We start from the raw sequence: 72,089 nt of genomic DNA on the forward strand, positions 1-72,089 counted from the left end.
TCCTTCCTCCAGGCCGTCATGTCTGCAGAATGATCTGCTCTGTGTGTGTGCTTTCCACTTATTCTCAGCATCACAGATGTCCCATAGTGTCTCTAGTCACTGTCTGAGCTCCATGACCCAGTGTCCATCTAGGACACAAGCAGGGGCTATGACTTCAAAATTAACAGAACACGTTTTCCATCTGACAAACATGTCCTAAAATGCATTTTGTCTCGAGTTACTTAATTAGCTACTTAGAATGAAGTTAACATCCAGGAAATAACAATATGCTTAAATCCCTTATTCAACTGTGGCTTACTGAGGGTAATTTATTATATTGGCTCACAATTTTATTTCTCCCTCTTATTTCTGTGTTCAACCCTTATTTCAGAGGTTGAAAAAAAATTGCCAACTTATAGCAATTAACTGACAGTCGCTAATAACAGAGAATGTATCAGCCAATGAACTTACAGCCTTTTCTTTGATGGCTCTTGCACTTGTTTCAAACTCAGTGCAGGCAGGTCCCAGCAGCAGAAAGTTATCTCTGAAACTCCCAGGTCCTCCAGCTCCCACTCCACTCTGCTCCCTCACAGCGTCACCATCTCTGTGACTCCCAGGTATGTATAATCCTCCACCTCAGACTCCACTCTGTTCCCTCACAGGGTCACCATCTCTGTGACTCCCAGGTATGTGTAATGCTCCAGCTCCCACTCCATTCTGCTCCTTCACAGGGTCACTGTCTCTGTGATTTCCAGGTTTGACTAGGCCTCGATCCTCAGTGCTGATTTATATCCTCTCACTTTGGTGCTTCTAAACTCCCAGGCGTGAGTGAAGCTCATGTTCCTGCTTCAAGTTATTCCCTCACATGGACATTCCCTCTGTGATTGGTGCTGATTTTGCGCCTCCTGCTCTGCTGTTTATACAACTCCAAGTCCCAGTCGGCCTCAATCCTCGCTGCTGATTAATATTCTCCAGCTCTTGGTGCTCTCTCTCTCAGGTTGTCTCCCTTTGTGACTTCCAGGTAATGGTAGGCCTCGAGCCTCAGCTGAGATGTATAACATCCCATTGCACACTGGTCCCTCACAGGATCGCGCTGTGCCTGGAAGACAGTGGAAAAGAGAAGGATTAGACAGAACAGACGGTGTTACAGTGATTGAGGGAGCTGTTGGGGATGGAACACTCATGGTGTTCACTCATGTGAAGCACTCATGGTGTTCAAGGACACTCAGAACATAAGGAGGTACAGGGATGGGAGCATTCTAAATAGTGGGACTGTAGGGGCTGGAAGAGCTAAGATGGATGAGGAAGATGAAAAGTCCCAATTTAGCACAACCAGCCTCTGTAATTTACAGAGATTTAAGGAAGGGAACCTGTGCTGTCATTGAATACAGTTATATGGCGAGTTACAGGTACTGAGGAGTTACAAATTTAGAAAGGAAAAGATTATAGGTGATCAGAAGTTTAAACAAGAATAAGGAAATTTGAGAGATCACTAGCACAGATGGCAATGGAGGTGGTGAGACATTCTGATGAACAATAAGAGTTGTCGGCAGAGGAGGATGTCACATATACAGGAAGAGCTGCATTGTCTGTATGCAGTTACAGATGTGAGGAGTATTGCAGCGCCTGCTGGAGGGTACACAGATAACAACAGTTCCAACGACTGGTGCAGTGGTTCAGGAAGGCAACTCACCACCACCTTCTCAGGGACAACTCCAAATCAACAATACATCCAGCAATGTTCATAACCACGAGTGAATAAATAAATAAATAAATAATGTATCTACAAGCAGCACTGAGGTCACTCAGGAAGGCCCTTTCAGCAGCACTTCACAAACCTGGAACCACAATTGCCTGGAAGGACAGGAGCTCCAGGTGCATGGTAACTTCAGCATTTCCAAGGTGCTCTCCGAGCCACGCTCCATCCTGCCAGCACTGTGTCTGTCCCTACACCTAAAGGATTGCACTGGATGAGGAAGGTAGCTCCCCACCACCTTCTCCAAGGAATTACAAATGGAAAGGTAATGATGGCCAAGCAAGTGATTGCCACATCACATCAATGAATTTGTACAAATGAAACTCATGGACTGTCCATGTCCCCTTTGTTGCATCCACACAACCCACATTCCCATCTCGTTCTGTGTCAGCAACAAACATGGAAGCAGTAGATTTTGTCCATCAAATGTATCAAATCCCTTTGTGAATAGTTAGGGGTCAAGCACTAATCCATTTATTCCCACTTAGTTTTCTGTTAAAGAATTCCCAATCCATGCCAGTACATTCCCTCCAATCTCACATTTGCCAATTTTGCGTATCCACATCTTCAGTGGGACCTTGTTGAAAGGTTTCTGAAAATCCCGACAAACCATTCCTCCCTTTTATCTACTCTGCTTATTCACAGCCAGACAGGAAAACAAATCCAGCAGGGTTTGTGAAATAAAATTTCAGTTTCAGAACAACATGCTTGGCATGGGTAGAGGATTGGCTGATTAGCAGAAGACAGAGAAGGTATAAAGGGGTCGTTTTCACGATGGGAACTGGTGACGAGGGGAACTCCGCAGAGGTCAGTGTTGGGACCACGCTGTACATGTTAAACATTAACAGTCTGGTCAAAGGATGTGAGTGAATACAAGAACTAGTTTTACAAGAAAGAGCCCAGGCTGAAATGTTTGTCATATGAGAAGCTGGTGAAGTCTCTGAGTCTGTACTTGATGCATTTTCAGAAGCAGCGGTGGCAGGATCTCATTCAAACTTACAGAATACTGAGGGGCCTAGATGGAGTGGACGGGGGTGGGGAGATGTTTTCACTGCTGGAGAGACCAGGGATCAAGAGCACGGCTTCAGAGTGAAGGAACAACCCTTTAGAATGGAGATCTGGAGGAATTTATTCAGCCAGAGGGTGATGAATCTGTGGAACGGTTCCTACCGTAGGGAGGGTTATAGATGAGGGTGGCATTTACTATATAGGGTACAAGAGCTGGAGAAGGTTATGGAGATGATTAGATGGATGGAGATACTAGAGGAGCTTACATTGACAAGGTGGGTGATAGTGACGGTGGAATGTTACACAGATAGTGAGTCTTGCAGGAACTGGATTGGGAGAGTCACAGGCATTGGATTGGGTTCTACAGATCGGGAGTAATGCCGGAACCTGTTGGATTACACAGATAGGGAGGATTGTGGGGTCTCCACATGTTGAGAGGTTTTCAGGAAGAGGTTACACCAATAAGGATGGATGTTGGAGCTGTCGTAGTTTTCAGAGTTTGGGATGCTTGGAGCTGTTTAATTGTTAGAGGGATATTTTTAGGGTCATTAAGATAGAACGCAGATGGAGAGTTTAGATTTTATTAGATTCCCTACAATATGGAAATGGCACTTCGGCCCAACTCTCCAAAGAGTAATCCAGCCAGACCCATTTCCCACTGAATGATGCACCTAAAGCTCGGTCAGTTTAGAATGGTCAATTTATCTGACCTGCACATCTTTGGACTGTGGGAGGAAACCCATGAAGACATGGAGACAATGTGCCGATCCATACAGACAGTCACCGAGGCTGGAATTGAACCTGCGTCTCTGGCACTGTGAAGCAGCAGTCGCTCACTAGTGAACCACCCCAAACTGCAGAGCCACACAAAGAGAGAGCATTTGAGGGGTAGGGAGGAGCACAGAGAGATGGGAAGTGTTGTTGCAGCTGAAAAAGGGTCTGGAGGTTTTTTGACAGATAAGGAGTCCGGTCGGGATGGGAGATGGTTACAGAGGTCATGTGGTGCTATAGGCCAGGAGGCAGGAATGTGATCTGGCCTGCAGAAAGTTACAGTGATATCATGTTCTCTTGGGGCTTGGGGTAAGTACACAGGTGAGTATTTTTGTCCAGGCTGGAGGATTTCACAGAAACAGGGTGGACTGTAGTTATTGTGGAAAACTACAGAAATAGAGATTATAGTACTGAGTGCAGGATGAGGTTACTGATATTGGGCATGTTACCGAGTTTGGAGCAAATTACACATAGGGAGCGTCGTCAGCATTGGAGTAGGTTTCAAATAAACAGCAGGATTATGGAAGGGGTGGAGGTTACAGAAATTGGAACTTTTCTGTGAATTACAAGCATTCAAGACACTGCCACAGATGCATTGGACCAAAAGGATTGTCTCCTTGCTGTGTGACTCTATCACACGACAAGAGACAGTGTGAGTGGGGGAATATAGAACAGAAAGACCCCAGGTTTTAATACCACTTTCTTGAGAGGCCTGCTTTCCCCTCTGTTGTCCTGATCCTCACTAAGACAGCACAGGCCTGGATTGATAACTGTCAACTTCCTATATTGACATAGGAAGGCTCAGTACAGCAGTGATGAAAATAAACAAGAGAGTGTGGATTGAGTCTGGGCCCATCATGCTCTGTGTTTACCCATCAACACGATATCTGTGTCATGTCTTCCGGACTAAACTTCGTTCCCTTAAATTCACTCTGCTCTGTTCACTGTGAGTGATCTTACCTGGCTGCAGGATTTCTTGAAGAAACCAGATCTCCCTGCCCTCTGGCAGACCAATTGTGTTCAATGAGATGATGAATGACACACCCAGCAATTGGGAGGTTTATTGAGTCAGGAACATCCTGAGTACCTGCAGGAGACAGAGAAATAGACAGAATGGGAAATTAGACTGATGTAGTGAGGGTTGCACAGGGAGAATGGCGCTGAGTACCACAGAGATCTGGAATATCCCAGTCTCTATCCCTGGCCTATGCTGCTGCGTCTCTCTGGAGTGGAGAGTTCTGTTGGCTCAGGATCTGGAGTAACTACAAAAGCTGCAGTCACCGGCAGCAATTAGACTCTCACAGTGACAGATACCACATGGAGTGAGACTGAATGATAGCATCAAATTGCAGGAAGGTGTCAGGATCAAACCATGGTCAAGAAGAAGGGTTTTGATTCATGGTGCACTGGGATCAGTACTCAGGGATGAGGGAGCTATCAGTGGGACAGGCGATGGCCTAGGGTTACTCTCACTAGACTGTTCGTCCAGAATTTAATGACAGTGGCAGGGATACCCATCTGAATGCTCGATATCCTTTCAGGAACGAAATCTGCGATAGGCAGCTGGTCTGACCTACACATGACTCCAGACCCAGAGCAATGGGGTTGACTCTAAACTGCCTTCTCTAATAGTCTCACAAGGCACTCGGCTCAATGGCAGCTCGAGGTGGGCATGAAATGCTGGCTAGCCAGATACAGCAACATCCCATGGAGTGAATTAAAAACAACACTGTTGGGACCAGTGTCCTGGCAAATTATGTCAGTGGGTTTATGGACAGGGCTTTAATTGACAGAGAAGATGCAGGGACAGGGTTCAGGTGAAAGGAGCTTTCCAAATCCAAAGAGAAAAGAGGACACATTGGAACAGCATGGGAATGTGGCTGAAGACAAGCAAAAAGGAACAGGAAGGGACAGAGTTTAACTAAAACTGTACATCAGTGAATTAGTGTGACAGGACATTCTGGGAAAGAGTCAATTACAATGTTCTTTTTTTGGAATGGACAAAGTATCTGCAATAAGGTAATAGACTTGTGACACAGAGATAAATAAGATTTAGTCACCAGGAAGATGTGGTGAGAGGAGAAGCAAAAGGTGGAACATAAATATTCAATTGTGCCCATCCTTGAGCGGTCTCAGGAAGTGCAGGATGGGTAACCCAGACAGTAATGGGTAACAAAGACATTACAGAGAAAGCATTTGGCATCTGATTATGCAGCTGAATCAACCTGAATGCAGATTATGAGTAACACATGTCAAAAACAGTTTTTAGGCTGCCTAACAGCATTTCATTGCTCAACACTGTTACACTTTCCAATGAATTCCTGTCTAATGTAAAGGCAATGTGATCATTTTGGGAGACTTCAATCTTTGTCAAAAATGACATTCTCCGAACTCCTCTTCAAGTGTTTGTGTCAGTGTTTCTTTGAATAACACGTTGTGGAAATGGCCAGGGACGTGACTATCTCAGATTGACCGTTGGGTGCAGAAGATGAGTGAACGAGTAATGTCACACTGAGATATCCTCTGGGAAATTGTAGTGTAGTGGAATTCTGTGAGATGATAGATTTTTAAAGTGACCAAAAAGCATACCCTACTATCACAACCAAAGCCATTTACATGTGTTTGAGAGGAGAATTGACCAAGGTAAACAGGGGAATCAGTGAAGCGTGTGGCTGGAAACGGACAAAACATTTAGTCATAGAGAAGTACAGCACAGAAATAGACTCTTCAGTCCATCTCATTCACGCTGCCCACATACACTAACATATTTTTGTCTCATTTGCCAGCACTTGGCCCAAATCCTCCTCAACCCTTCCTGTTCGTATACACATCCAGATGCCTTTTAGATGCAGTAATTGTACCAGTCTCCACCACTTCATCTAGCAGTTCATTCCATTCAGGCATCACCCTCTGCCTGAAAAGGTTGTCCCTTCGGTTCCTTTTATATATTTCCCTTCTCACCCCGAACCTAGGCCGTCTGGTTCTGGACTCCACTACCTCAGGGAAAAGACCTTGTCTGTTAAACCTATCCATGCCTCTCATGATTGTCTAAATCTCTATATGGTCACCCCTCAGCCTCAAGTAGCCCCAACCCATTCAACCTCTCCCTTTAGCTCAAATCTTCCAATCCTGGCAACATCCTTGTAAATCTTTACTGAAACCTTGCAATTTATACAACATCCTTCTGATAGGGAGACGACAAGAACTGCATGCAATATTACAAAAGTGGCTTATCCAATGCCCTGTACAGCCACAACATGACCTCCCAACTCCTCTACTCAGTGCTCTGATCAGTAAACGCAAGCAGAATAAACACCTTCTTCACTATCCTATTTACCTGGGATTATACTTTCAAGGAACTATGAACCTGGACTCCAAGGTCTCTTTGTTCAGTAACACTCCCTAGGACCTTACCACTCAGTGCACCAACATCCTTCTGTATATCAATGTCCCTCAGTATCCTAACTTTCTTCTTGAATTTCACATGACCTCACACTTGTACAGATTAAACTTAATTTGCCATTTCTTTGCACATCTTTCCAACTGATCAGTAACCTCCTGCAACCTTGGATCTCCTTGCCCATTCACCCCAACTCCACCAATTTTCATATCACCTGCAATAATTACCTTTGTCACTTCCTTTCGTTTCAATTGTGTGAGAATATGTAACCAGACAGCAGAAAATCACAGCAAGGGCTCACCCAATTAAGATGGAGATGAGGAGGAATGTCTTCACTCAGAGGGTAGGGAATCTGTGGGTTTTCCTGACTGCAGGGGGCTGTTGAGGCTGGGTCATTAAGGATATTGACAGCAGAGATTGTCAGATGTTAATGGAACAGGGAAACAAGGGTTTTGTGGAAAATGCAGGAATGTAGAGTTGGAGAGTATCAGATCAGCCATGATCTGATTGATGGGCAGAGCATCCTCAATGGGCCAAATGGCCTCATTCTGCTCCGGCATCTTATGGTCTTAACTCAAACTCAATATCTGCATTATAACACTATTGATCTTTCCTCACAAAACTCCTCTAAAATGGGACTATTGGATGTTTATTATTACACAGCATTTGAACTCCAATGGACAAATTTGTTGCTGGCTCCTTGATATGATGTTATAGAAAACCATCTCGTATCCAATCCAGGATTCCATCCATTACAGCCTGATACTCATTAGTTATCCAGTTGGGATAGAGACCACTATCACACACAGTTACTGTACTGCCCTTGCGACAAGTACATTCAGTGTTCTGACTGTAACCATATTGACATTCCCATCACTGGTTGGTTCCTTTAAAAGAATTCCAGCCAATGATTGCTGCTGCTGCTTGTTCATTCCCAGCTCCATCCAAATAGACTCCAACTTTTGAACTTCAGTTCCACATGGCTCTCTCATTAATGCATTAACCTCATCCTTTCTTCACAACTTGGTTGCCTTTTTGCCTGTCCTGCCTAGATCCCAACAACCCTTCAATATTCCCTTCCCAGCAATGGTCATTCTGCACCTACATCTCCGGAATGACAGTTCCACTATATCTGTTCACTGTCATTCCATCTGCCTTATGGCGAATGCAGGGTGTCACTCCTCAGTAGTGGGAGGATGAACGGATGGATAGAGGTTGCAGAGATAGGGAGGCTTACTCGAGGATTTTCGAGTTAAATCTGGGTAATAATTTTCATGGGACAAAGGGGTTTGCGGATTGGAGGAATTTAAAGAGGTAGAGGGAGCTGGATTAGATTCTGGAGATAGGGATAGGGATGGATATAAAGAGAGGCAGGCAGACTGAGGCGCACAGACAGGGAGTGTTTCAGTAGGAGATTATTGTGTATATTGACAGAGATATGGAAGGTTGTAGTGACTGCAGATGTTTACAGATATAAGAAGACTTCTAGGTTCTGGAGGCTGCATAGGTAGGAAGGCAGTGGAGAATGCCAGGTTACTGGGTTGGAGACAGTTACACAAATGGGGAGCGTTGAACAAAATGAATAAGGTTCCTGTGGTCGGGAGGGTTGGTGGGGAGAGGGTGAAGTTTAAATAGATTAAGATCGAAGATTAGTAGAACAATAAGGAGGTTATGATTTTTTTCACAGGTAAGGAAGGGCTGTAAGAGCTGGAGAAGTTTGCCCAGATAGGGATGGATGGAGAGGTTAGAGACAAAACACATTTACATGGAGGGTGGCATTGGTAGGAGGAGCTTACAGGGATAGACAGGGCTCGGCAATTACAGGGATGAAGGAATTTAGTATCTACTGGAGAGGTTTAGGGATTAGGGTGTCAGGGATTGGAGAACCTGACAGAGACAGACAGCATTGTGTGTACTAGAGGGGATTCCAAATAGAGGAAGGATTATCGAGACTGTAGTATATTACTGAGATCAATAATAGAGTATGTGCCAAGACTGATGCCTGGGACCTCCTGTGCAGTCTCAGGGAGTTCCAGTACAGCAGAGGTGACAGCAGGACCCTCACAAGATGGTGGGAATGAAGCCTAGAATGTTGCTGTTCCTTGCCCAGCATTGTAACTATGTCCTATGTTTCAGGTCTGAATAAAGATGGCCACTAACTCCACCCTGTACTGTTTACTATGATTGATCTTACCGGCTGCAGGATTTACTGAAGGCTCCAGATCTCCCTCTCCATCTCTCTCTGGCTGACCAAGCGTCTTCAATGAGGTGATGGATGAGACAGGAGTTAGAAACGTCCTGATTACCTGCATGAGACATAAATAGACAGAATGGGAAATTAGACTGATGCAGTGAGGATAACTCATGTAGAGTAGCACTGAGTCCAGCAGAGATCACAAAAATCCCAGTCTCCATCCCTGGTCTGTACTGTTGCGGATCGGAGGATTCTTTTGGCTCCGGATCCGGAGTAGCTGTAAGAGTGAGAGACGCTGACAGAAGCAGCAATTAGACCCACACAGTGAGGGATACCAAATGGAGAGAGACTGAGTGATATTACCAGAGTGCTGGAAGATTTCAGGATCAAACCATGGTGTCAGAAGAAGTGGGTCTGATGCAGTGGGCACTGCTACCAGTACTCAGGGAGGAGTCAGCTATTTTATTGAGATGGTTCAGTGCTGAAACCAGTGTGTGTCCTGGTCAATCATATGACCAGGACAATGCAGAGTGATTTAAACTGACACAGACAAGGAGGGACAGGGCTCAGCTGAAAGGAAATGCCCAATTCCATACAGAAATGTTCAAATATTGAAACATTGTGGCGGAGGAAATACAGGAAGAAACAGGAAGAGACTAAGTTTATCTAAAACTATACATCAGCAGATAGGTTTGTGACAGGAATTTGTGATTTCAAAAGTAAATTACTGTTTCATAATTTGAATGCACGAAGCATTTGTAATAAGGGATATGCTCGTGTGACTGTGATTTCTATCTAATCACCATCAGGGAGACGTGGTCACAGGGTGAACAAAAGGTGGGGCTTTAATATTCACGGCTACACAACATTGTGGAAAGTCAGGCAGAGTGGGAAGGAGAATGGGAAACTCTCATCGTTAGGGATAACCATGGGATTAAATGTGGCCTCTGATTATCAATCATTAGGAAACCAAATTCTGGGTAATAAGAGTCAGAACACAGAAGGTGAAGGGCAGTGTTAAGGCCCCACTACAGCATTACATTGTGAGGCATGGCATTGGACAGGGAATTATTGGAATTTGTAACAAAGACAGTAGGACAACTGAAAGGGGATTCAACTTCCCTATCTCACCATCTCATTAGCGGTGGGTCACAAACTAGGCTGACTCTCTCCCACTCTCAGGGGAGTCTGTGGGTGGCTGTACAGACCGATGTGGCCTTGCACACTTGGGGCAGAAGGTGGCCGTGTGATGGAGATGGTTGGGATGTTGGTGTGGCAGCGTGCTCCTTGTGCTGTTTTCTCCTGGATTCCCCTTTTTCCCCACGTCAAGTGTCCAACTCCACGACGCCATCCCAATGCTCCTCCCCCACTTTGGACGGTCTTGGCTCAGTAATTTCCAGGATTTAACAGACTTCATTAAGCGATGCGCAGAAGACAAAAAAACTTAACAATTCTGAAGAAGCCAATGCTTTAGAAATATGGAAGTATTTGTTAAAGGGATTGCTATGGGTCTACTAGCAGGAGGAGTGCAGTAGGAAGGGGAAACATTGTCAGGGTTTAATCAGATGATAGGAACAGGGAGAGGTGAAGGTGCTGGAGGTGGTGAGAGTGTTGCAGAGAGGGGCAAGGGCCTGAACGGTGTTACAAAGCCAGTACAGATTGCTGCGCTGGAGGGGATTGCAGTGGTAGGGAGGGACACGTATCTTTTATGTACTCATTCATTCGATAAGGATGTCACTGAATGAGTCAGCATTCTTTGCCCCACAGCTAATTTCCCAGAGGGCAGCTCAGAGTCAGCCATATTGCTACGGGTCTGGAGTCACATGTGAGCCATGGTGTCAGATGTCAGGTAACAATGTCAGATGCCCTTCCCTAAAGGACCGACGTGAACCAGTTAAGTTTTTCCAGGTAACCAATACTATTTTTATGGTGGCCTCACTAATGTCCTGTACAGATATAACATGACATGACGTCCCAACTTCTAATCTCAATGCACTGACCAATGAAGTTAAGTATCCCAAACATCTGCTTCACCAACCTGTCTACCTGTGACACCACTTTCAAAGAACCTTTTACCTGCATCTCTGGGTCTCTGACAGCACAAATCCATTTCTGGTCAGCTTTACCAGAGTGCAACATTGTGTATTTCTCCACTTGCTATTCCTAAATTCACTGGCCCACTCTCAGATAATCCTCTTCACTGTCCACTTTACCACCACTTCCAGTCTCACTTACAAACTTGCTAACCATGACTCCTGTATTATCATCCAAACCGTTTATATAAATGATGCACAACAGTTACCCAGCACCAAACCCCATGGCACACTGTTGGTCACAGGCCTTCAGTTTGAGCAGCAAATCTCTATGAGCATGCTCCGTCTCTTCCCGTCAATCCAATTTTGTTTCCAGTTGGTGAGTGATCCTGGTTATGAGTGATCTAAATTTATTAACCAGACTGCCATGCAAACCTTGTCAAAGATCTTGCTAATGTTAATGTGGACATCATCCACTGCTCTGCCTTGATCTATCACTTTTCTACCTCCACAAACACTCAATCAGTTTGTGAGACATGATTTCCTGTGCATAAAGCCATGCTGACTATCGCTGATCCATCCTTGCCTTTCCAAATGCATGATGATCTTTTCTCTCAGAATCTCCTCCAACAACTTACCCACCTCTTCCATCAGTCTAACTGGTCTGTAGTGGCTGTTGATGATGCAAATATTTCTGTGAGGTGCCCTGTAAATTCCTCCCTAGCTTCTCACAGAGCGCTGGGATACACCTGATCATGTCCCAAGGTTTTATCAACCTTTTTTCATTTTAAACCATCCTGTTATCCAATGTGAACTCTGTTCAATACATCACATCATTGACCTTTCAAGGTCCCTATTCTCTCCCGAGCTAATATTTAGCCCCTGTTGAAACTTATCAAAACGCTTCCTAAATTTCAAATATACTTCGACTGCTACTAGCCTCCCCCACCCTTATATATTCTGCCTATTATGGTCACACCAAAATATAGAATCCAACAGATTTTTTTTGAATTCCCCATTAATAAAACCATGCATCGCCCATTGCACAGACTGGGAGTGTTGTACGCAGTGGAGGAGATCACACTGATAGGGATGGTTTTAAAGACGAAGCAATGTTGAGTAATAATGGGGGTTGCAATGGTGATAGCAGGTTTCAGCAAGTTGGAGGATATAGACCTGAAGGAGGTTACACAGATAGCATGGCTTTAGGGTCTGATAGGGGCTACACAGTAAAGAGTCTGTAGTAACTGGAGGCAGTTACACAGATAGGGACAGTAATAGTGATAGGCAGAATTCACAAAAACGGGGAGGATTGTAGGGTCTGCAGGGCACTACAGACATGAGACAAGTTGTATCAACTTGATGATGAACACACGCAGGGAAGGTTGAGAGGTTTGGAGCAGTTCACCATGATCGGCAGGAGCACGGAGACTGGAGATGTTATTGAATTGCAGAAGTTTCAAATCACTGTAGGCAGTCAGAGATCATAAGGGAGTGACAATGTCTGCTGGAGTTTCCTCAGATCTGGAGGATTGCAAGAACTTGATGATGTTGTATATGGAAGTAGGGTTGTCGGGACTGAAGCTGGAAACAGAGATAGAGGGATCAGCAGGGGATTAGAAATATGGTGGGTAGTGGTCTCTGGTGGAAGTTCCACATAGAGGGATGTTTTGTAGAACTGCAGGATCCTGCAGAGATGTGGAGAGCTGGAGGGGTTTCACTGAGCAAAGAAGATTGGGAGGGGTGGAGCACTTTACAGGGATAAGGATGTTGTTAGGTTGGGGAGGTTTACACAGACAGGGATGGTTTAGGGACCGGAGCAGATGACAGAGGTAAAGACGGTTGTACAGATGGGAAGAACATACAGACTTATGGAGGGTAGTCGTGACAGTAGATGTTTATAGATACAGGAAGGTTTAGGTTGTGCAGGTTATTTAGACATGGAGGATGTGGAATCGGACAGATTTTCCAGGAGATAACAAGGGCAATTTTGGTTGGAGACAGTTTCACAGATAAGGGACCATTAGTAATCTCTTACAGTTGGTCAAAGTGGGAAGTGTTGTAAGGGACGGTGATGTTTACACAGATAGGGGTGTAAGAGCTGGAGAAGGTTATAGAGATGGGCGGATAGATAGAGAGACTGGAGAAACTTGCATTGACAGGGTGTGTGCTGGCCACGGTTGGATGTCACACAGATAGGGAATCTTATAGGAGCTGGACTGGGAGAGTCACAGGCATTGGAGCAGGTTCTACAGATTGGAATGCTGCAGGGACCTGCGATGAATGGAGGGTCTTCACAGATTGATTGTGTCAATCAGTCTGGTGAGCTAGGTGAGGTAGATATGGAAAGCTTAAATCCAATGTATACCATCTTCATTTTCCAGACCGGAACTTCAATATCCCCCATAAGCCACGAATCCCTCAACCTGCCAGCTTTTCCCTTCACTCTAACAGGGGCAAATTTGCCATGGATTCTTAATATCACACTTTTAAAAGGCTTCCATTTGCCAGTCATTCCTTTTCCTTCAAACAGACTCACCCAGTTGACGGTACCATGATGTGGAGGAGCCGGTGGTGACTGGGATGGGCAAAGTTTAAAATCGCACAACACCAGCTTCCAGTCCAGCGGTTTATTTGGAGGCACTAGGTTTCAGAGAACTGCTTCATCAGGTGGTTGTGCAGCACAATCATAAGGCACAGAATTTATAGCAACGGGATAGCAGTGTCATGGAATGTAATACCAAACAAATTTAGTTTAAGTTTTCATCTTTTAGGATGATCAAGTGCGCTTTGAAAGCTGGTGCTTTGAGATAAACCTGTTGCAGCATAACCTGGTATTGTGTTATTTTTAATTCACCTGATCGACCTCTGCTAGATCCTGCCTCATGGCCCCAAACCTGGCCCTGCTCCAGTTTCGCACCTTAATCAGTGGATCTGTCTGATCTTTTTCTGTAACTATGTTAAAACTAAGACAGTTGTGGTCATTGGACCCAAAGTGCTCTCCGACTGACACGTCAGTCACTTGCCCAACCACATTTTCTGAGGGGAGGTCCAGTGTTGCACCCGCCTGAGTAGAGTTGGACCTTGTTAGAGTTGAAACTTGATTTAGCAAACATTCTTGGACACATTTGACAAATTGCACTCAGTACAGGCCTTTTACCCTGTGGGTGACCCAGTCAATGCTGGGAAAATTAAAATCTCCAACCAATACTACTCTATTATTCCGACAGGTATTTCCAATCTCTCTACACATCAGCTCCTATAGTACCTGCCGGCTATTAGGGGGTCTATAATACAGTCCCAACAGAGTGACCACCCCTGGTTTGTTTGTATGTTCTAAACATGTGGCCTCATTTGATGACTCTTTAAGCGTATCCTGTCTAAGCACTGGTGTTATGTCCTCCCTTATCAAAAAGACAACTCCCCTCCTCACTGACTTGTCCTTCTGTCCCGCCTGTAGCTTCTGTATCCTGGAACACAAAGCTGCCAGTCCGGCCCTTCTCTCAGCCATGTTTCAGTTATAGCAATAATATCCCAGTCCCCAGAGCTAATCCATGCTCTCAGCTCATCTGCCTTACCAGTCAGGCCTCATGCATTGAAATAAATGAACTTTAAACCAGAAGTCTTTTCCCTCCCTCGTCTGTGCCCCTGGATATCCTGAATAGGAAACTTGCTCTCGATGGCTAATGTATTTTCTCCTCAGTTTTCGATGGTCCCACTCTTAATCAGAATCCCAATTTCCTGCCAAACTAGTTTAAACCTCCCAGGGTAACACGAACAAATCTCCCCACAGTGATACTGGTGCCCCTCTGGTTCAAGTCTAACCCATTCCACCTCCCCCCCCCCCCACCTTATACAGGTCACCTCTATCCCAGAAGAGATCCCAATGATCCAAGAACTGAAAACCCTGCCCCCTCCAACAGCTCCTCAGGCATACATCCACCCCCCGGCCTATCTTTCTATGTCTACCCTCACTGAGGCAGGTGGCACCAGGAGTAATCTAGAGATCACTGCCCTTGGGGTCCTGCTTTATAACTTCTTACCTAACGCCTGATACTCATTTCACATTGTGTTTATGAAGAGGGAGTAGTAAAGGCAGCAAGACCAGCAAATACAAATCAGGCGATAGCGTGAGTTTGATGAAGAAAACACAGTGCAATAAAACCAGATGAAGCCATTCACAATGATAGGGAGTGCAACGGGGTCCTTAGAAATGGCTGTGAAATATTCTTGTCAGATACTATGAAGGAATAGCCACAAGGTACTTTGTCAGTATAGTTAGAATAAAAGGGTAACTGAGGAAAAGGTGAGGCCTATTAGAAACCAAAGAAACAATCTGTACATGGAGCCAGAGGAAATAGGTGAGGTCTTCAATGAATACTTCCCATCTATAATCATGCAGGAGAAAGGCATTGTAGCCGGGGATATCAGACAGGATGGTGAGGTTCTAGGAGGAGGTACTAAATATTTTCACAGGCATAAAAAGGGGCAGAAATCCACAGTGCCCAATGAAATGTATCCCAGGCTGCTATGGGAGGTAAGGGAAGAGGTTGCTGGGGCCCTGGTGGATATATTTACTACTTTGCTGGCCACAGGTGAAGTGCCGAATGACTGGAGGATCGCTAATGTGGTTCCTTTGTTCAGGAAGGGCAGCAGGGATAGGCCAGGTAATTACAGAGCAGATAGTCTAACAGCAGGGGGAGGGAAATCATTGGATACCACCCTGAGGATGAATCAAAACTTGCAAATGCAAGGATCAACTCGGATAAGTCATCACGGATTTGGTGGAGGAAGATACTGTAGGAGGAATTCAGTTTAGCTCTTTGAAATGGTGTCTAAAAATACTGACGAAGGCAGTGCAGATAATGTGGGTTACATGGAGTTCATTAAGGCCTTTGACAAGTTGCCACATGGAAGGCAGATCCAAAAGGAAAGAGCCCATGGGATCCAAGGCAAGTTGGCAAATTGGTAACAAAATTGGTGGATAATCTTTTTTATGTTTGAAATTGTTTCACCAGTGAGATTACCACAGGGATCTGTGCAGGAACGATCGCTGGTTATTCTGGGGAATAATAACTTTGATGTGAAAGCAGAAGATATCATTAGTCGGTTTGCAGATGACATGAAAGGTGAGGATGTTGTTCAGAGTGAGGGGGATGGTCTCAGGCTACAGTCTGATGACGATCTGATGATAATCTGAGCAGAGTTTAGTTCTGATCAATATGAGGTCATACCCTGTGGGAGGTACGATAAGCGAAGGACAGACAAAATGAATGCATGGACCTTGCGGACTGCTGCGGAACACAGGGACCTCAGTGGACAACCCAAAGATGCCAGAAGGTGTCAGCGCAGGTGGACTGTGTGGGGAAGGCACCTGAACTGGGAGCAGGACGGGGACCCATATCCTGATGGGGCGAATTGCTAGAGCTGCTTGAGAGGATATAATCTAATCTGGCAGGGTGTTGTATCTTAAACAGTCGAAGGGTCAGAAAGAAGATTGAGGCTGGTACACAAGTTAAACAGAGCCATTTCAAGAGATAAGGCAGGCAAGAACATAGCATGGAATGGGGGAAAACTGATGATTAAACTGTATTTATTTCAATGCAAGGGGCCTGACAGCTAAGGAAGATGAACTCGGGACATGGATTGGAACATAGGACTGGGAGATTATAGTTATTACAGCAACACAGCTGAGGGAGGGGCAGGACTGGCAGCTCATTGTTTCAAGGTAGAGGGACTGCAGGAAGCATCGAAGGGGAGGCAAGAGAGGATGTGTGGTGATGTGTTTTGATTGCATGACTCATCCTAGCAGTACTTAGAGAGGATATTCCTGTGAGATCACCCAGCGAAGCTATGTTAGTGGAACTGAGAAATAAGAATGGGTCATCACTTCGATTTGGTTGTCCTACTAATCCCTAATAACAAGTGGCAAACTGAGGAACAAATATGTCGGGAGATCTCAAATGTCAATCATCATAATAGGGCTGTTATGGTAGATGTTTTTTTAACTTTCTATCTTAGACCAGGACTGTCTGTGTTCAGCGTTTGCAAGGGAGGAATTTGGTAATTGATTTCCAGTAAACTTGCAATCAATATATAAATGTCCTGAAAACAGAATTGGGCAAAATCTGACCTCCCTTTGGGAAACATGGTAGGGAAAGGGACTGAGGTGTTAGTGGGAAAGCATTTTGCCAAAGTGACCACAGTTCTATTAGTTTGGAAACAGCTATGGAAAAGGACAGGCCTGGTCCACAAGTTCAAGTTATAAAATGGGGCCAGTCTAATCTTGATCGTATTAGCCAGGACCTTTCAAAAGGTGATTGCAGAGTCTATTTCCAGGGAAAGCGAAGTCTGGCAAGTGAGAATATTTTAAAAGTGAGTTAAATTGAGCGATCAGTGCCAGCATGTTCCTGTTTGTGTGCAGGTTAATGCTGACAGCATTTGGAAGCACTGGCTGTACATTGAGGATCTGGTCAAGGAAAAGGGGGCACTTGTCACGTATAGCCAGCTGGATCAAGGGAATCCCTGAGGATCACAGAGACTGTAGGATGGACATCAGGAATGCAAAAAGGGGACGTGAAATTGCGTCGGCAAAGAAGGATGAGTACAATCCAAAACTGATTTTAGACAATATAGATACAATAAGAGTAAACGACTAACTCGGGACAAAGTAGGGGCCCTTAAAGATCAATGAAGCCATCGATGTGCATGACTTCTGGATATGGCGAAGATCCTAAACAAATTGTTCATTCCAGGACTTACTGTGCATCAAGACTGGGGTACTCAGATTACTACGGAACAACACAATTGGAGTACTCTATGCAATTCTAGTCTCCCTGCTGTCAGAAGGATTTTGTGAAACTCGAAAGGGTTTAGAAAAGATTCATAAGATGTTTCCAGGGTTGTTGCTGAATAGGCTGGGGTTATTTTCCCTGGAGCATCGGAGACTGAGGGGTGAACCTACAGTTTATAAACCTAAACATGTTTATATACATTTACCCCTTCACCTAACACTCTTGGCAATTTAGCATAGCCAATTCACCTAAACGGCACATGTTGGACTGTGGGAGGAAACCCACACAGACAGTTGGCTGAGGAAGGAATTGAAGCCGGGTCTCTGGTGCTCTGAGGCAGCAGTGCTAACCACTGGGCCATCGTGCCACCCCTAGCAGGGGAGTGGAGACGATCCTGGTAGTTATAGACCTGTGAGCCTTACTTTGATTCTGGGTAAAGTGTTGGAAAGGCTTGTAAGGGATAGGATTTATAATCATCTAGAGATGAGTTAGTTGATTAGGGATAGTCGAAACGGTTTTGTGAAGGGTAGGTCGTGCTCTCACAAACCTTGTCGAGCCCTTTAAGAAGGTGAACAAAAAGTTGGATGAGGGTAAAGCAGTTGATGTGGTGTATATGTATTTCAGTAAGGCGTTTGTTAAGGTTCCCCACGGTAGGCTTTTGCCGATAATACGCAGGCATGGGATTGTGAGTGATTTAGCAGTTTGGATCAGAAATTGGCTCACGGAAAGAAGGCAGAGGGTAGTAGTTGATGGGAAATATCGATCCTGGAGTTCAGTTACTGGTGGGTACTGCCAGGATGTGTTTTGGGTCCACTGTTGTTGTCAATTATATAAATGACCTGAATGAGGGCATTGAAGGATGGGTTAGTAAATTTGCAGAAGACACTAAGGTCAGTAGAGTTGTGGATATTGACGAAGGATGTTGTAGGTTACAGAAAGGTTTCGATAAGCTGCACAGCTGGACTGAAAGTTCGCAAATGGAGTTTAATGTGGAAAGGTGTGAGGCGATTCACTCTGGAGGGAGTAACGGGAACACAGGATACTGGGATAATGGTAAGATTGTTGGTAGTGTAGATGAACAGAGAGATCTCTATGTCCATGTACAGAGATCCTTGAAAGTTTCCACTCAGGTTTATGGGTGTTTTAAGAAGCCATTCAGTGTGAGAGCTTGTCTTGGTAGAGGGATTGAGTTCCAGAAACATTAGATCATGCTGCAGCTGTACAAAAGTCTGGGTGTGGCCACATTTTTTCAGGTCACTGCATTACAGGATGGATGTGCAAACTTTAGAAATGATTCAGAGCAGATTTACTAGGAAGTTACCCAGTATGAAGGGAAGGTCTTATGAAAGGAAAGGCTGAGGGACTTCAAGCTGTTTTTGTTCAAAAGAATGTGTTTGAGGTCAATTAATTGAGACATATAAGATAGTCAGCATGTGAGATGGGTTGGACAGTGAGAGCATTTTCTCTTGGGTGGTGATGCCCACCACGAGGGGAGATAGCTTTACATTGAGGTAGATATAAATATTAATAAATAGATATGGGACAGATGCCAGAGGTAGGTTTTTTATTCGGAATAGTCGGGGCATGGAATGCATTATCTGCAACAATGGTAGACTCGCCAACTTTAAGGGCATTTAAACAGTCATTGAATGGGCATCTGGACAAGAATTGGAATAGTGTTGGCTACTTGGGCTTCACACGTTGGTGCAAAATCGAAGGCCGAAGGGCCTGTATTGCACTGTCATGTTCTGTGTTCTAGTGGGCATAAATATGGGATGGGAGAGGAAACACTTAAAAGCGATTTTAGGAGAAAAGTTTCTACAGAGAGGATGGTGCAGTTATGGAATGAGCTTCCAGGGGAAGTGGTAGAGAAATGTTCAATTTGGGCAGGTACGTGCCTCATCTCTCTGGAGTGGAGAATTCTGTTGCCTCAGATTCTGGTGTAGCTTCAATAGAGAGAGAGAGAGAGAGAAAGCGTGAGATACTAAGTGATATTATCAGAGTGCTGGAAGATATCAGGATCACACACAACTGTGTTGGAAGAACAGGTTTTGCTTCATCATGCACTGGTATAACCGGTCAGGAATGAGCAACCTGTGAGCAGGTGAAGTGATGGCCGAGTAGTATTAATGCTAGAGCAGGTACCCAAAACCTCAGCTAATGTTCAGGGGAGACAGGTTTGAATCCCACCATCAGAAATGGTGGACTTTGAAATCAATAATTTTAAAAATAGTAATTAACAATCCACAAGTAAGTATGGGACCATTGCTGATGTACAAAAAACCCAAACACTTGTCCTTTCGGGAAAGACATCTGCCTATCCTGATATGGTCTGCACGACATCCCCACAGCAAAGTGTTTGCCTCTCAAAGACCCTCTGAAATGGCCGAGCAAGTTACTCAGCTCAAGGTCAGCGAGGGCTGGGCAAGAAAGGCTGGTCAGCCAGAGACACCCACATCCCATACCTGATTCAATAAATAATCCATTAGGATGGTCACACTGGAACCATGCTGGGAGCAGTGGCCTGGCCAATCATGAAGGTAGGTTTATGGACAGGGCTTTCAAATGACAGAGAGGATGCAGGGACAGGCTTCAGGTGAATGGAGCTTTCCAAATCCAGAGAGAAAACATGGAGCATCGGAACAGTATGCGAGTGCAGCTGAAGACAAGCAGAACGGAGCAGGAAGGGACAGAGTTGAACTAAAATTGTACATCAGCGAATAGATTTGTGACAGAAAATTGTGGGAAAGAGTAAGTTTTTTTTTAATGGACAACGTCGCTGTAACAAGGTAGATGGATTTGAGACACAGAGATAAAAGTGATTTAGACAGCTGGGAGACATGAATACAGGGTGAACAAAAATATTCAGTGGTTCACAATCTTGTGCAAACTCAGGCAAAATGGACAACACAAACAATAATGGCTAACAAAGGCATTACAGAGAAAGCATTTGGTTTCAGATCATGAAGTAGAGTCAATCTGAATGCAAATACTGGCTCCTACTTGCCAAGGACACAAGCAGCCGAACAGTTTTAGCCACCAAACAGCATTTCATTGCTCATCACTGCATTCAACAGGAACTCATTGGAATTTTCTAAAAAGGGCATTGTGGTAATTTTGGAAAACTTCAATAATTGTATAATCTGGGACAATCACACGGACAACATTGATATTGGAAAAGGAGCTCGGAGATTTTGTTTTCAGTGTTTCTTTGAAAAACACATTGTGCAACTGGCTAGAGACATAACTATCGCAGAGTGACCGTGTAATGAAACTTAGTGAATGAGTAATGTCACCTGCAGAGATCCTTCGGGAAATTGTGATTAAGTGCAGTTTAAATAAATATAAAGTTTTAAAGTGAATCACAGAAAGGACAAGCTACAACTAGAAACAAAAATAGCCAATTACATGCGTGTGAGAGGAGAATTGACCAAGATAAACAGTCTAAACAGACTGAAATATGTGGCTGGAAATGAACAGTGGAGATCATTTGAAGGAACAGTGTAAAACACAACAGAAGGTCATTCGATTGAAACAGTAAAACCCTCAGCAAGAAATTCCCACTGATCCCTCACTCAGGACAAAAGGTATCATACTAGATTATGAGGCTGAGAAGATCACCAAAAAGTACTTAAAATCCTGAAGTGAGAGAGTAGGAGTAAATCCTAATGGATTGCAATGGGTCTGCTCTCAGGAGGAGGGCAGAGGGAAGGGGAATCATGGTCAGGGTTCATTGACACGATAGGATCAGGGAGAGGTGAAGGTGCTGGAAGTGGTGAGAGTGTTACAGAGAGTGGTCAGGGTGTTACAAAGCCAGTACGGATTGCTGCAGCTGGAGAGTTTTGCAGAGGTACGGAGGGACATAGGTATTTTTATATATTCATTCATGGGATGTGGGTGTCACTGCCTGGAACAACGGTCTTTGACCCCTCTGCTAATTACTGAGAGGGTAGCTCAGAGTCAGCCATATTGCTGTGGGTCTGGAGTCACATGTCGGCCAGACCAGGTTCGAATATTTGATGTCCTTCCCCAAAGGAGGTTAGTGAACTAGATGAGTTCTTCCTACTGATCAACAATGTTTTAATGGTGGCCCCACCAATGTCTTTTACAACCACAACATGACATCCCAACTCTTACTCTTAATGCTCTCCCAAACACCTGCTTCACCAGCCTGTCTACCTGTGACACCACATTCAAAGAACTGTGTAGCTGGTTCACTGACTGACAACACTACCCAGAGCCCGAACATTAACTGTACAAGTCCCACCCTGGTTTGTTTCACCAAAATGGAACACTTCACATTTATCTAATTAAACTCCATCTGCTATTCTTCAGCCCACTATCCCAGCAGTACTGTCCATCCTGTTGTATCATAGATAACCTTCTTCACAGTCCACTTTCCCACCAATTTCAGTGTCACCCAAAAACCTTACTTACCAGGAAACCTATATTCCTATCTAAACCATTTATCCAAATGACAAACAACAGGGGAATCACTCCACCGCTGGTAACATGCCTCCTGTCAGAAAACATGTCTCCCATCACCTTTTGTCTCCTACCATCAAGCCAATTTTGTTTCCTGTTCTCGAGCTCCTCCGGAATGCCATATCCTCTTACACTGATCTGAGCTTATTACCCAGTTTACCAGACAGAACACAGAACGCAGAACAGTTCAGCCCAAGGCCCTTTGGCCATGATTTCATGCCAACCTTTTATCCAACTGTAAGATCAAACTAACCTACATACCCTTCATTTTACTGTTATCCATGTGTCTATCCAAGAGTCTATTAAATGTTCCAAAAGTATCTAATTTTACTCCCCCCATTGGCAGTGCATTCCAACCACCTACCATTCTCTATCCTCTTATCCATCCTTCAATCACCTTAAAATTATGCCGCTTTGTAATAGCCATTTATTGCATAGGAGGAAAAGTCTCTGACAATTCACTCTCTCTGTGCCTCTCATCATCTTGTTCACCTCTACCAGGTCACCTCGCCCCTTTCTTCACTCCCATGAAAAAAACCTTAGCTCCCTCAAACGTTCTCCATAAGGAATGCCCTCCATTCCAGGCAGCATCCTGGTATATCTCCTGTGTACACTCTCTAAAACTTGCACATCCTTCCTGTAAACAGGGGACCAGAATTGAACACAATATTCTAAGTGTGGTCTCACCAGGACGCCATACAGATGCAGGAAAACCTCACGGCTCTTGAAGTCAATCCCCCTTCTAAGGAAGGCCAACACAACACATGCCTTTTTAACAACCCTACCAACGTGCGTGGCGATTTTGAGGGATTTATGGACACAGACCCCATGATCTCTCTGCTTCTCCACACTGCCAAGTATTCTGCCTTTCACCCTGTATTCTGTATTCAAATTCGACCTTCCAGAATGAATCACTTCACACTTTTCCAGATTGGACTCCGGCTGCCACTTCCATCCCAGCTCTGCGTCCTGTCAATGTCCCATTGCAACCTACAACAGCCCTCCACATTCCCCACGACTCCACCAACCTTCAGGTGATTGGCAAACTTACTAACCCACTCTCCAACATACATTTCCAAGCCATTTATAAATATCACAGAGAGCAGAGTCCCGGAGCTGATTGATACAGAACACCACTGGTCACTGAGCTCCAGGCTCAATCCTATCCTTCTGCTGCCACCCTCTGACTTCTCTGGGCCATCCAATCCTGTATCCAGACAGATAGATTTTCCTGTCTTCCAATCATCCTTCTTTTCTGATTGAGCCATCAACGTATTCTGTCATATCCTCAAACAATTCAATAAGGTTTGTGAGACATGACCTGACCCCTCACAAACCCATGCTGACTGTCACTAATTTAACTATGGTTTTCCAAGTAGTCAGAAATCCCGTCTTTAGAGTCCTCGCCAATAATCTGCACACCACAGATATTCGACCAAATCTGTAATTCCCAGAATTCTACCTCCGTAACATGGCCCGGACTTTACAAATCTTCCCTCCTCTGCCTTGTTCCCCAGAAGGGCACTGGAGGGTTGTGGGGGTTACAGAGATAGAGAGGAATATCAGGACAGGAGGACTGCAATGGCAATAGAAGGCTTCAGTAATTGTGAGGTTTCATGGTGATGAAGGCATTTGAGGGGGGAGAGAGGGAGGATTGTAGGGAATTAAGAGGTTTCACAGTTTAGTTGCTTTGTTAGGACTGTAAGAGGTTACTGAGTTGGGGAGGGTGTAAGCACTGGTCGATATTACATAAACATGTGGTTTTGGTTGCAATGGCATGAAGAGGATTCAGTAAACTGGAGAGTATGGGGTCTGAACGAGGTTACACAAAGGGGAAGAGTTGTCAGAGGTGGAGGTGTTTACAGAGACAGCAATGGTCTGATCTGGAGCAGAGGACCCAGATTGGGAGGGTTGTGGGGACTGGAGGTGCTTTGACAGGGAGGGAGGATCATAGACCCACAGGAGGCTACAGAAATGTGGAGAGCTATAGGGCTGATGGGCTCATGGAGATGGGAATGTTGGGAGGGATAGAGAAGTATACAGGCATAGGGATGTTTGTAGGACAGGGCTGGATTACACAGACAGGGACTGTTTTAGGGAGCTGAGTAGATTACAGAGATAAAGAGGTTTGTATCATCTGGCGGAACAAACAGAGATATTGAGGGGTCATTGTGACTGAAGATGTTTATAGATATAGGATGGTATGGGTTCTGGGGGTTATTTAGACATGCAAGCTGTGGAATCTGGTACTTTTTTGAGAGAGTGGGGTTGCAAGTTTGGTTGGAGACAGTTTCACAGATAAGGGAGCATTGCACAAACAGGAGGAAGTTCCTGTGATAGGAAAGGTTCGAGTGGAGAGTGATGTTTACACAACTAGGGGTGTAAGAGCTGGAGAAGGTTATGGAGATGGGTAAATGGATGGAGATACAGGAGGAGCTTACATTGACAGGGTGGGTGATAGTGACGGGAGGATGTTACATTGTTAATCAGTCTTGTAGGAACAGGACCGGGAGAGGCACAGGCATTGGAGTGGGATGTACAGATCGGGAGTGTTGCAGGGACCTGAGAGGATAACACAGAGAGGGATGGCGGTACAGTCTCCACAGACTGATGGCATTTTAGGGACTGGAAGAGGTTTGGTAGACAGGGAGGGCTGTAAGAGCTGCAGGAGCTTGTGGAGAGTTGAAAAGTTGGAGCAATTCACAGAGGAAGGGTCCACCGATTACAGATAGTGAGGGCTGTGTGGCCTGAGAAAGTTAAAGAGATGGAGAGCGTTCGGGTCCGGATAATATTACACTGATAAGAAAGGTTGAAGAGACTGAAGCAAAAATGCATGGAGAAGGTTACACAGATAGGGAGGGATGTAGGGACTGAAGGTGAATACTCAGACATGGAGGGTTGTATTGTTAGACGGAGCTGAGAGGGACAGGGACTGGTGTAGGGATTTACACAAATAGAGAAGGTTGTGTTTTTTTAGAACGTTACACTGATACAGACAGTGTTCGGGAGTGTTTAATGGACTACAGAAGAGCTCAGAGAGAATGAATTATGGGGAGTGGAGGAGATTACAGACACAGAGATGGCTGTCTGTTTGAAAAGAGCTTCTACAGATCCTCAGTGCTGTAAGGCTGGAGGGAGGTTACAATAATAAGCGTTACCGACTCTTAATGACTTTTTTGATATCGATAAAGTCTCAGAACGGGACTGTCAAGAGGAAGTATAGACAGTCCAGATGGGTTTACAGAGATATAAATGTTTTTGGGGGCTTCAGGATGGAACAGTGATTGGGAGTGATGTAACAAATGGCAACAGTTATAGGGAGGGTTCTAAAAGCAGGAAGAGGTGACAGTCATATCGATCGTGGTAAGGACTGGAGAAGCGTACATCGCCAAGGAATGTTTTAGAGACTGTTGGAGATTACACATATAAGGAGAGTATTGGAGATGAAGCAAGGTTCAAGAGACAGAGAAGGTTTACAGGACTGGACGATAACCTGAACAGAATCGCCACAGTGTGGAAACAGGCCATTCGGCCCAACAAGTCCACACCAACCTTCTAAAGAGCATCCTAACCAGACCCATCCCTCTCCCTGTCCAATAAACCCTGCATTTCTCATGGTGAACTCACCTAAACCACACTTGCCTGAATACTGCAGTCAATTTATGATGGCCCATCCACGTATCGTGCGAATGTTGGGCTATGGCAGGAAACCAGAGCACCCAGAAGAAACCCACACAGTCAGGGGGAGAACATGCAAAGTCCACACAGACAGTCGGCCAAGGCTGGAATTGAATCCAGGTTCCAGGCACAGTGAGGCTGATTATACAGAGCACTGCAGAGATTGGACTAGGTCACAAAGGTTTATTGGAACAGGAGGAAAATATAGTCAGGAACAGGAGAAGTTTACATAGATGGTGTCCATGAGAGGGATTTGAGGAGGTTAACGCAATAGGGAAGGTTGTGGATTCTCTCTACAATTAAAGGTAGGGATAGTTGGGGAGACTGGGTGAAGTTCGTCATACTCAGAGTTGTACACATTGGGTGAGGTTACTGTATTAGCAAGGATTCTACGGACTGGCTGACGTAATGGACAGATGCAGTTGAGAGTTGTTACAACAATTGCGAGGATACTTCAGGCACATGGATGGTTTTAGTGGCTGCAGGATGTTTGAGAGCTCGGAAGGCTAGTAGTGACTGGAGGTGGTCAGAGGTAAGGAATATTGTAGTTATGGGAGTTCGTCACAGAGACAGAGAAGATTGAAGAGAGAGAGAGAAGGGAAGTTTATAGATCTCGGGAGCGTTCAGGTGGCTTCAGAACGTTACACATAGGGAGGGCTGGTAGGAAACGCTGTTGGAACTGGAGGACTCTGTACAGACAGTGAGGTGAAATGGATGGTTGAAGGTTAGAGGTAATGAGGTGCTGTAGGACAGGATGGAGGAGTGCTGTGGTGACTTGAGACGGCTACAGTGGTATCATGTGCTGGAGAGGCTGGTGGAAGGTACATAGATGGGGAGGTCAGTATGGGCTGGATGTTACAGACAGAGTGGGCTGTCGGTGCCAGACAAGATGACAGACGTAAGGATTTTTATACTGTTTTGGTGATATGGCCATAACACTAGGTTTCAAAGTCGTTTTGGAAAAATATAAGGATAGGGCAGAAGTGAAGAGGCCACATTTGTGGAAGCCCCCTAATCGTTAGAATATCACCATCACTGGGCATTATCACTATCACGGAACAGGATCTGCCAAACACAGACTGGGAGGAACTATTTGCTATTGGGTTCATATTCAGAAAGAGGAAGTATGTTAAAGTGATACAGGGAGAATTCAAGGCCAGTGTGTTCTCCAAAGAGTAAATGACAAAGGCAGTAAATCCAGTGAATACTGGTCAAGTGATATCATGGGTTTGATAATGGAAATACAATGCGATGAAAACAGGCAAAGACCGACCAAGGTATAGAGAGTGCAAGGGGATCTTTAAAATGACGGGTAAATAATGGGCATGAAATATCCTTGGCAGATACTGTAAAGGAGATGCCACAAGGTATTTTAGGAGTATAGTTGGAGCAAGAGGATTCCCAGGCAAACAGCGAGGCCTGTTAGAAACCAAAGGGACACCGTGTGCATGGAGCCAGAGGAAGTAGGTTAGAACTTCAATGAATAATTCCCGTCTTTATTCAAACAGGAGAAAGGCATTGTAGCTGGGGATTTCAGTTGAGATGGTGAGGTCATGTAAAGATCAATAAGGAGGTATTAACTGTTATCACAGTCATGAAGGTGGAGAAATCCCCAGTGCCCAATGAAATGTATCCCAGGCTGCTATGGGAGGTAAGGGAGGCGATTGCTGGGGCCCTGGTGGATATATTTAATACTTTACTGGCCATAGGTGAAGTGCTGAATGACTGGAGGATCGCTAATGTGGGTCATTTGTTCAAAAAGGGCAACAGGGATAGGCCAGGTAATTACAGAACAGAACAGATAGTCTGTCAGCAGGTGAAGGGAAATTATTGGGAACAATTGTGAGGATGAATCAACACTTCCAAAAGGCAAGGATCACCTCGGCAGCGTCATCACGGATTTGGTAGAGTGAGATACTGTCTGAGGAATTCAGTTCAGTTTTTTTGAAATGGAATGTAAAAATATTGATGCGGTTTACATGGACTTGAATAAGACCTGTGACAGGGTACCTCATGGAAGGCTGGTCCAAAAGGGAAGAGCCACTGGGATCCAAGGCATTTTGATAATTTGGATACAAAATTAGTGGATAGACTTCTTCGTGTTTGAAATGCTTTCAGCAGTGGGTGTACCACAGGGATCTGTGCAGCAATCATTGTTGGTTATTCTGTGGAATAATAACTCCGATGTTAAAGCAGAAGGAATCATTAGTAGGTGTGCAGATGACATGAAAGGTGAGGAGGATGGTCTCAGGCTGCAGTCAGATATCAATCAGATGATAAACTGAGCAGAGTAATGGCAGATGGAGTTTACTTCTGATCACTGTGAGGTAATGCATTGTGGGAAGTCTCATAAGCGAAGAATGTACATCATGAATGGTAGGTCCTCCTGGAGTACTGAGGAGCACAGGTGGGCAAGTCTCTGCATGTCTGAAGGTGTCAGCACAGGTTGACAGGATGGGGAAGGCACCTGAACCGGGAGCAGGAGGGGCACCCATATCCTGATGGGGCAAATTATTAGAGCTGTTTGAGAGGATATAATCTAATTTGGCAGGGTGTTGGACCGTAAACAGTCATAAGGCCAGAAAGAAGATTGAGGTTGGTGCACAAGTTAAAGACAGCAATTTCAGCAGACAAGGCAGGCAAGAACATAGCAGGGAATTGGGGGGGGGGGGGGGGAACTGATAATTAAACTGCATTTATTTCAATACAAGGGGATTGGCAGCTAAGGAAGATGAACTCAGGGCATGGATTGGAACATGGGACTGGGAGATTATAGTTATCACAGAAACACAGCTGAGGGAGGGGCAGGACTGGCAGTTCATTGTTTCAAGGTGGAGATGCTACAGGAAGCATCGAAGGGGAGGCAAGAGAGGACGCGTGGTGGTGGGTTTTGATTGCATGAATCATTACAGCAGTACTCAGAGAGGATATTCCTGTGGGATCGCCCAGTGAAGCTATGTAAGTGGAACAGAGAAATAAGAATAGGTCATCACTCTGACACGATTGTCTTACTGACCCCGAATAATCTGTGACAGACTGAGGAACAAATATGTCGGGAGATCTCAAATATCAACCATAATAAAAGGGCTGTTATGGTTGGGCTTTTCAAAATTTCCAAACCTAGACTGGGACTGCCAGTGTTCAGTGTTTAAGGGAGGAATTTGATAATTGTGTTCCAGAACATTCCCAATCAATATGTAAATGGCCTGAAAAGAGAAAGGGGCAAAACCTGACCTCCACTTGGGATATAAGGTAGGGAAAGGGACTAAGGTGTGAGTAAAGCATTTTACCAAAGTGACCACAGTTCCATTAGTTTGGAAACAGCAATGGAAAAGGACAGGGCTGGTCCACAGGTTCAAGTTTTAAATGGGGCCAGACCAATCATGACTGTAGTAGCCAGGAACTTTCAAAAGGTGACTCGGGTGTCTATTTGCAGGGAAAGGGAAGTCTGGCAAGTGAGAATATTTTAAAAGTGAGATAAACTGATCGATCAGTGCCAGCATGTTCCTGTTTGTGTGCAGGTCAATGCTGACAGCATTAGGAAACACTGGCTGTCTACTGAGGGTCTGGTCAAGGAAAAGAGGGCACATGTCAGGTATAGCCAGCTGGATCAAGGGAATCCCTGAGGATCACAGAGGCTGTAGAAATACACTTTGGGTAGAAATCAGGAATACAGAATTGGTACATGAAATAGCCTCAGCAGAAAATGATAAGGAGAATCCAAGAGTGATTGTATAAATATATTGAATAAAAGAGTAACTCGAGACAAAATAGTGTCCCTTTAAGATCAATGAGACCATTGATGTGTGGAAACGCAGGATATGGCTAAGAGCTTAAACACATTTTCTATGACAGAATTTACTGTGGACAAAGACTGGGGAACTCAGGGAACAAGAGTAATACGTTCGACCACATGTGGAGTTCTCTGCAATTCCAGTGTCCCCGCTATAGGAAGGATGTTGTGAAAGTTGAAAGTGCTCAGAAAAGCTTTACAAGATGTTGCCAGGATTGTTGCTGAATAAGCTGGGGTTATTTTCGCTGGAGCATCAGAGATGAGTGGTGACCTGACCGAGGTTTATATAAACATGAGGGGTATGGATTGGGTAAACAGTCAAGGTCTTTTCCCAGGGCTTGGAGACTCCAAAACTAGAGGGCATAGCTTTAAGGTTGAAGGGGAAAGGTTTAAACGGCACTGAAGGGGCAGCTTTTTTATGCACACGACGGTGTGTGTATGGAATGAGCTGAGAGAGAAAGTAGCAGATACTGATACTATGACAACGTTTAAAAGGTATCTGGATGGGTATATGAATAATAAGGGTTTAGACGTACATGGGCCAAATGCTGGTAAATGGGATGGATTTATTTAGATCTTCTGGTCAGCGTAGATGAGTTGGACCAAAGGATCTGTTTCCATGCTGCCCATCTCTATGACTTAAAAAGAGGCATGTTATAGAAAAGGTGGTGCTGGAGATTTTACAACACAAAGGAATGGAAAGACCCATGACCTGATTAAGTGAATCACAGGATATTGTGCGATGCTAGGGAAGAAATTTTGGAGCCACGAGCAAAGATATGTGTACCATTAACAGCCATGTGTGATGTGCTGGAAAGGCTGGAGGGTGGCATAGTGGACAGTGAATTAGGTTGTTTGAGACTACAAAGGGATCTTGATGAAATGGGTGAATGAGCTGAAAAACTGTAGATGGTATTCAATCTGAATAAATGCGAGGAAGTGCACTTGGTAAAACAAACAAGAGTAGAGCTTATACAATTAATGTTAAGGCCTCGGTTAGTGTTTTAGAGCAGAGGGACCTCCGGGTTCAGGTACATAATTCTTGAAGTTTGCATCACAGGATGGATAAGGCACTGCTTGACATGCCTGACTATTGCTCAGTCCATTGAGTGGAGGATTTGGGACGTCATGTTGAGATTATGCAGACATTTAGGAGGCCTCTTCTGCACTACTCTGTCGAGTTCTGGTCGCCCAGTTATAGGGAGGATATTATTAAGCTGCAGGGGGTTCAGAAGACATTTACCAAGACGTTGTTGAATATGAAAGACTTGAGTTCTGAAAAATGGCTGGATAGGCTGAGTCTTTTTTCACTGGAGCCTGGAGTTTGAGATGTGATGTTATAAAAGTTTATTTTTTTTAAAAAAATGAGATATAGATTGATTTAATGGTAGTTGCCTTTTCCGTAGGATGGGGGAGTCTCAAGAGGAGGGACAACATTTTTAATGTTAGAAGAGAGAGACGTTCAAAAAAAAAAGACATGGGGGCAAATTGTTACACAGAGAGTGTTTTGATTGTGGGATGAATTTCCTGAGGAAGGGTGGACGTTGTTACAATTACAACGTTTAAAAGACAGAGATACTAAACAAATATTTTGCATCAGTTTTTACTGTGGAAAAGGATATGGAAGATATAGAATGTAGGGAAATAGATGGTGACACCTTGCAAAATGTCCATATTACAGAGGAGCAAGTGCTGTATGTCTTGAAATGCTAAAGGTGGATAAAATCCCAGAACCTGATCAGGTGTACTCTCGCACTCTGTGGGAACCTAAAAAAATGATTACTGGGTCTTATGTTGAGATATTTGTATCATCGATAGTCACAGGTGAGGTGCCGGAAAACTTGGGTTGGCTAACGTGGTGCCACTGTTTAAGAAGAGTGGTAAGGACAAGCCAGGGAATTATAGAGCAGTGAGCCTGACGTCGCTGGTGGGTAAGTTGTTGGAGGGAATCCGGAGGGACAGGATGTACATGTATTTGGAAAAGCAAGGACTGATTAGATTTGTGCGTGGGAGATCATGTCTTACAAACTTGATCGAGTTTTTTGAAGAAGTATCAAAGAGGATTGAAGAGGGCTGAGCGGTAGATGTGATCTATACGGACTTCAGTAAGGCGTTTGACAAGGTTCCCCATGGGAGACCGATTAGCAAGGTTCGATCTCATGGAATACAGGGAGAACCAGCTATTTGGATACAGAACTGGCTCAAAGGTAGAAGACAGAGGGTGGTGTTGGAGGTTTGCTTATCAGTCTGGAGGTCTGTGACCAGTGGAGTGCCACAAGGATTGGGCCTAAGAATGGTGAATAGCCAAAGGTAAGGGAGTCCAAAAGTAGAGAGTACAAACGGGACATGAGAGCGCAAAGATTTAAAGAGGGAGCTGAGGGGCAACATTATCCACAGAGGATGGTGCACAGACTGCCAGGGGAACATGGGAGAAACAAGAACAATGGCAACATGGAAAAGACATTTGGGCAGGAACATGGAGGGGAGAAGGTTTGAAGAGATAAGGTCCAAACGTAGGCAAATGAGACTCATTCATCATAGGAAACATGGAGAGCATTGATGAGTTGTACCACAGGTTCTGTTTCCGTGCTGTATCACTCTGTATCCAGTTAAAGAGGATTACAGTACCAATATAAAGCATGTTGTAAACACTGAAGCAATTTACAGTGATAAGGATGGTAGTCTGGAATGCAGTACATTTCAAATATGTGGAGGACTATCGGGAATGGAGGTAGTTACAGGGACAGGAACTATTATAGGAATTAAAAATTACTGAAGACACTGGTGCACAAGCCATGCCATAGATACAGTGTTGCAGAGTAGTGAGTCTTAGCACAGTGATGGAGGGAGAACACAGAACAGAAAGATTCCAGGCAGCATTCCCAAACCCTCGTCGGAGGCCTGCTTGCCCCTCTGTTGTCCTGATGCTCACTAAGACAGCACAGGCCTGGATTGATAACTTTGAATTCCCCATGCTGTCTCAGTGCAACGTAAATTAAAGTAGAGGTGGTGATTGAGATCTGGGGTGTGTCTGTACTGTACTGTGCTTCCTATCCAGCCCTGTATCTATGTCATGTCCTGTTAGCGATGTTTGGAGCCCTCTCATTGCTCCCTGATCTGTGCACTGAGTGATCTTACCTCACTGCAGGATTTATTGAAGACTCCACATCTCCCTGCCCTTTGTCTCTCTGGCTGACCAACCATCTTCAATGAAGTGTTGGACGAGACCCCCAGCAATTGGGAGGTCTATTGATTCAGGAACTTCCTAAATACCTACAGGAGACAGAGAAATAGACAGAATAGAAACTTAGACTGATGCAGTGAGGGTTACACATGGAGAATGGAAATGAGCCCCACAGATATCTGGAAAATCCCACTCCATCCCTGGGTTGTGCTGTTGTATTTCTCTGGAGTGGAGAATTCTGTTGGCTCAGGATCTAGAGTAACTGGAAGAGTGGGAGGCGCTGACAGAGGCAGCACTTAGACCCACACAGTGAGGGATACCACATGGAGAGAGACTGAGTGATATCACCAGAGTGCTGCAAGACTTCAGGATCACACAGTCATGTTGGAAGAATGGGGTTAGCTTCATGATGCCCTGGTATCAGTGCTCAGGGATGAGCAACCAGTGAGCAGGCGAAGTGATGGCCGAGTGGTACTATTGCGAGAGCATGTATCCAAAACCTCAGCTAATGTTCAGGGGAAGAGGGTTTGAATTCCACCATCAGAAATGGTGGAGTTTGAAATTAATAATTTTAAAAATAGTAATTAATAATCCATAAGTAAATATGAAACCATTGCTGATGTACAAAAAAAATCAAATACTTGTCCTTTAGATCAGGACATCTGCTCATCATCACGTGGTCTACACGATATACCCACAGCAAAGTGTTTGCCTCTCAATTACCCTCTGAAATGGCCGAGCAAGTTACTTAGCTCGAAGGCAGCGAGGGCTGGCCAAGAAAGTCTGGTCAGCCAGAGACACCCACATCCCATACCTGATTTAATAAATAATCCATTAGGATGGTCCCACTGGAACTGTACTGGAACCAGTGTCCTGGCCAATCATGTCGGTAGGTTTATGGGACAGGGCTTTAAACTGACACAGAGGATACAGGGACAGGGTTCAGGTGAAACAAGCTTTCCAAATGCAAAGAGAAAAGGTGAAATATGGGAGCAGCGTGGGAATGTGACTGAAGACAAGCAGAAAGGAACAGGATGGGACAGAGTTTAACTACATCAGGGAATGTACATCACGGAATAGGTCTGTGACAGGAAATTGTAGGAAAGAGTAAATTATGTTTTTTTTGGAATGGATAATGTCTCTTCAACAAGGTAGATTGATTTGTGACACAGAGATAAAAGAGATTTAGACACCAGAGAGACATGCGTACAGGGCGAACAAAACGCGGGCATAAACATTCAATGGTTCACCACCTTGTGCAAACTCAGGCAAAATGGGCAACGCTATCAGTAATGGATAACAAAGGCATTACAGAGAAATCATTTGACCTCAGATCATGAAGTAGAGTCAGTCTGAATTTAAATTCTGGCTACTACTTGCAAAGGACACAAGCAGCAGAACAGTTTTAAGCCACCGAACTGCATTCCATTGCTCATAATGGCATTAAACAGGAACTCATTGGAATTTTTTAACAAACACATTGTGATAATTTTGGGAAACTTCAATATTCCCATAATCTGGGACAGTCACACTGACAACAGTGATATTGGAAGAGGAGTTCAGTAAAACTTTTTTTCGGTGTTCCTTTTGAATAACACATTGTGCAACTGGCTAGGGACATAACTATCTCAGAGAGACCATTGTGTTATGAAACTTAGTGAATGAGTAATGTCACCTGGAGAGATCCTCAGAGAAATTGTGATAAAGTGCAGTTTAAAGAAATATGAAGTTTTTAAGTGAACCACAGAATGGATAAGCCACAACTAGAAACAAAAACAGCCAATTACATGGGTTTGAGATGAGAACTGACCATGGCAAAGAGACGAAACAGACTGAAATATGTGCCTGTATAAGAACAGTTTGAAGGAAGTGTAAATCACTCAACAAAAGAACATTCCATTGAAACAGACAAAATCTCAGCAAGAAATTCCCACCGGCCTGTCTCTCAGGACAAAATGGACCATATTAGATTATGAGGCTTAGAAGATCACCAAAAAGTACTTAAAATCCTGAAGTGGCAGAATATTCTAGGAGTAAGTGTTAAAGGGATTGCAAAGGGTCTGTTCGCAGGAGTTGGGCAGTGGGAAGAGGAATCAGTGTCAGGGTTTAATGTCACAAAAGGAACAGGGAGGGGTGAAGGTGCTGGAGGTGGTGAGAATGTTACAGAGAGTTGTCAGGACCTGAACGGTGTTACAAAGCCAGTCTGAATTGCTGCAGCTGGAGGTGTTTGCAGAGGTAGGGAGGGACATATGCATTTTTATTTATTCATTCATGAGATGTGGTGTCACTGCTAATTACACAGAGGACAGCTCAGAGTCAGCCATGTTGTAGTGGGTCAGGAGTCACATGTTAGCCAGGCCAAGTTAGAATGTCAGATGTTCTACACAAAAGGAGGTCAGTAAACCAGATGAGTTCTTCCCACTGATCAACAATGCTTTTATGGTGGCCTGACCAATGTCTTGTACAGATACAACATGACTTCCCAACTCCTACTTTTAATGCTCTGCCCAGTGAAGGAAACCATCCCAAACACCTTCTTCACCAGCCTGTCTATCTGTGACACCACTTTTAAAGAACTGTGTACCTGGATCACTGATTGACAACACGACCCAGGGCTCTAACATTAACTGGACAAGTCCCACCCTGGTTTGTTTCACCAAAATGACACAATTCACATTTATCTAATTAAACTCCATCTGCTATTCTTCAGCCCAATATCCCAGCGTACTGTTCATCCTGTTATCACAGATAACCTTCATCACTGTCCAGTTTACTACCAATTTCAGTGTCACCCAAAAAACTTACTTAACTTACTTAACAATATTCCCATCCAAACCATTTATCCAAATGACAACCAACAGTGGACCCACTCCACCGCTGGTCACATGCCTCCAGTCAGAAAAACAATATGTCTCCCATCGCCCTCAGTCTCCGACCATCAAGCTCAATTTTCTGTCCAGTTGACTAGCTCCTCCTGAACGCCATAACCTTTTACACTGATCTGAAGTTATTACCCAGCTTACCACACGACACATAGAACACAGAACAGTACAGAACAAGACCCTTCGGCCGTGATGATATGCCAATCTTTTATCCGACTGTAAGAGAAAAAAAAGTGGCAGATAGAGTTTAATTCAGGTAAATGCGAGGTGCTGTAAGATCCTAGGGAGTGTTGCTGAACCAAGAGACCTTGGGGTTCAGGTTCATAGCACCTTGAAATTGGAGTTGCAGGTAGATAGGATAGGTAAGGCGGTGTTTGGTATGCTTTCCTTTATGGGTCAGAGTATTGAGTACAGGAGTTGGGAGGTCATGTTGCGACTGTACAGCACATTGGTTAGGCCACTGTTGTAACATTGCGTGCAATTCTTGTCTCCTTACTATTGGAAAAATGTTGGGAAACTTGAAAGCGTTCAGAAAAGATTTACAAGTATGTTGCGAGGGTTGGAGGATTTGAGCTACAGGGAGAGGCTGAACAGGCTGGGGCTTTTTTCATTGGAGTGTCGGAGGCTGAAGGGTGACCTTATAGAGGTTTACAAAATTATGAAGGGCATGGATAGGGTAAATTGACAAAGAATTTTCCCTGGGGTTGGGAAGTCCATAGGTTTAGGATAAGAGGGGAAAGATATAAAAGAGATCTAAGGGGCAACTTTTTCACACATAGGGTGGTACGTGTATGGAAAGAGCTGCCAGAAGAAGTGGTGGAGGCTGGTACAATTGCAACATTTAAGAGGTATTTGATTGGGTATATGAATATGAAGGGTTTGGAGGGATATGAACCAGGAGCTGGCAGGTGGGACTAGATTGGGTTGGGATATCTGGTCAGCATGGACGGGTTGAACTGAAGTGTCTGTTTCCATGCTGTACATCTCTCCGACTCTAACTTCCATACCCTTCATCTTATTATCATCCATGTGCATATCCAGAAGTATATTAAATGTCCCTAATGCATCTAATTTTACTGCCACCGCTGGCAGTGCATTCCACATACACCACTCTATATGTAACGAACCTACCTCTGAGATCTCCCGTTAACCATCTGCTAATCACCAGAAATTTTTAACCCCTTGTAATAGCTATTTATGTCAGGGTAAAAAAAATCTCTCTCTATTCACTCTATCTATGACTTTCATCACCTTGTTCACCTCTGCCATGTCACCCCTCGTCCTTCTTCACTCCAATGAGAACAGCCTTAGCTCCCTCAACCTTTCTTCATAAGACATGCTCTCCAGTACAGGCAGCATCCTGGTAAGTCTCCTCTTTACCCTCTCTAAAACTTCCACATCCTTCCTGTAATGAAGGGACCAGAACTGAAAACAATATTCCAACTGGGGTCTAACCAGGGCTCTATAGAGCTGCAACATAACCTCACAGCTTTAAAACTCAATCCCCAAACTAATGAAATCCTACACAATATATTTCTTCTTAACATGCCGATCAGCTTGGGTGGCAACTTTGAGGGATCTATGGATCTGTTCCTCCACACTGCCAAGGATCCTACCATTAACCAGGAATTCTGCATTCAAATTCAATCTTCTAAAATGAATGACCTCACGCTTTTCCAGATTGAACTCCATCTGCTACTTCTCAGCGTCTTGTCAATGTCCCGTTGCAACCTACAACAGCCCCCCACACTATCCACCACTCCACCAACCTTCATGTCATTGGGAAACTTACTAACCAACTCTTCCACTCACACATCCAACTTATTCATAAAATCACAAAGAGCAGAGGTAACCACTCCCGGCAGAAAACCACTGGTCACTGAGCTCCAGGACGAATAGTTTCTATCTATCATCGCCCTCTGTCTTCTGTGGGCCAGTAATCCCATATCCAGACAGACAGGTTTCCCTGTATCCCATGCTTCCATACTTTCTGAATGAGCCATAAAGGTGTTTCGTCACATTCTCAAAAGATTCAACAAGACTTGTAAGGCATGACCTGCCCCTGACAAAACCATGCTGACCATCTCTGATCACTCTATGGTTTCCCAAGGAATAATAATAAATCCTGTCTCTCAGAGTCCTCTCCAATAATCTGCACACCACAGACATAAGACTGACAGATGTGCAATTCCCAGGATTATCCCTATTCCCTTTTCTGAACAAGGGAATAATATCTTCCTGCCTCCAATCATCTGGTCCGACTCCAGTGGACAGTGAGGGTGCAAATGTCATCACCCGGGTGCACAGCAATCCATTCCCTCGCTTTGTATAGTAACTTTGGACGCATCCATCCATTACAAAATTCTCAGCACATCCTCCTTCTTAACATGCACCTGTTCACATACATCAGCCTGTTTCACGCTGTCCTCACAAACGACAAGGTCCCTCTCAGCAGTGAATACTGAGGCATAGTATTTATTAAGTACCTCCGCTACCTCCTGTGACTCCAGGCACAAGTTCCTTCCACTATCCCTGACCGGCCCTATCCTCACTCTGGCCATGCTCTTGTTGCTCCCATTAAGTGGAGAATACCTTACGGTTTTCCTTCATCCTTCCCAACAATGCTTTTTCACGTTCCCTTCTAGTTGCCCTAAGTCCATTCCACAGTTCTTTCCTGGTACCTTCATAGAATTCCTACTGTGTGGAAATGGGCCATTTGGCCCAACACTTCCATACCAACCTTCCAAACAGTATCCAACCCAGCCCCATTCCCCACCCTTTTACTCTCCATTTGCCTTGACCTATGCGCCACACCTACATATCCGTGAACACTATGGTTAATTTAGCATGGCTGAGTCACATCATCTGCATATCTTTGGGCTGTGGTTGGAAACCAGAGCACCTGGAGGAAAACCACGCAGACATGGGAAGAATGTGCAAACTCCCCACAGACAGTTGCCTGGGGCTGGAATCGAAATGGAGTCCGTGGCGCTATGAGGTCACAGTGCTAACCACAGAGACACCGTGCCACCCAATGTAACTCTCTGGAGCCCTGTCTGATCCTTGCTTCCTCAACCTTAAGTAAACTTCCTCCTTCCTCTTGGCTACGTGGACAATGTTGACTACTCTGCCTTCATCTATCTTTGGCAACCTCCTTGAAGAGTCAATCCGGTTTGTGAAACATGGTTTTCCAGTCACAAAGCCACGCTGACCATCTCGAATCAGCCATTGCCTTTGTAAATGTAAGGAGCTCCTTTCTCTCAGAATCTCCTCCAACAACTTCCCCATCACTGGGCTCATGGGGCTGTAATTTCCTGTTTTTTCCCTGCAATCCTTTAGTGATGGAACAGCATTAGCCGCCCTCCAGTCTTCCAGTGCCTCACTGTGTCTGTTGATAATATTAGTATCTCTGTTAGAGACACTGAAATCTTTTCCCTAACTTCCATTAATATTCTAGGATCGACCCAATGAACTACTGAGGATTGATCTACCTTTATTTGTTTTTAGATTCCAGCACTTTTTCTTCTCTGGTGAGGATTCCTTCCAAGACATCACTATTTATTTCCCCAAGTTCACGAGCTTCCGTGTCTTTCACCACAGTAAATACTGATAAGATTATTTTGTCTAATATCTCACTCGTCTCCTCTGGTTCCACACATGGGTGACCTTATTGATCTTTAAGGGGCCCTATTCTCTGCCAAATTACTCTTTAGCCCTTATTGAAACTTGCTTAAAGGCTTCTGATCATTGAAATACACCATATCCCCCGTACCACCACTCCCTCCTACACCATTACAATTCTGCCACTTACATTCACACCAACAAATTAAATTCAACAGGCTTAAAAACAAATTCTCTTCTAATCAATTGGCGTTTTAAGTGGCCAGTTATTGTATATTGACATATCCTTTCTAACAATTTCCGTATGCTCCCGACTTACTGTTAGGCTAACAATAGTTGGTTTCAGACTGACAGCAGAAAGGGTTGAGGGAGTTCTTGCTTATCAATCTGAAAAAGGTAGCTCACAGGGTCAGCAGGTAATAGAGAAGGCAAATCAAATGCTGACATTTATTACAGAGGGAATGGAGTCTAAAAATAGGCAGGTCTAGCTAAAACTATGCAAGGTACAAGTCAGACCACACCTCGAAAATTATGAACAGCGTGAGTGCCCGCAGGAAAGATAATGTCGCATTGGAGGCAGTCCAGAGAAGGTTCACTCGGCTGATCCTGGGAATGCAGGGATTTATTAATGAGAAGAGGTGGAAGACGTGGAGGTTGAATCCATTGAAGTTTAGATAATGAGAGAGAAATGGAATGAAACATCAAAGATTCTGAGAGGCTCTGATCGGGCAGATGCTGGGAAGTTAGTAAATAGAACAGTAGAGCACAGTAACAGGCCCTTCGGCCCACCACGTCTATGCTGACCAAGATAATATTCTAACTCATACCATCTGCCTGCACATGGTCCATATCCCTCTGTTCTCTGCCTGTTCATGTTTATGTCTAAATCCCACTTCAAAACTTTACTCACATTTCTTCTTCTACGACCTCAGTCAGTAACATCCACTCCACGTAAAAAAAACTTGCTTCACACATCTCGTTTAAACTTCCTCTTTCTCACCTTAAACCTATGCGCTCCAGTATTTGAAACGTACACATTGGAAAAGAGATTCTGACTATCTACATTATTTATCCCTTTTGCAAATGTTATATTCCTGTACCTGGTCACCTGTCAGCCTCTGATACTCCCACAAAACAATCCAACTTTGTTTAATTTCCTCTTACACCTAACACACCCTTATAAACTCTAACACAGACAACATGCTGATAAACCCGTTTTGCACCCCCTCCAAAGCCTCCCCATCCTCCCTATTGTGTGGAGATGAGACCTGCACACAGTACTCCAAATGTGGCCAAACAGACGTTTCATAGAATCACAGCATCAGATGCAAACCACTATACTCAACATTGTGACTGATGAAGGCTAGTACTCCACTTGCTTTCTTTCCCATCTGAAACACTTCTGTTGCCATTTTCTGGGAGTTACTGACTTGCACCAAGATCCTTCTGTATATCAATATCCCTCAGTATGCTAACGTTCTTATTGAGTTTGACATCATCTCACACTTGTCCAGATTAAACCAATTTGCCATTTCTGTCTATCTCTCCAACTGTTCTGTAACCTCCTGCAGATGTTAATGAATCAGTGAAACAAGGGTTTTGTGGAAAAGGCAGGAAAGTAGAGTTGAACAGTAACAGATCAGCCATGATCTGATTGAAGGACAGAGCATACTCTGGGCCAAATGGCCTCATTCCCCTCCTACATCTCATGGTCTGAGCACAAACTCAAGAAATCCTGCAGAATATTATGGGTCTCTGCTTACAAAACTCCTTTATAAGGGGATTATTGAATATTTATTAGTACACAGCATTTGATCTACAAATATGATATGATGTTATAGAAAACTCTCACATACAATCCAGGATTCTATCAGTTACAGCACTGATACCCATTGCTGTATGAGTCGGCATGGAGACCACTGTCACACACAGTTACTGTACTGCCCTTGCTACAAGTACATTCAGTGTCCTGACTGTAACCATATTGACATTACCATCACTGTCTGGTGCCTACAAAAGAATTCCTGCTAACGGTTGCCGCTGTTAGCTTATTCTCAGCTCCACGTTTGATATTCAGATCCACATGACTGTCTCATTAATACATTAACCTCATCCTTACTTCACAGGTTGTTGGCTTTTTTCCTAGTCTGCCTATTGGGACTAGATTGGGTTGGGATATCTGCTCAGCATGGATGGGTTGGACCGAAGGGTCGGTTTCTGCGCTGCACATCTCTCTGACTCTATAACTCTATTCCAACAACCCTTCAGTATTCACCTCCCAGTGATGGTCATTCTGCAGCTAAATTTCCGAATATCAGTTCCATCATATCTGTTCCCTGTCATTCGATCTGCCTTATGGCGAATACAGGGAGTCATTCCTCAGTAGTGGGGGGTTGAACAGATGGGTAGAGGTTACAGAGATACGGAGGCTTACAGGGACTCGAGGATGTTAGAGCTAAACAAAGTTAAATCAGGTCAAGAATGTCAGAGGGACAAAGGGGTTTGGGGATTGGAGGAATTTACAGAGATAGTGGAAGCTGGATTAGCATCTGGAGATAGGGATAGGGATGGATGTAGGGAGAGGCAAGCACTCTGAGAGGCAGAGACGGGGAGTGTTTCCGGGAGAAGTGTATTGTGAATATTAACAGACATTTGGAAGATTGTAGTGACTGAAGAAGTTCACAGTTATAAGAAGGCTTCTCGGTTCTGAAGGTTACAGAGATCAGAAGGCAATGGAGAATGACAGGTTGCTGGGATGGAGACAGTTACACAAATGGGGAGGGTTGCACAAACTGAAAGAGGTTCCTGTGGTCGCGAGGGGTATGGTGTCGGGAATGAGGGTGAAATTTAACAAGATAAAGATCAAAGAATTGGAGAAGGATTAGGGAGATTACAAATTTTTCACAGCCAAGGAAGGGTGGTAGGAGCTGGAGATAATTACATAGATAGGGACCGATGGAGAGGTTAAAGACAAATACATTGATATGGAGGGTGGTATTGGTGGGAGGTACGGGGATAGACAGGACTGTCAGGGTTTACCGGGATGAAGGAATTTATTATCTACTGCAGAAGTTTAGGAATTAGGGTGTTAGGGATTGGAGAACCTGAGAGAGACAGAGAGAATGGTGTGGACTAGAGGAGATTCCTAACAGAGGTAGGATTATCGGGACTGGAGGACATTACAGAGATCACGAACACAGCATGGGCCAGAATTGATGCCTGTGATCCGCTGTGCTGTCGCATTGAGGACCAGTACAGCAGAGGTGAAAGCAGGACCCTCACAAGATGATGTGAATGAAGCCGAGAATGTTGCTGTTCCTTACCCAGCTCTGTATCTATGTCCGGTCTTCCAGATCTGAATATAGAAGTCTACTACCTCCACCCTGTGCTGTTTACTATGATTGATATTACCGGCTGCAGGATTTACTGAAGGTTCCAGATCTCCCTCTCCATCTCTCTCTGACTGACCAACCAGCTTCAATGAGGTGATGGATGAGACATGAGTTAGGAAGATCCTGATTACCTGTATGAGACAGAAATAGACAGAATGAGAAATTAGACTGATGCAATGAGGATAACTCATGCAGAGTGGCAAAGAGACCAGCAGAGATCTCAAAAATCCCAGTCTCCATCGCTTGCCTGTGCTGCTGCGTCTCTCTGTTGTGGACAATTCTGTTGACTCAGGATCTCAGACCATCTGTAAGAGGGAGAAATGCTGACAGAGGCAGCAAATAGACCGACACAGCGAGGGATACCACATGGAGAGATACTGAGTGATATCACAGTATTAGACACTGCATTAACAGGGAATTGTTTGAATTTGTAACAAAGGCACTGGGATAATTGTGAGGGGATTCAACTTTCCTATCTCATCATCTCTGGCGGTGGGTCACGACGAGGCTGACTCTCTCCAACTCGGGGCGGTGCGGGTCCTGAGTTGGCTGTACAGACCGATGTTGCCTTTCACAGATTCTGTTCCACTTGGGGCAGAAGGTAGCCATGGGAAGAGGGTGGGTGGGGCATTGGTGTGGCAGCACGCTCCGTGTGCTGTTTTCTCATGGATTCCTATTTTTCCCCACAGCAAGTCTCGATGTGCTCAGCACCTTCCCAATGCTCCTTCCCCACTTCGGACGGCCTTGGCCCAGGACTTCACGGATTTGATTAAGAGATGAAAAAAAAACTATCAATTCTGAAGAAGCCAACATTTAGAAATGTGGACACATTTGTTAAAGAGATCACTAGGGAGTCTCCGAGCAGGAGGAGTGCAGTAGGAAGAGGAAACATTGTCAGTGTTTAATCAGATGATCAGAACAGGGAGAATTGAAGGTGCTGGAGGTGGTGAGGGTGTTACAGAGAGGGGCAAAGGCCTGAACAATGTTACAAAGCCACTACGAATTGCTGCAGCTAGAGCTGTTTGCAGAGGTAGGGATGGACATCTGTATTTTCATTGATTCATTCATGGCCTGAGGATGTCACCGAATGGACCAGCATACATTACCCCACTGCTAATTGCCCAGAGGCTGCTCAGAGTCAGCCATATTGCTGTGGGACTGGAGTCACATGTGAGCCAGACCAGGTAAGAATGCCAGATATCCCTCTCTAATGGACATATGTGAACAAGTTGATTTTTTCCAGATAATCAACAATGCTTATACGGTGGCCTCACTAATATCCTGTACAGATACACCTTGACATCCCAACTCCTACTCTCAATGCTCTGCCCAATGAAGGATAACCATCTCAAACGCCTGCTTCACCAGCCTGTCTACCTGTGATGCTACTTTCAAAAAACTGTGTACTTACGTCCCTGGTCACTGATTGACAACAGTACAGGGCCCGAACATTAATTGCACAAGTCCAGCCTGGTCTGCTTTACCACAATAAAACATCTTGCATTTCTCCACCTATTATTCCTAACCTCACTGGTCCAGCAGTCGTGTTGATTCCATTGTACTCTTCGATAACCCTCTTCACTGTCCACATTATCACCAATTTCATTCTCACTCACAAACTTGCTAACCATGGTTCCTGTATTATCATCCAAACTGTTTATATAAATAATGCACATCAGTGACCCAGCACTGAACCCCATGGCGCACCGTTAGTCACCGGCCTGCAGTTTGAGCAGCAACCCTCTATGAACATGCTCTGTCTCCTACAGTCAATTATGTTTTGTATCCAGTTGGTGAGCGCTCCCTGGTTATGTGTGATCTAAACTTACGATCCAGTCTGCCATGCAGAACCTGATCAAAGGCCTTGATAAAGTTCACGTGGACATCGTGTACTGCTCTGCTTTGATCACTCACTTGTCTATCTCCACACTCACATTTGAGGCATGATTTCCCATGCACAAAGGCATGCTGACGATCGTTAATCTGTCCTTACCTTTCCAAAGGCATGATGATCGTTTCCCTCAGAATCTCCTCCAACAACTTACCACCTCTGCCATCAGTCTCACTGGTCTGTAGTGGCTGTTGATGATGCAAATATCTCTGGGAGGGGCCCTGCAATTTTCTCCCTCGCTTCTCACAAGGCGCTGGGATATATCTGATCATGTCCCAAGGTTTTATCTAACTTTTTGCATTTTAAGACATCCAGCACCTCCTGTTCTCCAATGTGAACCTTTTCAAGACATCCCTATGTATTTTCCTAAGTTCCCGAGCTTCCATGTCTTTCTCTGTAGTAAATCCGAACACAAAATATTTGTTCAGTATCTCCCCCATCAGCAGTGATTCCACACAGACAGACTCATTGACCTTTCAGGGGCCCTATTCTCTCACAAGCTAAGTTTTAGCCTTGGTTGAAACTTGTCAAAATGCTTCTGAAATTTCAAATATCCCTCTACCGCAACTAGCCTCCCCCACCCTTATCTATTCTGCATTTATGGTCACACCAAAATATAGAATCCAACAGATTTAAAAATATTCCGCTTTTATAAAATCATACATCTCCCATTGTTTCTAAGTATCTAGTTATCATTTATTGTCATATTCTTTATAACACATTCCAGCACGTTCCCGACTTACTGTCAGGCTAACACCGTTTGGTTTCAGACTGACTGCACAAAGGGTTTTGGGAATCCTTGTGAATCAATCTGAAACAGGTAGCTTACAGGATCAGCAGGTCATAGAGAAGACATATCAAATGTTGTCATTTATTACAAAGGGAATGGAGTCTAAAAATAGGGAGGCCTTGCTAAAACGATACAAGGTACAAGTCAGACCACACCTAGATTATAATGTATAGTATGCGTGCCCTAATGAAAGATATTCTTGTATTGGAGGCAGGCCAGGGAATGTTCACTCGGCTGATCCTGGAGTTGGCGGGATTTTCCAATGAGAAGATGTGGAGTAGATTGCCCTTGAACCTATTGGGGTTTTGAAGAATGGGAAAGAAAATGAATGAAACATCCAGGATTCGGAGGGGCTTTGACAGGTTAGATGTCGTTAAGTTAGAGAGTCGAACAGTACAGCAGAGTAATAGGCCCTTCGGCCCACCATGGCTGTGCTGACCATGATGCTATTCTAAACTAATCCCATCTGCCTGCACATGGGTGATTTCCCTCTATTCACTGCCTGTTCATGTTTCTGTTTAAATGCCCTTCAAATGTTTGCTCTCGTTGCCACCTCTCCCACCTCCTGAGCAGCTTCTACCCTCTCGGAAAAGACAATTGGCCTCATTCATCTCATTTAAAACTTCTCACTCTCACCTTAAACCGAGGCGCCCTAGTATTTGATATTTCGACATTGGAAGAAGGATTCCAACTATCCACACTATTCACGCCTTTCCTAATGCTGTACCCAGTCACCCCTCAGTCTCTGATACTCACGCAAAACAATCCAACTGCGTCCAACCTCCTTACAGTAAACACATTCACATCCAGGCAATATTCTGCCAACCCTCTGTTGCAACCTTCCCAAAACCTCCACATCCTTCCTGTGGTGTGTCAATGAGAACAACACGGAACCTTCCAAACATGGCCGAATGAAGCTTCATTCAGTCACAACATGACATGCAAACGTCTGTACTCAATACTGTGCCCAATAAAGGTAAGCATACCATACTCCCCCTCTACCACCACATCCTGTTGCGTTGTTATTTTTAGGGAGCTATGGATTTGCTTCCAATGTCTCTCTGTTTATCAATGTTTCCAACTAGTCAATTAGTGTACTTCTCTCTTCCATTTGACTTCATAAATGCATCACTTCACACCTGTCCCGATGAAATTCAATTTGCCACGTCTCTGCCCAATGTTCCAGCTGATCTCCATACTGCTGCAACCTTTAACACTCTTCCTCACTATCCACAATTCCCCTAACTATCCCTAATCATTACATGCCTTTCCAAATGTCGTCTGCAAAATTACCACTCAAACCGCTGACCTTTTCATCTGAATTACAGATATAAATTATAACACAGACATCACAGCACTGATCCTTGTGAAACAGCATTGGCCACAGACGTCCAATCAGAAATTGACCACTGCACATGCCTCTGTCTACTATCACCAAGAAAATATTGTATCCAACTTACCAATGAGCATGGATTGTGATTTGATCTTCCAGATCTCCCTTGCTATTTGGAAGCTGTCCATTCAAAATGACTCTATATTTTGATTCCTAAATTAAATTGTCTATCTCACCAATGCACTGACTGCGTCCTGTCTTCACAACAAAACGGCACCTTGTTTGGTTTTTTTGCTGATCCTGCCTAAATCCCTACAACCCCTCAATAATCACATTGCTGTCATGATCGTTCTGCAGCCGCACCTCCACAATAACAGTTCGATCATATCTGTTCTCTTCAGTTAATGCTGTCATTCCATCTGCCTTGTTGCAAATGCATGGCGTGTGTCACCGAGAGAGGGCCTTTGAGGGATGGATAGAGGTCACAGAGTGGGAGAGATGTTTGGTGGCACAACAATGTTGCAGTGTTAAACATAGTTACAGTTTCTACAGAATGTTCGCAGGAGAACGCATTTTATTGTTTGGAGGAAGATAGAGACATAAAGCGTCTTTGATTAGATTCCAGAGATAGGGATGTGTGTAGGGTTGTGGATCGTTACATGGACTATGTTGATCAGGGCGTAGAAACATTCACATGATTCCAGGATGTCGTACATTTAACAGCAATTGTGGGATCTGGAAAATATCACAGTGATAGGGAGGATGGTATGGACTGGAGAATATGACAGGGAAAGGGTGGATAGTATGGACTGGAGAATGTTGCAAGCACATGGATGATGATATAAGCTGGAGACTTCTGCAGCAATAGAGAGGAGTATATGGACTGGAGGATGTTGCACGGACAGGGATGAAGTTGTAGACTGCATACAGTTAGAAGGAGAGATGAATTTTTGCACTGGAAGGTATGTCAGAGAAGGTGAGTGGTGTACATGCTGCAAGATACGACAGGGATAGGGAAGCTTGGAGAGACTGGAGGAGAGAGTGATAGAAAGTCTTGTGAGAGACCAGATTCACTTATGAGCATAGGATGTGGTACAGTGAGTAGAGCCTTTTGCAGATATAAATGAGGATACAATGGCCACAAAGCAGTCACATCTATACATAGGTATATAGGAACTGAAGGAATTGAAGAGATTACACATGCTAGGAGTGTGTATGCAGTGGAGGAGATTAACCTGATAGGGAAGCTTTTAGAGACTCAACAATGTTAGGAAATAATGGGAGTTGCATTGGTGAGAGCAGGTTTCAACAATTCGGAGGATATAGACCTGAAGGAGCTTTGACAGATAGCGATGGTACAGTAAAGGGAATTGTAGTGGCTTCCCTTTCATAAGCAATCCGTAAGCACTTAAAATAGCCTGTTTGACATGTGCATTATCTCTCGACCATTCATCAGACAGCGCTGCAAATACTTCACTGGCTCTGCCTACCAGCTTAGATGGAAAAAGCATTACCCAGAAGACCTCGGGCCACTCTACCTGTCTATGCAATTTTTCAAATGAAATAGAGTTCCTTGACAGTAGAGTCACATGTAGTTAGGATAGCGAAGAAGGCGCTTGGTATACATTCCTTTATTGGTCAGACTATTGGGTACAGGAGTTGGGAGGTTATGTTGCGGCTGTACAAGACAGTGGTTAGGCCACTTTTGGAATGCTGCATGCAACTCTGTTCTACTTCCAATCGGAAGGATTTTGTGAAACTTGAAAGGGTCCAGAAAAGATTTACAACAACGTTGCCAGGGATGAGCTATAGAGAGTTTGAACAGGTGATGGTTGTTTTTCCTGGAGAGTCAGAGGCTGAGGGTGACCTCATAGAGGTTTATAAAATCAAGAGGGGCATGGATAGGGTAAATAGACAAAGTCTTTCTCCTGGGGTGTGCGAGTCCAGAATTATAGGGTGAGGTTTAGGGTGAGAGGAGAAAGATATAAAAGATAAAAAGGGGCAACTTTTTCACGCAGAGGATAGTACATATATGAAATGAGCTGTCAGAGGAAGTGGTGGAGGCTTGTACAACTACAACAGTTAAAAGGCATCTGGATGGGTATATGAATAGGAAGGGTTTAGAGGGAGATGGGCCAGGTGCTAGCAGGTGGGACTACATTGGGTTGGGATATCTGATCTGCAGGATGGGACCATGAATGGGTTGTGGAAACTGGAGGGTGTTATGATTTGAAACACAGGTAATGTTTGATTGGATCTTTCAGCCAATCTTACATATGGTACAATTGCAACATTTAAGAAGCATTTGGATGGATATATGAATAGAAAGGGTTTGGAGGGACATAGGCCAGGTACTGGCAGGTGGGACTAGATTGGGTTGGAATATCCTGTCGGCATGGCTGGGTTGGAATGAAGGGTCTGTTTCCATGCTGTACATCTCTATGACTGTAAGATCGGCTGAATGGTCCAAACAAAAATTACCTGTAGTTCAAATCATAATATCCTCCAGGTTCCACAAGCCATCCCCTGTCCAATCCTGCAGGTTCAATGAATCCCGGAACCTCTAACCTTCTGCAAGTCCCACGTCCCTTCCTACATTTGTACCATCCTCCAGGTTCTGCAGCCCTACATACCTCGTAACATGGCCCAGACTCTCCAACTCCTCCTTCCTCTGCAATGTTCCCCAGAAGAGCACTGGAGGATGGTGGGGGTTACAGAGATATGGAGGGACATCAGGACGGGAGGATTTTGCAGACATTAGGAATATATGGACTTGAGGAGGTTTCACAGTTCATGAGTGTTGTAGGGACTGGAGGAACTTACAAAGTAGGGATAGTTTTAGATTGGAGGATTCTGCAGAAAACCTTTATGTGTTTAAAGGCAGGATTCTTAGCAGCGTGCAGGAACAAAGGGATCCTGTGTCCCTCAGGTTACCACCCAAGTTGACAGGCTGTTAAGAGGTCGGATGGTGTGTTGGCTTTCATTAGCAGGGGGATTGAATTTAAGAGATGTGAGATTTTGCTGCAGCTCTACAGAACCCCAGTTAGACCACACTTCGAATATTGTGAACAATTCTGTTCGCTTCATTATAGGGAGGACGTGGAAGCTTTAAAGACAGTGCAAAGGAGATTTAGCAGGATGCTGTCTGGACTGCAGGGCATGCCCACAGAAGGTAGGTTGTGGAAGCTAGGGCTTTTCTGATCACAGCGAAGGAGGAAGAATGGTGACTTGATAGAGGTGTACAAGGGAATGAGAGGCATAGATAGAGTGGATAACCAGAGACTATTTCCCATGGCGAAATGGCTATCACAAGGGGACACAAATTTAAGGTAATTGGCAAAAGTTTTAGCATAGATATCAGAGGGATATCAGAGCATTCAGAAAAGACCACTCCCTCCGTGACTCCCTCGTCTGGTCCACACCCCCTCACCAACCCAACCTCCACTCCCGGCACCTTCCCCTGCAACCACAAGAAACGCAAAACTTGCGCCCACACCTCCCCCCTTACTTCCCTCCAAGGCCCCATGGGATACTTCCATATCCACCACAAGTTCACCTGCACTTCCACACACATCATTTATTGCATCCGCTGCACCCGATGTGGCCTCCTCTATATTGGGGAGACAGGCTGCCTACTTGTGGAATGTTTCAGAGAACACCTCTGGGACACCCGGACCAACCAACCCAACCACCCCGTGGCTCAACACTTCAACTCCCCCTCTCACTCCACCAAGAACATGCAGGTCCTTGGATTCCTCCATCGCCAGACCATTGCAACACGACGGTTGGAGGAAGAGCGCCTCATCTTCCGCCTAGGAACCCACCAACCACAAGGGATGAACTCAGATTTCTCCAGTTTCCCCATTTCCCCTCCCCCCACCTTGTCTCCGTCAAATCCCTCGAACTCAGCTCTACCTTCCTAACCTGCAAACTCCTTCCTGACCTCTCTGCTCCCACCCCACTCTGGCCTATCACCCTAACCTTGACCTCCTTCCGCCTATCGCATTTCCAACGCCCCTCCCCCAAGTCCCTCCTCCCTACCTTTTATCGTAGCCTGCTGGACACACTGTCCTCATTCCTGAAGAAGGGCTTATGCCGGAAAAGTCGATTCTCCTGTTCCTTGGATGCTGTCTGACCTGCTGCGCTTTTCCAGTAACACATTTTCAGCTCTGATCTCCAGCATCTGCAGTCCTCACTTTCTCCTCGATGGTGATGTTTACACATGTAAGAGCTGGAGAAGATTAGGAAAATGAGTGGATGGATGGAGACACTGGAGGAGCTTACATTGACAGGGTGGGTGCTGGCAATGAAAATATATCACGTAGATAGTGGGTCTTGTAGGAACTGTATTGAAAGAGTCACAGGCATTGGAATGACTTCTGCAGATTGGGAGTATTACAGGGACTGAGAGGGTCTCCACAGATAGATCGTGTCTTTAAGAATATGTAGATACGGAAATCTTAAACCCAATGCACGCAGCCTTCATTTCAAGACCAGAGCCTTATTATCCCTCATCAGCCAAGGATCCCTAACCCTGCCAGCTTTTCCCTTTACCCCAATGGGGCATACTGGCCCTGGATTCTTCAGATCACACTTTGAAAAGCCTCCCATTTGCCGGTTGTTCCTTTTCCTTCAAACAGACTCACCCAATCGATTATAATCATAATATGGAGGTGCCGGTGTCGGACTGGGGATGTACAAAGTTAAAAATAACCTGACACTCGGTTCCAGTCCAACCGGTTTATTTGAAAGCACAAGCTTTCAGAGCACTGTTTCTTCATCAGGTGGTTGTGGAGCACAATCCTAAGGTACAGTATTTATGGCAACAGGATGGCAGTGTCATGGAATATAATATCTAACAAATTTAGTTTAAGCCTTTCATCTGTTAGAGTGGTCACCAGCGCTTCTAAAGCGAGTTGGATTATAACTGGGCATTGTGCAATTTTAAATTCATAGCACTGATGCTGGCCAGATCCTGCAGAATAGCCCCAAACCTGGCCCTGTTCCAGTTTCCTCTTCAATCTGTGGACCTGCTGATCTTTTTTCCATAACTATGTTAAAATGAAGACAGTTATGGGCACTGGACCCAAAGTGTTCTCTGAATGACAGTTCAGTCACTTGCCCGACCTCGTTTTCTGAGGGGAGGTCCAGTGCTGCACCTGTCTGAGTAGAGTAGGGCCCTCTGCATATTGATTTAGGAACCTTCCTTGGACACATTTGAAAAATCGCCCTCCGTCCAGGTCTTTTTATTCTCGAGGTGGCCCAGTCAGTACAGGGAATATTAAAATCTCCAGCCTGCACTCCGCTATTATTCCTATAGTTATCTGCAATCTCTCTACACAGCTGCTCCTCTGGTATCTGTTGGGTCTACAACAGTCTACAATACAGTCCCAACAAAGTGACCAACCCCTTCTTCTTTCTAACTTCTAACCATGTGGAATTTTAAATGAATATATGTTTTAAAAATTGGAATTATCAATCCATAAATAAGTATTGATAAAAATCCAAACACTTGACCTTCAGAGAAAGACAATAGTTCAGTCTCATGTGGTCTGCATGACATACCCACAGCAAAGTCTTTGCCTCTCAATTACCCTGTGAAATGGGCGAGCCAGCTGCTTAGCTCAAGGGCAGCAAGGGATGGGCAATAAATGCTAGTCAGCCAGAGACACCCATATCCCATACCTGATTTTAAAAACAACCATTCAGATTGGTCCCAGCACAGATCCAGTGGAACAATGTCCTGGCCAATCACGTTGGTAGATTTATGGACAGGGCTTTAAACTGACAGAGAGGATGCAGGGACAGGCTTCAGGTGAAAGGAGCTCTCCAAATCCAAAGAGAAAACGTGAAGCATCAGAGCAGCATGGGAATGTGACTGAAGACAACAGAAAGGAACAGGATGGGACAAAGTTTAACTAAAACTGTAGATCAGCAAATCCATTTGTGACAGGAAATTGTGGAAACGAGTAAATTATGTTTTTTATTAATGGACAAAGTCTCTGCAACAAGGTAGATGGATTTGTGACACATAGATAAAAGAGATTCAGACACCAGAGAGAATGTGGTTACAGGGCGAACAAAAGGTGAAACATAAATATTCAATGGTTCACAACCTTGTGCAAATTCAGGCAAAATGGACGACGTTAACAATAATGGGTAAGAAAGGCATTACAGAGAAAACATTTAGCATCAGATCATGAAGTAGAGTCAGTCTGAATGTAAATTCTGGCTACTACTTGCCAAGGACACAAGCAGCAGGACAGTTTTAGACCACCCACCGAACAGCATTTCATGGCTCGTCACTGCAATAAATAGGAATTCATTGGAATGTTTAATACAGGCATGGGGAACATTTAGTGAAATGTCAAAATTCACAAAGTCTTGGACAATCACACTGACAACAGTGATATTGGAAGAGGAGTTCAGAGAATTTATTTCAGTGTTTCTTGGAATAACACATTGTGCAACTGGCGAGGGATGTAACTGTCTCAGAGCGACTGTTGTGTGATAAAACTTAGTAAATGAGTAATGTCACCTGGAGAGATCCTCTGGGAAATTGTGATAAAGTGCAGTTTTAAGAAATATAAAGTTTTCAAGTGAAACACAGAAAGGACAACTAGAAATAAAAGTAGCCAATTACATGTGTGTCAGAGGAGAACTGACCAAGGTAAATAGGCTAAACAGACTGATACATGTGTCTGGAAATGAACAGTGGAAAACATTTGAAGGAACAGTATAAAACACTCAACAAAAGGGCATTCCACTGAAACAGACAAAAACTCAGCAAGAAATCCCCACCAGTCCCTCACTCAGGACAAAATGGATCATATTAGATTACGAGGCTGAGAAGATCACCACAAAGTACTTAAAATCCTGAAGTGAGAGAGAGTTTTAGAGTAAGTTTTAAAGGGATTGCAATGGGTCTGCTAGCAGGGGAGGGCAATGGGAAGGGGAATCGTTGTCAGGGTTTATTGACACGATAGGAACAGGGAGAGATGAAGGTGCGGGAGGTAGTGAGTGTTACAGAGAGTGGTCAGGGCCTGAACGGTGTTCCAAAGCCAGTACGAATTGCTCGAGCTGGAGGGGTTTTCAGAGGTAGGGAGGGACATATGTATTTTTATTTATTCATTCATGGGATGTGGGTATCACTGCCTGGATCAGCATTCTTTGACCCTCTGCTAATTACCCAGAGATTATTGGGGCCCTGGTGGATATATATAATACTTTGCTGGCCACAAGTGAAGTGCCGAATGACTGGAGGATCATTAATGTGGTTCCTTTGTTCAAGAAGGGCAGCAGGGATAGGCCAGGTAATTACAGAGCAGATAGTCTAACAGCAGGGAAAGGGAAATTATTGGAAACAATTGTGAGGATGAATCGACACTTGCAAAGGTAAGGATCAACTCGGTTTAGTCATCACAGATTTGGCAGAGGGAGATACTGTCTGAGGAATTCAGTTAAGTTTTTTTGAAATCGTGCTTAAGTATATTGATGAAGGCAGTGCAGATGATGTGGTTTACATGGACTTGAATGAGTCCTTAAAGAAGATCCAACATGGAAGGCTGGTCCAAAAGGACTGGGTTCCAAGGCAAGTTAGCAAATTGGATACAAAATTGGTGGATAGCATATTTTCACCACCAGGTGTACCACAGGGATCTGTGCAGGAACCATTGAACATTAATAACTTGATGTGAAAGCAGAAGGTATCATTAGTCGGTTTGCAGATGACATGAAAGGTGAGGGTGTTGTTTACAGTGAGGAGGATGGTCTCCGTCTGCAGTCCGATGTCGATCGGATGATAATCTAAACAGAGTTTAGTTCTGATCGAAGTGAGGTAATACTCTGTGAGAGGAATGATAAGGGAAGAACAGACATAATGAACGGTAGGTCCTTGCGGAGTACTGAGGAATACAGGGACCTTGGTGGACAAGTCCATACAGCCCTGAAAGTATCAGCACAGGGAGACAGGGTGGGAAAGGCACATCAACTGGGAGAGGGAGAGGGACACATATCCTGGTGGGGTGAATTGCTCGAGCTGCTTGAGAGGATATAACCCAGTCTGGCAGGGTATTGGACCTTAAATAAACGTAAGGCCAGAAAGAAGATTGAGGCTGGTACACGAGTTAAAGACAGCAATTTCAGCAGACAAGGCAGGCAAGAACATAGCAGGGAATGGGGGAAAACTGGTTATTAAACTACATTTGTTTCAATGCAAGGGGGCAGACAGCAAAGGAAGATGAACTCAAGGCATGGATTGGAACTTGGGACTGGGATATTATAGTTATTACAGAAACACAGCTGAGGAAGGGGCAGGACTGGCAGCTCATTGTTTCAAGGTAGAGATGCTACAGGAAGGGGAGGCAAGAGAGGACATGTGGTGGTGGGTTTTGATTGCATGAATCATCCCAGCAGTACTTAGAGAGGATATTTCTGTGGGATCGCCCAGTGAAGCTATGTTAGTGGAACTGAGAAATAAGAATGGGTCATCACTTTGATACGATTGGACTGCTGACCCCGAATAATCTGTGGCAGACTGAGGAACAAATATGTCGGGACATCTTAAATATCAACCATAATAATAGGGCTGTTATGGTAGGTTTTTTGAACTTTCCAAACCTAGACTGGGAGTGCCAGTGTTCAGTGTTTGCAAGGGAGGAATTTGGTAATTGTGTTCCAGAAAACTCGCAATCAATATGTAAATGGCCTGAAAATAGAAAGGGGCAAAACCCGACCTCCCCTTGGGAATTAAGGTAAGGAAAGTGACTAAGATGTGAATGGGAAAACAATTTGCCAAAGTGATCACAGTTCTAGTAGTTTGAAGACAGCTTTGGAAAAGGACAGGCCTAGTCCACAAGTGCAAGTTATAAAATGGAACCTGACCAATCTTGATCGTATTAGCCAGGAACTTTCAACATGTGATTGGGGAAGGGAATTATTTACAGGGAAAGGGAAGGGTATTATTTACAGGGAAAGGGAAGTTTGGCAAGTGAGAATATTTTAAAAGTGAGATAAACTGATCGATCAGCGCCAGCATTTTCCTGTTTGTGTGTAGGTCAATGCTGACAGCATTCAGAAACACTGGCTGTATATCAAGGGTCTGGTCAAGGAAAAGGGGGCACATGTCAGGTATAGCCAGCTGGATCAAGGGAATCCCTGAGGATATACAGGGGCTGGAGGAATACACTTTGAGTAGAAAACAGGAATTGAGAAAGGCTAAATGAAATAGCCTGAGCAAAGAAGGAAAGGGGAATCCAAAAGTGACTGTATCAGTATAATAAGAGTGCACAAGTAACTCAGGACAAAATAGTGTCCATTAAAGATCAATGAGGCCATCGATGTGTCAAACTGTAGGATATTTGCTAAGATCCTAAACTATTTTTTCACTGCAGAACTTAATGTGGAGACAGACTGGGGAACTCAGGGAACAAGAGTAATACGTTAGACCACAATTGGAGTTCTCTGCAATTCCAGTCTCTCTGCTACAGGAAGGATGTTGCGAAACTTGAAAGTGCTCAGAAAAGATTAACAAGATATTGCCCTGGTTGTTGCTGAACAAGCTGGGGTTACTGTCACTGGAGAATCGGAGACTGAGGGGTGACCTGACAGAGGTTTTTATGAACATGAGCGGCATGGATAGGGTCAGCATTCAAGGCCTTTTCCCAGAAGTTGGGGAGTCCAAAACTAGAAGGCATAGGTTTAAGGTTAGAGGTGAACGGTTGACAGAGGGACTGAAGGGACAGCTTCTTCACAGACATGGTGCTGTGTGTATGGAATGAACTGAGAGAGAAAGCAATGGAGACTGATACAATTACAACATTTAAAAGGTATCTGGATGGGCATCTGAATACTAAGGGTGTATATGGGCCAAATGCTGGAAAAGGGAATGGATTTATTTAGATCTTGTGGTAAGCCTGGATGAGTTGGGGACAGAAGGGTCTGTTTCTATGCTGTATATCTCTTTGACTTGAAAAGAGTGTATGTTATAAAAGAGGTGGTGCTGGGGGTTTTAAAACACAAAGCTATGACAAGTCCCAGAACCTGATTAAGTGTATCACAGGACACTGTGGGATGCTAGGGAAGAAATTGTGGAGCCCCGAGCAAAGGTATGTGTACTACTGACAGCCATGTGTGATGAGCTGGCAGGCTGGAGGGTGGCATCATGGACAGTGAAGGAGGTTTTCTGAGATTACAAAGGGATCTTGACGAAGGGAGTGAATGGGCTGAAAAACTAGAGATGGAAATCAATCTGAATAAATACGAGGTAGTGCACTTGGTAAAACAAACAAGGGTAGAGCGTATACAATTAATGTTAAGGCCTCGGTTAGTGTTTTAGAGCAGAGGGACCTCCAGGTTCAGGTACATAATTCTTGAAGCTTGCATCACGGGATGGATAAGACAGTGCTTGGTATGCCTGACTATTGCTCAGTCCATTGAGTGGAGGATTTGGGACGTCATGTTGAGATTGCACAGACATTTGTGAGGCCTGTTCTGCAATACTCTCTCCAGTTCTGGTCACCCAGTTAACAGGGAGGATATTATTAAGCTGCAGGGCATTCAGAAGAGATTTACCAGGATATTGCTGGGTATGGAAGGCTTGAGTTCTGAAAAATAGCTGGATAAGCTGAGTCTTTTTTCACTGGAGCCTGAAGGTTGCGACATGATGCTATAGAGGTTTATAAAAAAAAATGAAGTACATAGATCAGTTTAATGGTAGTTGCTTTTTTCCTCAGGATGGGGGAGTCTCAAGAGGAGGGGCCACATTTTTAAGGTTAGAGGAGAGAGATGTTCAAAAAAAAGATATGGGGCAATTTGCTCCACAGAGGGTGGTTTGAGTGTGGAATGAACTTCCTGAGAAAGGGGTTGATGTGGGTACAATTACAATGTTTAAAAGATATTTGGATCAACAGGTGAATAGGGAAGGGTTGGAGTGATATGGGCCAGCAACAGGCAGCTGGGAAGAGTTTAGTTTCAGATTATAGTGGGGATCAACTGAAGGGTCAGTTTCCATGCTGCATGGCTCTGTGACAAGAATATGGTTTTATTCCATTATTGAAGAAAGGATCAGGGCTGGGTCCACTGATGTGCCTCATCTACATAAACGATTTGGTTGAAAATACAGGATTGATTGTGCGAAAGTTTGTTGATGATCAAATGAATGGTGTAGTGGGCAGTAAATACGGTTATCAAAGGGGATACTGACCAACTGGGCCAGTGGATCCAGGAATGAAAGACGGAGTTTAATTCAGGTGTGGGATTTTGTTAAGACAAACCAGGGAGGACTAACACAGTTAATGGAAGGGCTCTGGCCAGGGTTGTTGAACAGAGCGAGAGAGAGAGAGAGACCAGGGGGTGCAAGTTACATTGTTCCTCGGAAGTGGCATCACAGGTGGACAGGGTGGGGAAAGTGACATTTGGCACATTTGCCGACATTGGCCAGCACTTTGTTACATACGTTGGAGATATTTGTAACATTGTCCTAAATATTTCCCTTGGGCAGAGGAGGCCACGGGGTGACCTAAGAATGGTGAATAACCAAGGGTAGGTGAGTCCAAAACTAGAGGGTATAAACAGGAGATGAGAGAGCAAGGATTTAAAGAGGGAGCTAAGGGGGAACATTATTCACAGAGGATGGTGCAGAGACGGAACAGACTGCCTCAGGCACATGGGAGAAACAAGAACAATTACAGCATGGAAAAGACATTTGGGCAGGTACATGGAGAGAAGAAGGTTTGAAGAGATAAGGGCCAAATGCAGGCAAATGAGACTCATTCAGTTTAGGTAACATGGGCAGCATTGAGGGGTTGGACCACAGGTTCTGTTTCCGTGCTGTATCACTCTGTATCCAGTTAAAGAGGATTAGTGTACCAATATAAGGCATTTTGTAGACACTAAAGCAAGTTACAGCGATGGGGATGGTAGTCTGGAATGCAGTACATTTCAAATATGTGGAGGGACTATCTGGAAGGGAGGAGTTTACAGGGACAGGGACTATTGTAGGAGTTAAAAATGACTGAAGACACTGCTGCACAAGCCATGCCATAGATACAGTGTTGCAGAGTAGTGAGTCTTAGCACAGTGATGGAGGGAGAACACAGAACAGAAAGATTCCAGGCAGCATTCCCAAACCCTCGTCGGAGGCCTGCTTGCCCCTCTGTTGTCCTGATGCTCACTAAGACAGCACAGGACTGGATTGATAACTATGAACTCCCCATGCTGTCTCTGTGCAACGTAAGTTAATGTAGAGGTGGTGATTGAGTCTGGGGTGTGTCTATACTGTGTTCCCCCTCCAGCACTGTATCTATGTCATGTCTTGTTAACGATGCTTGGAGCCCTCTCATTGCTCTCTGCTCTGTGCACTATGAGTGATCATACCTCACTGCAGGATTTATTGAAGGCTCCAGGTCTCCCTTCCCTTTGTCTCTCTGGCTGACCAACCATCTTCAATGAAGTGATGGATGAGACACACAGCAGTTGGGAAGTCTATTGAGTCAGCAACTTTCTGAGTACCTACAGGAGACAGAGAAATAGACAGAATGGGAAATTAGACTGATACAGTGAGAGTTACACAAAGAGAATGGAAATGAGCCCCACAGATATCTAGAAAATCCCAAACTCCATCCCTGGCCTATGCTGTTGCGTCTCTCTGGAGTGGAGAATTCTGTTTGTTCAGGATCTAGAGTAGCTGCAAGAGTGAGAGACGCTGACAGAGGCAGCAATTAGACCCACACAGTGAGGGATACCACATGGAGAGAGACTGAGTGATATCACCGGCGTGCTGGAAGACGTCAGCATCACATAATCATGTTGGAAGAATGGGTTTAGCTTCATGTGTCAGTGCTCAGGGATGAGCAACCAGTGAGCAGGTCAAGTAATGGCCTAGTAACATTATTGTTAGGGCATTTGTTCTAAACCTCAGCTAATGTTCAGGGGAGGCAGGTCTGAATCCCATCATAAGATATGGTGGAATTTAAAATCAATGATTTTAAAAATAGCAATTAACAATCCATAAATAAATATGAAACCATTGCTGATGTACAAAAACCACAATCCCTTAGATTAGATTCCATACAGTGTGGAAACAGGCCTTTCGACCCAACCAGTCCACGCCATCCCTCCGAAGAGTAACCCACTTCCCTCGACCTAATACACCTAACATTATGGACAATTTAGCATGGCCAATTCACCTGACCTGCACGCCTTTGGACTGTGGGTGGAAACCGGAGCATCCGGAAGCAATTTACGCAGACACAGGGAGAATGTGCAAACTCCACACAGTCGCCCGGGGCTGGAATCGAACCTTCGACCCTGGTGTTAATCACTGAGCCACCATGCCGCCCAATTGCCCTTTCGCCAATGACATCTGATCATCCTCACGTGGTCTGCACGACATACCCACAGCAAAGTGTTTGCCTCTCAATTACCCTCGGAAATGGCCAAGCAAGCTACTCAGCTCTCGGGCAGCGAGGGCTGGGCAATAAAGGCTGGTCAGCCAGAGACACCCACATCCCCTACCTGATTTATAAAATAATCCAATAGGATGGTCCCACTGGAACCGTGCTGGGACCAGTTTCCTGGCCAATCATGTCAGTAGGTTTATGGACAGGGCTTTAAACTGACAGAGAGGATGCAGGGACAGGGTCCAGGTGAAAGGAGCTTTCCAATTCCAAAGAGAAAAGGTGAAGCATCGGAACAGTATGGGGATTTGGCTGAATGCAATCAGAAAGGAACAGGAAGGGACAGTGATTAACTAAAACTGTACATTAGTGAATAGGTTTGTGACAGGAAATTGTGGGAATGAGTAAATTATGTTTTTTTTAATGGACGACGTCTTATCAATAAGGCAGATGGATTTGTGACACTGAGATAAAAGAGTTTTAGACAACAGAGAGACATGGTTACAGGGTGAAAAAAAGGTGGATATAAATATTCAATGGATCACAACCTTGCAGAAACTCAGGCAAAATGGGTAACACGAACAATAATGGATAACAAAGGCATCACAGAGAAAGCATTTGGTCTCAGATCATGAAGTAGAGTCAGTCTGAATGTAAATTCTGCCTACTACTTGTCAAGGACACATGCAGCAGAATAGTTTTAGCCACCGAACAGCATTCCGCTGCTCATTACTGCATTACACAGGAACATATTGGAATTTTTTTAACAAACACATTTTTATAATTTTGGGAAACATCAATATTCAAAATGTGGGACAGTCACACTGGCAAGAGTGATATTGGATGTGGAGTTCAGAGAATTAGTTTTCAGTGTTTCTTTGAATAACAAATTGTGCAACTGGCTAGGGACACAACTATCACAGAGCGACCGTGTGATGAAACTTCGTGAATGAGTAATGTCACCTGGAGAGATCCTCTGCGAAATTGTGATAAAGTGCAGTTTAAAGAAATATAAAGTTTTAAAGTGAATCACAGAAAGGACAAACGACAACTGGAAACAAAAATAACCAATAACATGAGTTTGAGAGGAGAACTGACCAAGGTAAACAGGCTAAACAGACTGAAATATATGCCTGTCAATGAACAGTGGAAAACACTCAACAAAAGGACATTCCATTGAAACAGAGAAAACCTCAGCAACAAATCTCCATCGGTCCCACACTCAAGTAAAAAGGATCATATTAGATTATCGGGCTTAGAGGATCACCAAAACGTACTTAAAATCCTGAAGTGAGAGAATGTTTTAGGAGTAAGTTTTAAAGGGATTGCAAAGGGTCTGCTCGCAGGAGGAGGTCAGATGGAAGAGGGAATAATTGTCAAGGTTTTATGTCACAAAAGGAACCGGGAGAGCTGAAGGTGCTGGAAGTGGTGAGAGTGTTACAGAGAGTGGTCAGGGTCTGAATGGTGTTACAAAGCCAGTACAGATTGCTGCAGCTGGAGGTGTTTGCTGAGGTAGGGAGGGATATATGTATGTTTATTTATTCATTCATGGGATGAGGATGTCACTGATTGGACAAACATTCTTTGCCCCACAGCTAATTACCCAGAGTATAGCACAGAGTCAGCCATATTGCTGTGGGTCTGGTGTCACGTGCAGGCCAGACCAGGTTAGAATGTCAGACGTTGTTCTCTAAAGGACGGAAGTGAACCAGATGAGTACTTCCTACTGGTCAACAAATCTTTTATGGTGGCCTCACCAATGTCCTGTACAGCCACAACATGACATCCCAACTTCTACTCTCAATGCTCTACCCAAAGAAGGTAACCACCCCAAATGCCTGCTTCACCAGCCTGTCTACATGTGACACCACTTACAAAGAACTTTCTACCGGCATCCCTGGGTCTCTGACTGACAACACTACCCAGGGCCCGAACAGTAACTGTACAAGTCCCACCCTGGTTTGTTTCACCACATTTATCTAATTAAACTCCATCTGCTATTCTTCAGCCCACTATCCCAGTGTACTATTCATCCTGTTGTATCATAGATAACTTTTTTCACTGTCCACTTTACCAACAATTTCATTGTCACTCAAAAAACTTACCACAAAACCAATATTTCTATCCAAACCATTTATCCAAATGACAAACAACAGGGGACCCACTTCACCGCTGGTCACATGTCTCTAAGTCAGAAAGGCAACATGTCTACCATCATCCTCTGTCTCCTACCATCAAGCCCAATTTTGTATCCAGCTGACTAGCTCCTCCTGAATGTCATATCCATTTACATTGATCTGAGCTTATTACCCAGTTTACCATACAGAACGTAGAACACAGAACAGTACAGCACAAGACCCTTCGGCCATGATGCCATGCCCATCTTTTACCCGACTGTAAGATCAAACTAACTTACATACCCTTCATTTTGCTCATCCAAGAGTCTGTTAAAATGTCCCGTTACACCCACCAACCACTCTCTGTGTAAAGAACCTACATTAGAAATCTCCCCTTACCCATCCTCCAATCACCTTACAATTATGCTCCCTTGTACCATGTATGTCATGGGATAAAGTGGTCTCGCACTGTTCACTCTATCTTTGCTTCACACCATCTTGTTCACCTCTACCAAGTCACACCACACTCTTCTTCACTCCAATGAGAAAAGCCTTAGCTCCTTCAACCTTTCTTCATAAGACATGCCCTCCAGTCCAGGTAGCATCCTGGTAAATCTCCTCTTTACCCTCTCTAAAGCTTCCACATACTTCCTGTAATGAAGGGACCAAAACTGAACACAATATTCTAATTGGGATCTAAACAGGACTGTACAGAGCTGCAGCATAACCTCATGGCTTTAAAACTCAATCCCCCAGCTAATGAAAGCCAATACAACATATTCTTTCTGAACAACACTATCAGCTTGGTGGCAAATTTGATGGATCTCTGGTCATGAAATCCAAGATTAATCTGTTCCTCCACACTATTCAGTATTCTGCCTTTACCCCTGTATTCTGCATTCAAGTCTCACCTTCCAAAATGCAGCACTTCACACTTTTCCAGATTTGATTTCATCTGCCACTTCTCAGCCCAGCTCTACATCCTGTCAATGTCCCATTGCAACCTCCAACAGACATCCACACTATTCACCACTCCATCAACCTTCGTGTCATTGGCAAACTTACTAACCCACTCTTCCACTCACACATCCAAGTCATTCATAAAATCACAAAGAGCAGAGATTTTTTGACCTCTCCCTGCAGGAAACCACTGGTCACTGAGCTCTAGGCCGAATGACTTCCATCTGTCATCACCCTCTGTCTTCTATGGGCGAGGAATTCTGTATCCAGACAGGTAGGTTTCCTTGTATCCCATGCTCTGTACTTTCTCAATGAGCCATAAATGTGTTTTGTCACATTCTCAAAGGATTTAATAAGATTTGTGAGGCATGACCTGTCCCTTACAAAGGCCATGATGACTTTTTCTAATCACACGATGGTTTTCCAAGGAATCATAAATCCTGTATCTCAGAGTACTCTCCAATTATCTGCACATCACAGGCAGAAGACTGACAGGTCTGTGATTCCCAGGATTATCTCTTTTCCCTTTCTTGAACAACGCATGGCTGATTCACCTAACCTGCACATCGTTGGGCTGTGGGTGGAAACCGGCGCACCTGTCGGAAACCCACGCAGACACAGAGAGAATGTGCAAACTCCACGCAGATAGTCGCCTGGGGCTGGAATTGAAATCGCGTCCCTAGTGCTGTGAGGCAGCAGTGCTAACCACTGAGCCTTCGTGCTGCCCCATATAACTCTCTCGAGCCCTGCTTCTGATCCTTGGTTCCTCAAACTTAAGTTAGCTTCCTTCTTCCTCTTGACAAGATGTTCTACATCCATTGGAACCTTGTCAAATGCTTTGCTGAAGTTCATGTAGACAACGCTGACTGCTCTGCATTCATCTATCGCTTGGTCAACTCCTCGAAGAGTCAATCCGGTTTGTGAAACACGGTTTCCCACACACAAAGCCATGCTGACCATCTCTAATCAGCCCATGCCTTTCCAAATATATGTAAGCTCCTTCCTCTCAGAATCTCCTCCAACAACGTCCCCATCACTGGGCTCACAGGGCTGTGATTTCCTGGCTGCTCCCTGCAGATATTAAGTGATGGAATAGCATTAGCCACCCTCCAGTCTTCCGGTAACTCATTGTGTCTGTTGAAAATATAAATATCTCTGTTAGGGACACTGCAATCTCTTCCCCAGATTCCCACAATATTCTAGGATCGACCTAATAAGCGACTGAGGATTGATCTACCTTTATTTGTTTTAAGATTCCAGCACTATTTCTTCTCTGGTGAGGATTCTTTCCAAGACACCAGTATTTATTTCCCCAAGTTCCCGAGCTTCCATGTCTTTCTCCACAGTAAATACTGACAACACTATTTTGTCTAATATCTCACCCACCTCCTGACAGTTAAGGTGCCCTATTATCTACCAAGTTACTCTTTAGCCCTTATTGAAACTTGTGTAAAGTTTCTGAAAATTCAAGTAAACTGTATCCTCGGTACAACCACTCCTATACCCGTATCTACTCTGCCATTTATATTCTCACCAATAAAAATAAAATCCAACAGATTCAAAAACACATTTTCTTTTTCTTAAAAGCGTTTCTAAGGGTCCAGTTATTGTCCATTGACATATCCTTTCAAACATATTTCAGCTCCCGACCTACTGTCAGGCTAACACGGTTTGGTTTCAGACTGGCAGCAGAAAGGGTTATGTCAGTTCGTGTTTATCAATCTGAAAAATATAGCGTACAGGTTCAACAGGTAATATATGTTTTGGAAATAAGGAGGGTCGTGGGGACTGTAAGACATTATGGAGATAGGGAGTGATGTAGGGACTGTATGAGATTATGGACACAGAGAGTGCAGTGGTGAATGAAGAACATTATGGAGATCGGGAGTGCTGTGGGGCCTGAAAGGGGCCAAAGAGATCTGCAGGGCTGTTGGGCCTGAAGGAGGTTGCACAGATCAGGAGGATCATGGGGATTGAAGGAGGTTACTCTGAACGGGAGGGTCGTTGGGTCAGGATGAGATTATGGAGATGGGGGTGGTCGTGGGGCCTTTTGGAGGTTATGGAGTTAGGGAAATTTGTGGGGAATGATTCAGGTTACATGGATAGGAAGAGTCGTGGGGACTGAGGAGTTTATGGAGATAAGGAGGGCTGTGGGCACTGAAGGAGGTTACATAGAGAGTAAGCTTATAGAGAAGCACAGGAAAGAAGAGCAGGTATCGACCATTTGACCACAGAGTCGGTCCCACCATTCAATATGATCACGACTGATCATTTAACCCAGTTCAGTATTCCTGCTTTCACTCCTTACTCTGATATTATAGTGACTACTGGCCTTTAGTGATACAGCGGGCTGTAGTAACTGGGACGGGTGTGTGGGGGACGGGGGTGTCTTACAGAGATAGGGAGGATTTTTCAAGCTGGGAATGCAGGGCGGGTTTTAGGAATAGGAGGACTTTACAGGGATTTGGAGGAATGCAGGGATGGGACGTGATAACAATCACAGGGAGGATGTTGTGAGCTCGATCTGAGACGGGTACAGCTGAGAACAGAAGTGAATCAAACAGTCCGGACAGGCAGGGACAAGGTAGATCTAATAAATTAAACTGCATTTATTTCAATGCAAGGGGCCTAACAGGGAAGGCAGATTAACTCAGGGCATGGTTACGAACATGGGACTGGGATCTCATAACAATTAAAGAAACATGGCTCAGGGATGGGAGGATTGTCAGCTTAATGTTACAGGATACAAATGCTACAGGAAGGATAGAAAGGGGGGGCAAGACAAGAGAGGGAATGACATTTTTGATAAGGGATAGCATTACAGCTGTGTTGAGGGAGGATATTCCCAGAAATACATCCAGGGAAGCTATTTTGGTGGAACTGAGAAATAAGAAAGTGATGATCACCTTATTGGGATTGTATTACAGACCCCCCAATAGTCAAAAGGAAATTGCCAAACAAACTTGTAAGGAGATCTCAGCTATCTGTAAGAATAATAGGGTAGGTATGGTAGGAGATTTTAACTTTCCAAACTTTGACTGGGACTGCCATAGTGTTAAAGGTTTAGATGGAGAAGAATTTCTTAAGTGTGTACAAGACAATTTTCTGATTCAGTATGTGGATGTACCTACTAGAAAAGGTGCAAAACCTGACCTACTGTTAGGAAATAAGGCAGGGCTGGTGAGTGAGGTGCCAGTGGGGGAGCTCTTTGAGGCCAGCGACCATAATTCTATTTGTTTTAAAATAGTGATGGAAAAGGATAGACCAGATATAAAAGTTGATGTTCTAAATTGGAGAAAGGCCAATTTTGACGGTATTAGGCAAGAACTTTTGAAAGCTGATTGGAGGCAGATGTTCGCAGGTAAAGGGACAGCTGGAAAATGGGAAGCCTTCAGAAATGAGATAACAAAAATCCAGAGAAAGTGTATTCCTGTCAGGGTGAAAGGGAAGGCTGGTAAGTATTGGGAATTCTGGATGACTAAAGAAATTGAGTGTCTGGTTCAGAAAAAGAAGGAAGCATACGTCAGGTATAGACAGGAAAGATCGAGTGAATCCGAAAAAGAGTATAAAGGAAGTAGGAGTATACTTAAGAGGGAATTCAGGAGGGCAAAACGCAGATATGAGATAGGTCTGATAAATAGAATTAAGGAGAATGCAAAGGGTTTTTACAAATTTATTAAGGAAAAAAAGGTAACTAGGGAGAGAATAGGGCCCCACAAAGACCAGCAAGGCGAACTTTGTGTGTAGCCGCAGAAAATGGGGGAGATACTAGATGAATATTTTGCATCAGTATTTACTGTGAAAAGCATATGGAAGATATAGACTGTAGGGAAACAGATGGTGACATCTTGCAAAACGTCCAGATTCCTGAGGAGGAAGTGCTGGATGTCTTGAAATGGTTAAAGGTGAATAAATCCCCAGGAACTAATCAGGTGTACCAGAGAATTCTGTGGGAAGCTAGAGAAGTGATTGCTGGGCCTCTTGCTGAGATATTTGTATCATCGATAAACACAGGTGAGGTGCCAGAAGACTGGAGTTTGGCAAAAGTGGTGCCACTGTTTAAGGGTGGTAAAGACAAGCTAGGGAACTATAGACCAGTGAGCCTGAACTCTGTGGTGGGCAAGTTGTTGGAGGGAATCCTGAGGGACAAGATGCACATGTATTTGGAAAGGCAAGGACTGATTAGAAATAACCGACATGGCTTTGTGCGTGGGAAATCATGTCTCACAAACTTGATTGAGTTTTTTGAAGAAGTAACAAAGAATATTGAGGAGGGCAGAGTGATAGATGTGATCTAATGGACTTCAGTGAGGCATTCGACAAGGTTCCCCATGGGAGGCTGATTAGGAAGTTTAGAACTCATGTAATACAGGGAGAACTAGCCATTTGGATACAGAAGTGGCTCAAAGGTAAAAGACAAGAGAGTGGTGGTGGAGGGTTGTTTTTCAGACTGGAGGCCTGTAACCAGTGCAGTGCCACAAGGATCAGTGCTGGGCCCTCTACTTTTTGTCATTTACATAAATGATTTGAATGCGAGCATAAGAGGTACAGTTAGTAAGTTTACAGATGACACCAAAATTGGAGGTGTAGTGGACAGCGAAGAGGGTTACAACAGGATCTGGGCCAGATGTGACAATGTGCTAACTGGCAGATGGAGTTTAATTCAAATAAATGCGATGTGCTGCATTTTGGGAAAGCAAGTCTTAGTAGGCCTTATACACGTAATGGTAAGGTCCTAGGGAGTGTTGCTGACCAAAGAGACCTTGGAGTGCAGGTTCATAGCTCCTTGAAAGTAGAGTCGCAGGTAGATAGGATAGTGAAGGCGGCATTTGGTATGCTTTCCTTTATTGGTCAGAGTATTCAGTACAGGGGATGGGAAGTCAGGTTGTGGCTTTACAGGACATTGGTTTAGCCACTGTTGGAATATTTTGTGCAATTCCGGTCTCCTTCCTATTGGAAGAATTGTTGTGAAAAGATTTACAAGGATGTTGCCAGAATTGGAGGAGTTGAGCTACAGGGAGAGGCTGAACAGGCTGGGGCGGTTTTCCCTGGAGCTTCGGAGGCTGAGGGGTGACCTTACAGAGGTTTACAAAATTATGAGGGGCATGGATAGGATAGGATAAATAGACAAAGTCTTTTCCCTGGGGTCAGGGAGTCCAGAACTCGAGGGCATAGGTTTAGGGTGAAAGGGGAAAGATATAACAGAGACCTAAGGGGCAAACTTTTCATGCAGAGGGTGGTACGTGTATGGAACGAGCTGCCAGAGGATGTGGTGGAGGATGGTACAATTGCAACAGTTAAGAGGCATTTGGATGGGTATATGAATGGGAAGGGTTTGGAGGAATATGGGCCGGGAGCTAGCAGGTGGGACTAGATTGGGTTGGGATATCTGGTTGGCATGGACGGGTTGGACCGAAGGGTCTGTTTCCGTGCTGTGCATCTCTAGAAATAAATTTTGTGGTCGCGTCTGGAGGAGATTAAAGGTATAAAGGTTTGTAGTTACCGAAGAAAATTACATCAATCGGGACCAACAGAGTTTACAGAGACTGAGTGCGTTGTAGAGACAGGAAGGGTACATAGTCATCATTAGAAATGCAGAAACTAATTTATGGGAGAAGCAGTGTCACTCTGCACTGTGCCCAGAGACAAGGAGGTGTCTAACAGCTGGAGGAGGTTACTAAGGTACAGAGCTTTTCTGTTGTTGTGACGGGAAGGTTACAGACATCATGAAGGTAGTAGGAGTTCAAAAAAGTCACAAAGACAGGGAGGTTTTTCAGGTCTGGAAAAGACTACACTGACAAGGACGGCTTAAGGAACTGAAGAGTTGTTTTTCTTCAGGTAAGGAGAGATGTGACAGAACCCAGGATTAAAGGCAAAGGCAGAAACTTGGAGAGTTTGACTGATATGAGGAGCTTACAGGGATAATTAGGATTATAGCGGCTGATAGAGATAGGGGAAGTGGTATCGATGAAACAGACAATGGAGAAACTGACAGACACAGGGAGGGTTCTGTGGAACAGATGAATTTACAGACAAGATGGTGATAATGAAGCCTGAGAATTTTCTCATGTTCCTTGGCCAGCATTGTTCCTACATCATGCCCTCAGGGTCTGAATTAAAGTCCACTAACTCTACCCTGTGATTACTGTGAGTACCGGCTGCAGGACTTACTGAAGGCTCCAGATCTCACTCTCCATTTCTCTGGCTGACCAACTGTCTTCAATGTGGCGATGGACAAGACAGGAATTGGGAATTCTGCTGAGTCAGAGACATCAGGAATACCTACAGGAGAGAGAGAGAAGTAGACAGAATGGGAAATTAGACTAATGCAATGAAGGTTACACGAGGAGAATGGCTCTGAGACCCACGGAGATCTGGAAATTCCCAATCTCCATCCATGGCCTGTGCAGTTGCTTCCCTCTGGAGTGGAGAATGCTGTTGACTCAGGATCTGGAGTAGCTGCAAGAGCGAGAGACACTGACAGAGGCAGCAATTAGACCCACACAGTGAGGGATATCACATGCAGAGAGACTGAGTTATATCAGCAGTGTGCTGGAAGGTGTCAGGATCACACAATGGTATCATCAGAAGTGGTTGTGACCAGTGAGCACTGCTACCAGCACTCAGGGAGGACTGAGCTATTTTATTGGGATAGGCTCCTTTGCTACCAGGATTATGCAGTGTGCTATAAACTGACACAGATGAGGAGGGGGACAGGTCTGAGGTGAATGGAAATTCCCAAGTCCAAAGAGAAAGGTTGAAATATTGGAACACCATGGAGATGTGGATGAAGACCAAAAGAAAGAAACAGTAAGGGACTGAGTTTAATTAAAATACGACATTGTCAAACAGATTTGTGACAGGAAATTATTGGTTAAAATAAAGTAAATGCCATTTCCGCCCCTCACAATTCCTCATACACCACAAGTGACATCACTTCCACCCCTCACATCATCGCTGATGTCACACACTCAGTGACTTCCACGCCCCCCCACTGCCGTGTTTGCCACCACTTCCGCCCCCACCAACGCCACTCATCTGCATTCTGCTGACACCACCCCCAGGTCGCAGCGTCACCATCCCTGGCCCCAGAAACCTGAGGGGAACACCACCCCTGCTCATGACTCCATCCCCATTCCCCCTAACACCACACCCACTCCAGTTACAGGCTCCGTCACCTCCCCCCAGCTCCACACCTACGCCTGGTCCCAGCTCCCAGTCCTGCCGAGTTTTCACCATTCCCCCTGACCTCCCCCTCAATGAGGACGAATGATCAATCCTCAGCAAAGGCCTCACCTTTATCCCCCTCCGTCCACACATCAATGAATTTAATACACGCCGTGACATCGAACACTTCTTCCACCACCTCCGCCTCAGAGCTTACTTTTACAATGAAGACTCCCGCCTATTTTCTGAGGACCCCTTTGCCGCCCTCCAATACACTCCATCCACCTGGACACCCCGCACTGGCCTATTACCTGCCTTCGATTTCTTCATTTCCTTCTTCCACCGAGACATTAACCGCCTCAAACCTATCTACCCCCTCCCCCACTCCATCCTCTCACCCTCACAAAGTGCAGCCCTCCACTTCCTCTGCTCCAATACCGACCTCACCATCAAACCAGCAGATAAAGGGGGTGCATTGGTAGTCTGGTGCACTGACCTCTACACCGCTGAAGCCATGATACCAACTCAAAGACACCTCCTCCTACCACCCCCTCTAACATGACCCACCTCCCATCACCAAACCGTCATCTCCCAGAGCAGACAGAACCTCATCACCTCATGAGGCAATCTCCCACCCACAGCTTCCAACCTCATTGTCCGGGATCCCCTACTGCCCGATTCTACCTCCTTCCCAAGATCCACAAACCTGACCACCCTGGCCGACCCTACCCCACCGAACTCATGTCTACCTACCTCGACATTGTCCTATCCCTCAGTCCAGGAATTACCCACATTCGTTCGAGACACCACTCACAGCCTCCACTCCTCTAAGACTTCCATTTCCATGGCCCCCAATGCCGCATCTTCACCATGGATATCCAATCCCTCTACACCTCCATCCACCATGACAAGGATCTCCAAGCCCTCCGTTTCTTCATCTCCCGAAGTGCACAACAGTACCCATCCACCAACACTCTCATTCGTTTGGCTGAACTTGTCCTCACCCTTAACAATTTTTCCTTCAAATCCTCCCACTCCCTCCAGACGAAAGGAGTAGCCATGGGCACCCGTATGGGCCCCAGCTATGCCTGTCTCTTTGTTGGCTACGTAGAACAGTCCATCTTCCGTAGTTAGGGTAGCACCACTCCCCACGTCTTCCTCCGCATCATTGATGACTGCATTGGCACCACCTCGTACTCCCTCGAGGAGTTTGAGCAATTCATCAACTTCACCAACACATTCCACCCTTACCTTAAATTTACTTGGACCATCTTTGATTCCTCCCTCCCCTTCCTGGACCTCTCCATCCCCATTAATGACAACCGACTTGACACCGACATTTTTTATCAACCTACCAACTCCCACAGCTACCTAGATTACACATCTTCCCACCCTACCACTGGCATAATTCCCAACCCCTATTCCCAATTCCTCTGCCCCTGCCGTACCTGCTCCCTGGAGGGC

The sequence above is a fragment of the Chiloscyllium punctatum genome, chromosome 48 (assembly GCF_047496795.1).
Source record: "Chiloscyllium punctatum isolate Juve2018m chromosome 48, sChiPun1.3, whole genome shotgun sequence".
Lineage (NCBI taxonomy): Eukaryota > Metazoa > Chordata > Chondrichthyes > Orectolobiformes > Hemiscylliidae > Chiloscyllium > Chiloscyllium punctatum.